This window comes from Scleropages formosus, chromosome 1 (genome assembly GCF_900964775.1).
Source record: "Scleropages formosus chromosome 1, fSclFor1.1, whole genome shotgun sequence".
NCBI lineage: Eukaryota > Metazoa > Chordata > Actinopteri > Osteoglossiformes > Osteoglossidae > Scleropages > Scleropages formosus.
The window spans coordinates 29,915,947-29,988,035 of NC_041806.1; the positions used below are offsets into that span (position 1 = coordinate 29,915,947).

At 42.5% G+C, this 72,089-nt stretch overlaps 1 protein-coding gene across 1 annotated transcript; it reads right to left on the reverse strand.

Annotated features, from left to right (window-relative positions):
* Positions 1-30,368: 30,368 nt before the first annotated feature.
* On the reverse strand, positions 30,369-52,297 carry kcnk10a (potassium channel, subfamily K, member 10a). The gene is made up of 7 exons (XM_018735144.2): positions 51,553-52,297; positions 47,248-47,648; positions 37,918-38,035; positions 34,873-35,033; positions 33,269-33,461; positions 32,451-32,593; positions 30,369-32,076 (listed from the first exon to the last, which is right to left on the reverse strand). Exons 1-7 carry the CDS (start codon positions 51,605-51,607, stop codon positions 31,444-31,446), a joined length of 1,704 nt encoding a protein of 567 aa, XP_018590660.1. The 5' UTR covers positions 51,608-52,297; the 3' UTR covers positions 30,369-31,443.
* Positions 52,298-72,089: the final 19,792 nt, after the last annotated feature.

The window sequence follows — 72,089 nt, forward strand, 5'->3', positions numbered from 1 at the left end:
TAGCTGAAAGGATTTAGAGGGAAACTACGAGAGATCCAACATTGTCCCAAGTGTACACAGCTACTCTCGACGGAGGTTGCCTCATGTCGGGTTTAAGGGTCATTATACCGCCGAAGTTGTGTGCTCGAGTCTTGGACGGGCTTCATGCTGGTCACCTACTAGTGGTGAAGATAAAATCACTCGCTAGAAGTTTTGTGTGGTGGCCAGGAATCATTCAGCAGATCGAGCAGCTCACCATGCATTTCCCAGGATGCCAGCAGGGTCAAAATATGCCAAAACCTGTACCGTTGCTCCCTTGGGAATAGTATGCTGTGCCGTAGCAAAGGATTCATTTTGACTTTGCAGGACCTTTCATGGGCATTACATTTCTGGTGGTTGTTGATGCATGTTCAAAGTGGCCAGAAGCATTTAGCATGTCTTCCACAACTGCTGCCCAAACTATAACAGTGCTGAGAGAACTTTTTGTGAGGACTGGTGTCCCAGAACACCTGGTGAGTCACAATGGGCCCCAGTTTGTATCTGAGGAGTTCCAGATCTTCCTAAAGAACAACGGGATCAGGCATGTGACCTCTGCTCCATACCATCCCACTACAAATGGATTAGTGGAGAGATTTGTACAAAGTTTGAAGAATGCACTGCGTGCCATGATGGGTGACAAGATCACATTAACCCATAAGTTGCATAGATTTTTGTTTGCGTATCGTAACACAACAAATGCTACCAGGAATTGAACGCTAGCTATGTTGTTCTTTGAGAGACCTTTACGTTCAAGGCTAGATCTGTTGCGACCGAATTTGAAGAAGGTTGTGTAGGACAACCAGTTGAGACAATCTCAAGGAGACGGACCAGTAGGAGAATTGGAAATTAGTGAGAGTGTGCTTACTAGGGACTACCGTGGGGATCACAAGTGGATGCCTGTGTAGTGGGTTCAAAATTGAATAGAAAAAATGGAAGAGATGGCACCCGAAAACAATTTTTTTCTTTTGGGTTGCGCTCAGTTGTTGCAGAACAGTTTGTAATTGACCAGTGTGTGAATGCTGTTCAATAAGATAGCCTGTAGGGGGCGCTGGCAGTGATAAGGAACCTCTGGTTCTGGCAGAAGGGTCAAAGTTAAAAAAATAAAAGTCACCGCCAGAACCGGTTACATGCTAACTCGCGCCTGGTCTCCTTATCACTTTTCAGTTCACTCCCACTCAGGCACCCTTGTCTGAGAGCCGGGTAACACCTGCAAAGGTAAAAGAAAGAACAGGACCACTTTCTTAGTAATCAGAAGAGATTGGACCAGACACCACCTGGAGGTGGCATATTGAACAGTTGCGAAAAACAAATATTCCTTTGGAAAGTGTTCCAAGAAATGTGACGTTCATGTCTACTGTTGCCCCTTCCGATGGCAGTGACACAACTACACCAGAAGATGTGCCACAGGAAGTGCCACAAACATCTATCCCAACTTGTGAGGAGAAATGTTATCCTACTTGTACACGGTAACCCTCACACCGTCTTAGACTGTAGGGTTTGGAACACAACCAAGGCGAAGGCGTCATGCAAAGGGACATTGCAGTTATGTCTTGTTATGGGTTGTTTGTTGGTAACAGGTGTAATTTTCTGTGACAGTGGTATTGGTTGGCTTAGATTTCTTTCTCTAAAGGGGCGGGGTTGTTGTGTATTGAGTGTTGTATAAACTCAGGGATAAGTGTTAATAGGCTACTCTTAATAGTAACGTGGGTTAGAGTTTGGTTGGCCAGGTGATACGTACAGAAAATGAACGAGAGCTGCTGCTTGCATGTGGTTCAGTAAAAGATAGAAAGAGAAAACATAATCCATCGTGTCTTATCTGTATTCATGTTCAAGTGTAATAAATACACCCACAAAACATGACAAATATCATACGTTTTAAGGAGTTTTGATAGGAAGAGGAGGCAAAAATTTTTCTGTTGATGTAGGAGACTGAAACAGCAGCTATTAAGGCTAGGGGTGTACTCCAGAGCAGACAATTGTAATTCTGACATTTGTGTTGAATAAATGTTTGAAAAGAATAATTTCCTTTAGTATTTTTTCAATTAGATCATCTTCCTCTGTCAGTATCGTTGAAATGAAGAGTCAATATCCGTAGATGCAAATATGTTGCAAAACAAACCTTTTCATTGGGTGTTCTTACTATTTCACAGCTCCGTAGTTCAAAGGTCTTTCTGCAAGGTCCCACAGCAGTCATTCCCAGATTTTATGAATAAAAGCAATCTCTTCATGCCAAACTGCTATTCCACTATAGCTATAAACAGAGAACCTTTACTGCCTGAGGTAGCTGTTTCTTGCTTTTAGCTGAGATGTGGACATTGAATAATTCAAGGATTTAAAGAGAAGCAAAGATAATTTTCATGGACACAAAAGAGTAGATCTGAACAGCAAAAAAAAGTAAATAAAACTGTCTGTGGGCTAGCTATTAATGGCGAGTTAATACAACTGGAATGAGGCTGAATGTTCTATACACAGTTAAAATGTACACAAGCACTAAACAGCATTTTATATGGGTATAACATGGTGAACAAGGTGGGTCTGTTACATCCACCATACTCTGATGTGGGTGTACCTTAAGTTATGCCCACCATGCATTACCAGAAAACTGCCTTTCTGCATCACTGAGCTACCCAACACGCTCACATCAGCTCTTAAAACCTTATTACATGGAAATCTGAAAGCCTCCCCCAGATAAGCATGACATGTCAGGAGGAATACAAGGGCATCGTGTTGATTTCATTCCTGTTCACAATCTGCACACACATCCGTCAAGCTCTCTTTACATCATATTCTCATAACTTGTAAACATTTCAGTTTGTGATAATATCAGTCACAGTATGTTCAGCTTAAAAGTATACACTGATTTGAGAAAAAAGAGATAAATTTGAGGGGGTTTACTCCTCATTTCAGTGCATTGGTTCAAAAAGACACAAAACAATCAACATCAACATATCTAAAACTCAACCTGAAGAGTATAGTTAATAGATTATAGAACTGGCAATGGGTTGGAACATGTTTAATGAGAGCAGAGTAGTTAGTTGCACAAGTGTAATGTTGGTATCTTGGTTAAACATTGGAAAATTTAATATGTGCTCACCAAAGAATCTGATTATTTTAGCAGGTGATTATTACAGCTGAGTATTATATTATAGTTATTAGAGCATATTATCCCAACCGGTACTGAATCTTCTAAAAACAGAATAAAGTACGATTAGGACAAACTCTCAGTTGACTGTATGTATTTATTATTAATGAAATTAAAGATGTAGGTAAACCTCAGCATTTTGGTGAGGAAGGCCTATGGCCAAAACACCTTCACTTTTAATATACAAACTATACTTTTGTCATTTTTTTTATCTTGGTTAGACCATCTCTGTGCACCGAAATGACCCTGTGCCAAATTTGGTCTGCAATATCATGGTTTGAATGGTTCAAAAGTTTATTGTTAATTTTTTAATTTCACTGTTTTAGGGTAGTGCTTCAGTCCTTTTTGCAGTTTTCCAGTTGTTCCAGCCTTCCACCATGTAAAAATGATAATCAGGAACTTTTTTTACTTTTGTGTAATGCTGAATTTTTTTACACATTTGTCACTTTGCCTTTGAGTGGTCTTGCATGCATGGCTGTAACTTAAGTGGTTATTAAGTTGTCGTCTTCTGTTAAATTGTGTGCTCCTTCCTGGTAAACCGATGGGCTAATATCCATTTCTCCACAGTCTGTGATGCAAGTTGGAACCAACACCACAAGTTTGCTCACTGTTTATAAGAGTCTGCTTTCGCCACTGTCCAACCCCCATCACTTAACCCCCGCTGTCCTGTCATGAAAAATTCTATTTGAAGTGGATAAGTGGGCTGCGTCATAAAAGCTGGTGATGTGCATGTGTGGGTGATATCAACAGTGAGGTTAATGAGGATCCAAGAGTTACATCACAAAGTGATTGATTTGGGTGTGTGGGTTCTTACATCCAGACTACAGTAGAAATATGTGTTCAGAATTGTGTGCCCTGTCTCATAGCCGGTGCTTCTGGGATAATCTCTGGACAGCCACAACCCTTAACTGGACAAACAGTCAATATTAAAGAGCCTTTGGGGAAAAACATTCCTGGATGAACCTCAAATAAACTGATTACACAAGATTCAGTTTTTCAACACCTCTCTTGGGTTGTATAAACATGAGAGTCAAGAGGGACACGCTAACGTCAGACATTCCTGTTTATATCTTTCTGACTTTTTCCATAAATGTCAAGATGTTTCTGTTATTTGAAAGTGGAAAAACACAAAGGAGTGCCAAGCCAGGGACCAAGTCCAGTAGAGTATCCAACTCTCTTGAGATCCAGGACTGAAATGAACTTCTCAAATAAGGCCCTAGACAGTAACTCCGACCCAGAGTCTCCAAATTGTCAAGTGACACCACCCCCACCAGGACATGGGAAAATCCCCCAATGGCTCCAATCTTCAGGAATGTGGACCCCTAAAATGCTTGTGTTGCATTTTTCTGTTTCCTTAACACTTCAACTGTCGATGTGACATGGAACAATACTATTCTTTTGTCTCTGAGATCTTTGCAGAGTTTCATAGATTTGACGTTGTTCCCTTTTTTCATCATCTGACAATAAGCTTGATGAAAGTTCACAAATATTACTGTTCATACACTGTCGTTTACTTTTCAGACAAAGCATCAGCATCTTTGAATCCATTTTATAGAGTGCTGAACCTTGAATGGACCCTTGAACTGAGTGAAACTTTACTTTAAAGCTTATTAAACCGGTGAATATGGTGTTTGGACTGACAAATATTATTTTCAAGTTATGTAAAATATACTAAAACAGACTGTCATCCCATCCAGGAGGTACCAGGGGAGTACATCCATCAGCCTTGCACCCAATGATTCCAGGATAGGCTCCGTTTCACTGTGACGCTGCTTAGGACAAGCGGTTACTGAATTAGGATTTACCAAAACAGAATTTTTATTAATTAATACCCATTAATATCTGCAGTACTCTGCAAAAGCATAATTTAACATTATACTCAGTTTTCCCCCAGTACATACCAGGGTTGCAAAAGTAAACAAACTGACAAAAACATCTGTTTGGGGTCATGAAATTTTAGTTTAAATATTTTTAAAAAGACAGTTCATGACATGGTTTACTATCAACTGCCCTCTAGAATTTAATAATACCTTTTTTCAATATCTTACCTCCTGCAATCATCAAAGGCCCCACAAATTCACAGACTTGATCCCCACATCTGGAAGTTCTGGTTAGCTAACACCTCACTATGTATTTGGAGACAATTTAATAATGTGCCACAAGAAATCAGTCCTAAAACATGACATGAAATGATCGATTCATTCGTCCGTCTGTCCGTCTGTCAATCCATTTTCAATAACTGCTTCTTGTTCTGAGAAGGGTCAAGGTGAGCTGGAGCCTATTGACATGAATATTCTCTTTCTTCTTTTTCTATCTATCTATCTATCTATCTAGAAATAATGGTTTTTTGTTAGTAATGAGATCACATTTACGGTTAAAGATGTTTTTACATAAGTGCCAAAATGCAGAATTAGGTACTGTATATTAACTTGGAAAGACTTTGTGAAAACGTTCTATTTATTTCAAATGGACAACAGCAAAGGTCCATTTTTGGCTCTGTGAATGATGATGGGGCCAAGGTCCATCCAAACATATATTTCATTGTGGAGGCACATAGTGAGCCAGGTGTTCTGCTCAGTGCTGTGCTCTTTTCACATCAATAACTCCCAGAGCTGGCACACAGGAGAAATGATCTTTCACACAGAGTTCATGCTTTCTTCACGTATCCACAGTGACGTACATTGTCACGTCATATGTGATGAACTTTTACCAGACTTTTACTGTAGAGGGAGAACCCATGGTAGTCACACAGCATACCAGGACTAACTGCTCTCTTCTATTTACTGTATGCCTTTTTGAAGTTAGAAAAAACATAATACAGCAGGAAAAAGATTTGAATCATCATTCCAGACACAAAGAATTGACTTCTGTGTGACAGAAAAAAGAAGAAATTCTTAAAAATATAAACTCTCTGTGGAATCAGTTCTTCTAATTAAAAATCAGTTCCTCTGGTTTTCGTCCCTTTGCGTTGTTTCCCGACCACGTCCACGGGCCTTCGTTTCAATGTCGACCGCCAATCGACCGACTCTTCGCTTCGTCTCCTGACCTCGCCCATTGATCCCCACTCTGACCCTGACTGCCGATCAACCGACCATTCGCCTGTCCCCGACACCGGGAACTTGCCTGATCCCTTGAATCCAAATGAACAACTCCGCTCTTGGGTCTTGGCTTCCCGGTTCTCCCGGCCGCCCATGACATAAATGTTCTGTGTTCAAAAATGTTTATGACAGATATGAAATAATCAGATGTATTACAAGCAAATCACAAACTGATACTCTTAAAACTGAACCCTATACCTGTTTAAAATGAAGAATCTCGTACCTTATTACTTAGTCAACGATGCCTGTAATGCAACCTCTGTTTTCCTGTTTTTACGTTTAACAAGTATTTCTGCTATCACCGCATTTAAAAGGTGAAATAGGCAAAAGCGTTAAGCAATGATGATAAAAAATACATATCAAGGAGGGGATAGAAAATACATCTGCTGCAAATACAGAGTTGCCAAACCCAAACGAAATACGAAACACTTTGTGAGATTGTATTGAAATTTATGAACGCAGGCACAAGGAATATCCTCATGACTGGATGCTATGTGATTCAAGTATTTATCGTATTCCATGGGCCTTATTAGGTTTCATTACCTACTATATTGTAGACGAGGAAATTTGGTATTAAATAAATGTACACTTTGGAACATGGAAAAAATTATTCACTCTCCCACAAACAAGCAGAACCTCATGCACTAGGACAACTGCACATGTCACTTGGGACATTATCTCCATCCTGCACTGTGTGGAGGGGTTCCAGTTATTTACACTGACATTTCAGCGGTGCCGTCACCAAAAAAAGGAGGGAATAGCTGCTTTGAGCTGCAGATCGGTACAATGTTTGAGTAACCACCGCCTGTTGGGTACGTTTAACATCAGAGTATTAAATTACCTCCACCTCATTGCAGTGGCTTCTAATATTACTCAGCTTTGCAGCAGTGAAGTACAGAAAGATACCATCAAGGGTCCCATTAGCTTCTAGGAGGCCTGACAGAAAGGGGTTACTGCCACCTAGTGGTCATAGTGAGTTCTAGCACAGCATCCTGGCACAAAAACATCACTACATATAAGCACGAGGAATCCGAGAAATGCATTCCTTTTAATTTTTTTTTTTTTTTAACTTTAGCTATTTTAATTTTCAAAGTTATGCCTATTATTATGCCACCAGTGCCTGAAAACTTGGATGTTCTTGAGATTGCACCGGAGGCATGTTTTCGCAGAGGTTGCTGTTTCCTAGGTAACAGGTATCTATACAGCTGCCCGTTCAAGTATCCATCACAGACAGAGGTTGGTGTCCTTGTGTAACCTATTGATCTGGCAAATTGAAAAGTCTTTGTTATCTCAGGTTAAAATCATGATTTTCTGATAGGAGTGTTGAATTATTATTTAAAATATTTTGGCTGATAGTTTGATGTATTATTGACCAGGTTTTTGCACCAACTTTTTAAGCTTCTGTCAAGTATTCTTAGAGGTTGTAATAGGCTTGTGTTCGAAAATAGTCTGTTAATATGTGATGCAAAATAAAAACATGTGCACATCCCAAAAAAGATCTTATCTGCAATATTTATGCATTCCAAACGCACGCAAAGAAAACATACCGTAGGCTCCTCATAACAAAGCTATTGTTGTAAATTATTGAGAATTTATAATTAAACAATCTGTTGTCTTATGCAGCGTGGATGAAACTTGGTCCTCATATCACAACATCCCAAACGACAAAAAAAAAGAAAAAGCTACATGAATTTGTGAAAATACATAGCCATTCTTATACAACGGGTTTATTATTCAGTACAATGATATTTTTTACTGTTACGTGGTCATTCTATTTCCATGGACCACCTTCATTTTTTTTAAATAATCAAACACCATGAAACAATTTAATGAAACCATCATAACTCAACAGTGGAAGAGAAAAGCTTACCTGAACTCATCAAGAAACAATTGATAAGTTATGCCCATGCAGACATCTGCGCAATGTACTTATCGCCACTGAGACTCCTGGAAGAGCCAAGAGGCCGAACAAAGAATCACATACAGTTATGGGTCAATGGAGCAGACAGTCGCAAGAAGGCTGAAGAAAATTAATGAAATTCATGAATTTATCTTAGAGTCAGGGTTAGGGTTATCTGAAGTAGTCGCATGTATTGATCAGATTTTTTTCTACAAGAAATAATTCAGCCCCCTCACAATGGGATATTTCAGGGAAGAAATTAACCATGTCATGTGAGGAATGTACGTTACACCTTCACATAATGTTTTATTTTTTAAATTCCACTGGATTTTATAAAATAAAGTAATAATTTTGAAAGTATTGAGAAATGATTTTGAAGTGTGACTTGAATACCACTCAAATCATGTTTTAATGTTTTTGTATCTGGAGTGAAAGTTTACAGAAAGTAGTTGCATCTTGGGGAACCGCAGTTTCTACTGCCACCTAGTGGTCACGGTGGGACAGCGCATTCATCTTCAAACACATTTCTGTGATACTTTTCTCTGAAGTGTCTTACAAAGACAGGGGGGCGTGGTGGCGCAGTGGGTTGGACCAGGTCCTGTTCTCCGGTGGGTCTGGGGCTCAAATCCTGCTTGGGGTGCCTTGCGACGGACTGGTGTCCCGTCCTGGGTGTGTCCCCTCCCCTGCCAGCCTTACTCCCTGTGTTGCCGGGTAGGTTCCGGTTCCCTGGGACCCCGTATGGGACAAGTGGTTCAGAAAGTGTGTGTGTGTGTGTGTCTTACACACTTTCTGAAGTGTGTGTGTGTGTGTGTGTGTGTGTGTGTGTGTGTGTGTGTGTGTCTTACAATGGTCAACTGCTTAGAGTTATTTACCAATGGGGACAGCTAGAAACCTTCACTGGAGCATCTTAGGGTAAGTATCTTGCTCAAGAGTACTAAACCTGGAGTTTAAACCTACCATCTTCAGGGCCAAAGGCAACAGCACTAACAATTACACCATCATCACATATCAAAACACTTTTTACGGAAAAAAGAGACCATTGCAGAAGCTTTGAGTGCCAGACTATATTCTGAACCAAGATGCCACACACACTAGAAGCAGTACAATGATTTTCTGTTGTGTTTTCATAACATGTTCATTACATTTTCTACATAATTATGAGTTACAAATCATTCCATCTGAAATTGAAGAGTACTATATGTGGACAGGGAGGTGTGGTGGCGCAGTGGGTTGGACCATGGTCCTGCCTTCTGCTGGGTCTGGGGTTTGAGTCCCGCTTGGGGTGCCTTGCGATGGACTGGTGTCCTGTCCTGGGTGTGTCCCTTACGCCCTGTGTTACCGGGTAGGCTCTGGTTCCCCGTGACCCTGTATGGGACAAGCGGTTCTGAAAATGTGTGTGTGTGTGTGTGTGTGTGTGTGTGTGTGTGTGTGTGTGTGTGTATGTTTGGACATCACTGACTTTGTTTGTGGGGGTAAAGTGCTGTGGTGGGTTCAGCTGGTGTCCACTGTGTGCTAGGTCTGGGGTTTGAGCCCTGCTTGGGGTGCCCTGTGATGGACTGGTGTCCCATCCTTGGTATGTCCCCTGTGTTGCTGTGTAGGCTCTGGCTTACTGTGACCCTGCTCTGAACTGATGATGAAGAAGAAGAAGAATGAATTTTGCTCACACTTTTCTCCAGAACATCCTACAGTATTGAGTTCCCCAAAGTGATTTGCTTGTTTTCCTCGAGTAGCTGTTGGAGGTGGCATTCGAACCAGGGTCAATTCAGGTGGACTGGAGACTCTAAATGCATGAGAATGGATGAATGATTTTGTGTGCATGTGCGTATGACTCTCTGTCACACTGAACAATAATTGTTGTGCATTTAGTTCCACAGGACTATTAATGCCACTGTCAATAATTAATATCAAAACTTTTGAGTAGTATGCAAACAATATTAGATTGTTTCCAGACTAGTGAAGGCATGCGGTTCTTCCGTTGTCCGTAAAATGATAATTACAACTACATCCAACGCCTACAACCGCTTGTCCGGAGCAGTGTCACAGCAAGCCGGAGTCTACACAGCAACACAAGGCCAAAGGAAGAGAGGACACCAGTCCATTACAAGGCACTTCAAGCAGGGCTCAAACCCCAGACCCACCACACAGCAGTCACCAGCTGAACCTGCCACACCACCACACCCCATTACAACTATATGATATTCATATAGGTGAAAATCACACACACACATTGTCAGAAACCGCTTGTCCCAAGCAGGCTCACAGCGAGCCACAGCCCAACCCGGCAACACAGGGCGGACGGCTGGAGGGGACACACCCTGGGTGGGACGCCAGTCTGTCACAGGGCATCCCAAGCAGGACTCGAATCCCACACCCTCTAGAGAGCAAGACCCAGCCAAGCCTGCTGCACCCCCATGTAAAAATAATTTCCTTCTTATATATTCTATATTCTGGTTTAATTACAGATGGACAAAAATGTATTTTTGGTGTTGAACTGTACCCCTTTGCTTACTTACTTTTCCTGAGATTGTGTCTGTGTAAGGGAAGCCTTGAGTACAAGCGGCATGGTGTAATAATTAATCATCTATACCACTGCTTCCAAACCTTTGTTGCTCCCACAGGTTCCCCAGTGTCCTCAAGAATATCTGAGCACCCCTAACACAGGCACTGGTATTTACCCTCTTGTATTTTTGCTCCAGTCCTAATAGATGTGCTTCTTTCCAGATTTATACTCTCAAACAAAAATGTATTTGTTATTAAACTGCCTGTTTTTTTCCCCAACTCTATTTTCCAATTACATTTATATTTATTCATTTAGCAGACATTTTTCTCCAAAGCTACTTCCAGTGGATATTATGTAGTGTTACCAGCCCACACACCTTATTCACCAAGATGACTTACACTGCTAGATACACTACTTACAATGGGTCACTCATTCATACATTAGCGAAACACACTCTCTCTGTGTTACTCACACACTATGGGGGAACCTGAACAGCATGTCTTTGGACTGTGGGAGGAAACCAGAGCACACGGAGTAAACCCACGCCGACAGAGGGAGAACATGCAAACTCCACACACACTCAGTGGGGATCAAACCCACATTCTCTCACACCACCCAGGCACTGTGAGACAGCAACGCTACTTGCTGTGCCCCCATGCCACCACAAGTAACAGGCCTTTCATAAACATCATCTATGTTTATTCAATAGAAGTTATTTTTACTAGTGTTTGAGTGTCTTCATCATAACAGCTGATAGTGCTGTGATTATAGCTGCTGCATTTGCTCTCTTAGCTGAGGGTTCAAGTCCTACTTCTAGCTGTAGTACCCTTGAGCAAGGTACTTACCCTAAAATGCTCCACTGAAATAGCTGTATGGATAGGTAAATAATTGTATGCTACTTTGGAGAAAAGTGCCAGACAAATGTATGTCCTAATACAGAAATGTGGCATTATTAATTCCAGTAACACATCAGCACAGCATTAATGTAGTGACAATAAATTATATTATAATAAAAGTCCTTTATCTCAAAAAAAAAACATAATTTCAGCACCTATAAAAGGAATTTTAAGCTCTTTAAATCCATGAAAGGTACCTGATAGCAGATGAGAAATACAAAATGAGATTAGTATAGGGATGTATAGATGTACGTAAAAGGCAGCTCATGTGCAAACTTTGTATGTAACGTCCATGTGTGGAGCTGGTAGTCGGAGTCCTTCGTTGTCGTGGCACTTCCTGCTGGGGTTGGTTGATGCCACTTTACTGCACTTTACCCCTCAAGAACCAAAAATCATGTGCTTGGGCCCAAAGGCAGCGGCTCTGACTGCTTTTCTGCCAGCTGCCTACCGACACACCCTCCCATTTTTTTGGGCTGTGGACTTTCTCACTCAGGAGATTTCAATTCTCTGTGTGCAACTGTATTTCTACTGCAGCCGTATTTCTATTGGAAGTGTCGGACTCCAGGGCACGAGAGCAATTTTCCATCCCTGAATCAGCCACGAGTCCAAAGCATCCGTGCTCACATGTTACATGAGTGTCCCATGTCAGCTCCTGCAATTCCTTCTTCCCTATTCTGGAACCATTCCATGAGAGGAAGGCTGTTGCTGAGCAACCATCAAAAAGTGTATGTATGTGGGAGGGTCCTTTCTGGGTATTGTCTGCTGTGTCGTCACCCCAACCCCGTTTTTGGTTTTTGTGACTCGATAAGGCTGAGTGACTCTTCCTGCCTCGCAACTTGCTCCCCCAGTCCCACCAGAGGTCAGTCGGAGAAGAGCTGCAGACCAGAGACGTGACAGAGATGCGCAGCCCTGGGCAAAGGGGTGGAGCTCAGCAGATGCATGAGGAGGAACAAGGTGTCTTCATAAAAGCACTAATACCATACTGGTACATTCAGACCTGGAACATCATGCGTTCATACTAGCCTGGAATGCTAAGTGAAATGATTCAGTTTTATCACTTGAGTGGTTTAACAGACACTCTTATCTGAAAGCTCTGATATGACTAAGCTTTACATTTCATCAAGTTACAATTTTTTTTTTTTTTTGCATTTATTTAGCTGATGCTTTTCTCCATAGCAGCATAGAAAGTCAAGGGATTTGCAATGATTTATTCAACTGTAGAGGGGGTGTGGTGGCGCAGTGGGTTGGACCGCAGTCCTGCTCTCCAGTGGGTCTGGGGTTCGAGTCCTGCTTGGGGTGCTCTGCGACGGACTGGTGTCCCATCCTGGGTGTGTCCCCTCCCCCTCCGGCCTTACGCCCTGTGTTGCCGGGTTGGCTCCGGTTCCCCGCGACCCCGTATGGGACAAGCGGTTCTGAAAATGCGTGTGTATGTGTACTCAACTGTACAGCAGAAGCCACTTTGGGATAGGTACCTTTCACAAGGGTGGGAGATGGGATTCAAACCTGGGCTCTTCTCATGTGAGGCCAAGGCTGTACACAACACAACCTGCTGTCTGTTTTTGAATATATTCAGATGGAAGCCTTGTCTGAAAGCACAAAACAAAGGTTTGCTACAGAAAACTCTTGGCCACAGATCCAAGCCCTTAATCGTTGCCGTGTTTATCCGCTTAAGAAGCAATATGAGTAATGTGAGACATGAGTAGGAGATATATTAGTTTGGATTGTTGATGAGTGCTTAGTCTTTAGAACATTAAGGAAGTGAAGGGAACGTGTAGCAGTCCTGCAGCACTGAGAGCCGGAGGAGTGACATGGCACTAAAGCACCGAGGTGTGAAACAGCGGCGCAATAAGGATCGTGACAGTCAGCAGGAGGAAAGACTGGAATGCTGAGGAGAGCTTCGGAGGGGGAAAAAAATGACTGCAGAGAACCGGTGCAATTTCACTGGGAAGAAAGTCACTCGTGTGTGAACCTTGCAGTGGCTCCCATCATTTCTGTGAAACATTTCTGTATTTTCTGAAATCTAGTAGAAGTGAAATAGCGCAAGGTACCCCTACCTAAACAGCCACTGTACTTAAAGATAAACAAATTCATACATGATGAGCAAGAATAGTGTAATGACAGTACACGACAAAAACAGTAAATGGTTCTAATGTCTTTTGTTCCAGGGGACTTCTGTAATTGTTTTTTGTAGTTTTTGCAATTTTGTAGTTGTTCTCAGACACATGAAACGATTCTCTGAATAAGATGAGCACCAAAGCAAAATGATCAATATGTATTTTGTAAACACATGTAGTCCAAAACATACAAAACAAGCAATGTGTTGTACCAATAATTTAGCTGAGTCTTTTTCATGGTATTTTAGCGCACTATGTACTCCCTCTATGAGAGAGAGGGACAGAAATTGATTTCAAGCTTCACACTGGTGCACATACAAAATTTAATTATGATGCAGCAATTATGCTACGAAAATTATACTGCTGTGCAAATGAACAAATATGAACATCAGTAATATCCATCCCTCCATTCATTTTTATTAACTCATTGTCCTGATCAGGGTCGTGGTGGACAGGAGCCTATACCAGAATCACTGGGAATAAGGCTGAGGGGCTGGAACACTGGACAGGACATCAGTCTATCAGAGGGTAGCCACACACACACACACACACACACACACACACACGTGCGCACGCACATACACTTACACAGTAAGGGTTATTTTAGCGTCACCAGTTCAGATAAGCTGCATCTCTTTGGACTATGGGAGGAAACACAGAGAGAGCACACAAGTGCCACACAGACTGAGTTGGATTCAAACGATGTGAAGTAGCAGTGCTACCTGCTGCACCACCATGCCACCTAACATCACCAATAGCCACCTTAATTTGTTGTTTTATTACAGTCCAGAAGCTTACTTGATCAACTGGTCCATGATTTCTTTTCAGTTACATTTGAGTATTGTAATGCTCTGTTATCGGGCTGTCCTTACTGGACTGTATTCAGGTTACAGTTAATATTGAACACTGCTGCAAGAAATGTTACAAGAGCAAGGAAGTATGACCATATAACACCAATACTTCAATTGCTGCACTGGATTCCATTGACATTTAGAGTTGATTATAAAACTTGCTTTTGACCTATAAGGCAATCAATGGCATTGCTCCAGTTTACCATAGTGAGATTAGTGATTCTTATGTTTCACAATGTTGTCTTCAAGTAAGAAAGCCTGTTCAAACTGTTCACCTCATACAGGGTACCAGAGCCTAACCCAGCACACAGGGCATAAGGCTGGAGGGGACACACCCAGGACAGGGCACCAGTCCATCGCAAGGCACCCCAAGCAGGACTCAAACCCCAGACCCACCAAGGAGCAGAACCCAGACCAACTCGCCACGCCACTGCGCCACCAGGCCACTGCCCCCCCCCCAAGTAAGAAAGTACCTGTGATCAAAAAGATGTGACATGCCTTTAGCTATAGAGTGCCTAAACTTTGGAAAAGTCTACCAGTTATTGTCCTGTCTCTCTCAGCCTTTAAATGCAGGCTTAAAGCTTCTATCTTCACACTGGCATATCTGTTAGTATATGCCAATAGCCAATCTTTTATAGAATAGAAATCAATTGAATCATTTATGCTGGAATACATACACACACAGTGGCAAAAGCTGCTTGTCCCAAGTCGGGGTTGCAGCAAACCAGAGCCTAACCCGGCAACACAGGGCGCAAAGCTGGAGGAGGAGGGGACATACCCAGGAAGGGATGCCAGTCCGTCGCAAGGCAACCCAAGTGGGACTCAAACCCCGGACCCAGCCAAACCCACTGTGCCACCGTGCTCCCCGATGCATATTCAGACAACCCTAATGATGAATTTTAATTGAATAAGTGGTGTGAAATTATGGCAACATGATTGTGCAGTGGATAGACCTGTTACCTCATAGTCCCTGAGCTGATACAACTTCATCTGTGTGGAGTTTGCATGTTCATGGGTTTCCTTTGAGTGCTCTGGTTTCCCTCCATAGTCCAAAGACATGCAGTTTACTGATTTCAGGTTATCTGGTGACTCTAAACAAGTGGGTGAGTTTCTAACATCACTGGAAAAGAGACATTTTTTGAAAGCAGGACACATTATCTAGTAGGTGAACATACAGTCCTGAAAATGTGAGGCACAGTATTTTTTTAATACATTAATGGTTTAGTTTGTTTCTCAGTTTGTTTTAATATGGCTGTGTCTTTTTCTTATGCATCTGCAATTATATTACAAAACTTCTACGAAGGTGCAGGTACATTCTTACTTATTTAATGAGTTTTCAGTTCAGCGTGAAACAATAAATAGGATTCCTGTTTTTTTTTCTTCTTCAAAACTGTGGGCTTGTCTTCAAGGTGCAGAAGTGGATTTCTACACATTTAATGATTTTTTTCCAGTGTTAGGTAAGGGCATTAAGTACAGCTTGCTGAACCCAGGCGTTGTTACCTTCACTGAAACCCTTGAAATAAGGTAAACAAGGACATTGTATGTTTACACTCATAAATTTCCAAAGAATCGCTGCCTTTAAACAAAGGCCGACATATGAAATGACTATGGGTAAAGGGCTTTCGTTGCATTGCAAGCAAGGCATTTCTCTGAGCCTCAAATCGAACTCAAAACAGAAGCAAAGGAAAAATGTTCTCAATGGGTACAAACATGCACAAAATTAATTCAAAAGACTAACGCTAATGAAGTTATCATGGAAAAGGTCTGGCATGCTTTATTGCTGCTTTTCTAACAATTATCAAAAGTCTGTATGGCTTCTTGACTCAATTACTCTGTCTTCTTGTCCTATAGTGAAAACTATTTATAGCTCAGTCTTCATCTCCTATCCACCATCTAGGTTTACACTGCATGTTTGAGAAAAATCGCTAATGTGCACCTTGTCAGGTAAAATGTGCTTGAAGCAGCCCTCCACTGCTACCCTGTGACCCTGCCATATTGCTGCCACCCTGGTAGTCCAAGGTTTGTTTAACAACGTGCATTAAAGGGTCTCGGTTGAAACAGGGAGGCAATTTCCATTTTGAAAAGGTCACCTTGGTGATAGAGCTGCTGTAAAGGGCTGATGCCTGCTTGTTTGCGTGGATTACACCAAGCCAGCTGTGTCAGTGCTTCTAGATCCTTCCAATGTACACGTTTCTCCTGGTCAGCACAAGCTGTTTCTACTCCAGTGCACTTTTCTCCTTTTGATAATTGCTGGTTTTGGCTCTCGAAGAATCTGAGTACCCTTTTCCTCCCTGCTTTCAGTAGTTAGATATATAGCTTCCATGTTGATATTTAATAAATAGCAGTCGTTGGCAAGGTTACTAAAGAAGGGTTTGGGAGGACAAACACATTGAATACCAACGAGCAATTGGTTCATAAGTCAGCAATTTCCCCATAACCCCAGAAGATGGCTGCCCAATGAATTTGTGAAGACAGTAAAGCATCATGGGATAGCTACAGCTCCCCACCACCACTGCAGCATATTTATAACACTCATATTGCTTTTTCAAGACCCATCAGCTATTGGCTAAGAAGATAACTGTTCCTCCTTGGTCTCTCATAAATTCATCAAATTTATTTTGGTCTTTTGTGGACTAATGTGTTCACGGGTAGCTTTGTGCTTCATTAGTTGTTATAGAACTGAATTCTGGATATGAAACCTGGAATTGGTGAAGTCAGTAGTGTTCCACTTCCTCTTCATACTTCAAACATTTTGTCATCTATCCTTAGGGACATCTTACTTTGAAACACCTCACCCGTGTGGCTTGAAACAAGTTTAAATGCACGTTGCTTGTTGCTTCTTATTCTGCCACTGAAAGATTCTTTAGCTGAGACTTTGCAGATTGATGCAACATGATACATTAGATCTTTTTTTCACAGGGAATACCTGCTGTTCCATTCTTTTCTATTCCCTTTTATTGGGAAAAGAGTCACTCAAAGCTCTAATGACTGATGAGGGCACATAAATCGAACCCATGGATAAAAGCAGAGCTCTGGTTGTTTGATCCAAATCGACTTATGTAAATGAGACGCAAAGACATCTGAGTGATGGTCAGTTCAGTCCCTTTACATATTGACCCCACAGTCAAGTTTGGTGAGAAAACTGGAGAGACCTCAGATAAGCTTTGGGGAATGTGTCACTGCATGAGAAGAGTGCTCTATAAAAATTTATTGAATTGAATTTAACTGAATATGGCAGTAATGATGGAAACACATTTTTGATTTGGATTTTACCTGTACACCTTGCTTCATACTTATTTCATTTTCATAGTTCATAAAATCCTGCTATAAATACATATGACATTTTTTATATGATGTAGCTCAGGTGCAGACCTGAATCTTTTATGTACTTCTAAGAATCCCAACAATACAGTGCACATCATTGGATGCAGCATCTCTGTCTTGGATGATCCTGTCGAAAATGAAAGTGCTTCCATTAGCAGTAAATTTTTAAAGAGAGTGATAGAAACACTTCAATACACTTTTGCAGACTCCGAAAACCATCTTCGAAGTTCAGATAAACAATGACCAGTTTCAGCATGGAGGTTACACTGAGGACATTTTAGATAGATGTCTGCCCAGAGCTTACAATGCCAAACGAAGCAAATTATTAGAGCTTGTCTGACTTCATCTACATCACCGCCCAGGTCTAAATCAATCAAACATGTTTTTAACCAAGAGTGACACATTCTTTGCAGTGAGTGGATTATCCAAGATTACTTCAATACAGTGCTGTCTCTACACACAAAATGACAGCCAGTTTATTTCAGATACATATTTTTAAGAGTCTGACTTCCTTTGTTTCATATCCCTGTGGAAAATTTACCTTTACATTCACATTTTTATTAATTTAAAACTGTGTTTGCTGCAATATCTTGACTACAGAAGACACTTATAAATATCTGGATTGCAGTCAGGTACTCAAATTTAAGGAAAGCATTATTGTGCAACGTATCTGCTTCTGTGGCCTTATGTGGGTAAAATAAAACGCCCATATTGGAATGCAAATAGTCTATATCAGGAATAAAGATATTCAATAGGTCAATATCTAATTTCACCCAAACATAACCTGAGGCAACTTCCTTTTGGCCGATGGTCTTGAAATTGTGAAGATGAGCAGGGAAGTGGTCAAAAGAGATAAATCAGTTTCAAGAACATATGTGCTGTAAATGTAGTTTCCTGTGCAGGAATTAGTGAGGACTTGTTCTTATTGGGTCTTTGTTTATTTTGTCATTGTTTTATTACACTTTGCTCAGACATTTATTGCTCCGTTGAGTGCATTGAACCTACAAAGGGCCATTTTTAAACTACTTACTCCTGTTTTTCCAACGCTTCAGTTATTCATAAGGTCACAATTTGAATAATATCACAAGGCATTCATGTAAGTATACAGCTACTTACATGAACCGGAAAAATGTTTCTTATACTAAGACACACACACACTGCCTGAACCACTTGTCCCATATGGGGTCACGGGGAGCCGGAGCCTAACTCGGCAACACAGGGCATAAGGCTGGAGGGGGAAGAGACAAACCCAGGACGGGACACCAGTCCGTCACAAGGCACCCCAAGCAGGACTTGAACCCCGGACCCACCAGAGAGCAGAACCCAGTCCAACCCACTGCACCACCACACCCCTATAAAATACATTTTAGTTACTTGTAAACATTTTAGATTTTTCTTCTAAGTAAAAATGTACATTGAAGATGCTGTAGATACATTATTGTAGCCCTTTGAACTGAACAGAATCAACACAGCATCTTGCTCTGTCCTGGACAGCATGTTGTACAGAATATAAAACTACATTGTTACCTTTATCTGATGCTTTCCTGCAAAGCAAATTATGCTACAACTGTTTACCCATTTATACAGCTGTGTAATTTAGGGTACTTTGCACAGCAGGACTCTAGCCAGAGGTAGGGATCAAACCTGCAACCTTTAGCACTAAAGGGAGCAGTACTAACCACTACACTACCACCTATTCTCCTGAAGACAGTTCAGCTTACTGCTTATTTGGATAAGCATTTCAACTTAGAAAATTTAAAACCTTGTTTAAATACAGTGATGAGGACAAACTGGACATGGGTTCAAGGTGGAGATGAACCTAAATTAGGCATGGGCTCAAGAAGAGGATGAGCCCAAACTGGGCATCAAACTGAAAGGCTCCCAAAACTGAGGCCACCTAAAAACTAGCAAGGGAGAAACTCTCACACACACTTTCTGAACCGCTCCTCCCATACGGGGTCGCGGGGAACCAGAGCCTACCCGACAACACAGGGCATAAGGCCAGAGGGGGAGGGGGGACACACCCAGGACGGGATGCCAGTTCGTCACAAGGCACCCCCAGCAGAGCTCGAACCACAGACCCACCGGAGAGCAGAGGGAGAAACTCCACCATGTGAATGTCACCCACTGTGCACAAGCTGTTCCCTCTCAGCTGGAACTCAGGAGGTAAGAGCAGCAGGGCTGATCAACTGACAGGCTCATCTTCCAGAAGGCATGACAGTCAGCCCTGAGATGCCTGGTTAACTGGAGATATCACTTGGGACCACAAGCAGAAACAACATATACTGCAGTACATACCCAGTGAAGTGTTAACTACATAACTGTCAGCCCTTGAAAGTTTTTCTCTGGTTGTCATGTGGTTTCTAATAATGCCTGTGCTTATAATTAAGGGAAATGGTTTGCAGGTCAACAAGGAGCAAAAAAAGAACACATTGAAGCAAATAGAATGAGCAGTCAAGGAGCAGTGGGAGGTCCGCAGGGAAATGGGGCAGTCAGATGGTACCTGGAATGGAAGAAAGATGCACACCCAGGTGCAAGAAGACAACTAATATTGACTGTATGGAAAGACATTGATGAAGTGTTTGCACAAAGGGAGGTACCCCCCTCCCCCTTCACAACCAGGCCACTCATGTACTCTTGTGTGATATGATTGGGCACTAAGGTTTGTACTTTCATCATAGTTCCATCGGCAATAATGCTGGCCTCTGGAATCCATCGAAAATTGAAGCAGGAGTAGCAACCTCTTGGCGCTGGCAGACAACTGTACCAGGAGAAGCATAGAGGAGCAGACTGTCTCACAACCACTGGTGAGCTTCTAGAGTGCCATCATACTGGCATTTTATTGGTCAGCAAGAGGAGAACTGATCAACTCGGGTTATTTGTTCTTTTCCACCCCAAGGGAACTACTGAATGTAGACCTGTAAGAGGGTTGCCCAGCTCTGCAAATGCTATCGAGCAGCCTCATGCACAGCCCTCCTGCATCACGCAAGAGTTTTGTTGAAGTCTATACTTGCAGCGTTCACAGATTGATTTGGTTTTATTGTTTTTTTTTTAAGGGGGTGAATCAGGGTGTGCAAAGCTGTTTGGCTATCGAGCTGTTCCCACTCAATGTTAATGAGAACGACAGTGATCCTCTGGCCCATTTCTTTTCTTGAATTTTGCTCCTTTTTGTTTATGTTTTTATTGTGTATTTTAGTTTTCTTCCATTTAACATTCCCTTTACTTGTTCTTAGTTATAGAGTATTAATTTTAGAGTATTTGTATTATTAAAGTTTTGTTCTTTTAATGGTATCCGTCATAGAGAACAGAGGACAGGGAGGAGGCTGGACCCAAGTGCAGGATCGTTTATTCAGTATTAAGGGATCAGACTTGTTCTTGCGGTCGGGGACAGGCAAATGGTCGGTCGATCGGCAAGATGAACAGAAGCAAGGAGCTGAAGTCCTGGTCGGGGGACAAGGCGAACGGTCGTTTACCAAAGGGACGTGGAACAGGACCCAAGATACATAAGGCAAGATAAGTCTGAGAGGTCGGTTGTCACAAGAGAGATTCTACAACTGGGAAGTGGTTAAGTGGTGATTTTTATATCCAGGTGCTTTAACTGAAGCCAGGTTTTGCTGGATGAGGTGTGGGCATGGTCGTGACAGTATCCTGTCTTTTCAGTGTTAGTCTGAAGGACTCAAACCTGTACCCCTTTGGGTATCTGCTCCTCTACCTCCTTTTTACATGACAGGTACACAAAGACCAGTTGAACAGAAGTCAAGATCTGTTGCAGTGTAGCATATGCAAAAGGGAGTTGACAATATTGAGAAAAAAGACCAGATTGTAACGGATTCTGATAAATTTAACAGTGTTAAAATCATACAAAATGTCTTGCTCAAATGTTGTTTCTGATGGACACAGTAATAAAGTCATTGTAATAATAACAGCATTTAGATATTGCATTATCAAATCTATATTGCAAGTGTTCTCATACAATTAAACTGACATACTTTGACACATTTGAAGCTCAAGAAGCAGCACAGTGATATAAATAAAAGCTATTAGCACTGAAGAGGAGGAGGATGATGTTCTGTCATTTCTCATACAAATACACTCAGCCACAGCCCTATTGGCTGAAATCGACATGGTGAGATTCTCTCAGATGTCGGTTTCCACGGCAACCACTTTGTGCTGCATCATGCATTGTATGTTTTGTATACCAAGTGTTCCAAGGTTGCTCTTTCCAGCCTGCTGTATGGCTATCTCCTTCAGCGCACACACACACACACACACACACACACACACACACACACACACACACACACACACACACACCGTGGACAAATGTATGTCGCCTTGGAGAAAAGTGTCTGCTAAATGAATAAATGTAAATGTAATTCCACCCTGCCAGGTGTTGCATGATAGTGCTGCGGATAAATCTGGTTCTTCTCAGCTCCTGAGCTACACGTTTGGATGTTGATCTGAATCCAGAACAGGGTGTGTGGTGTGTGTGTATTTTCTCCATTGTACAGGCTGGTTATAGCTTGGACCAGCTCTGCTCACTCACTAACACACACAAACAAATAGATACCTCAGACAGGATTTTCCTAAACTTGGAAGAAGTGTTTGGCCTCGTTCCTCATCTTGGACAGTGCTAATTTATACAGCATACTACAACGTCCAGATGGCTGTCACAGTTTAGTGCCAAATGCCATGTGGAGTACAATTCAACAGAAAGCAATGGTATATAGATGGACCTCATGTTTGGCTCTTACTGGCTGCCTGGGGATGTAAATGAATTTGAAAAAATCCTCTGGGCCGCAAAGTCACACCTGACTCATGACACAGCCAGTCAAAAATCCATCAAAATAACAGCAGAAGGAGGCAGAGGTCATTCTATGATGGTTCCTTTGACTAATCTTCCCACCTTAGGCAGGATATTTAAATAATTGAACACGACCTTTTGTGGCAAGAAAACATTAATGTTTATCTAAAGCTTTACACTTGATCATGATTTTTGACTTTAGAGAACATTAGGCCAAGGCTGTTATAAACAAGTGGTGAAGTATTATGTATTCTGGTCAGAGAAATGTGGGTACTGTGATGTTCTGTGTTAATGCGTGAGTCTATGATAAGGTTTTTCCCCATATTTTTCAGTTTTTGCCCTTGATGTGTAATATGTTGTAGTGTTTGATGGATAGGATATGTTGTAGAGTTTGATGGATTTATGCACCTTCTTGAATGATGAACCTCGGTGCAGCAAGTGGTACTAAACAAACTAGGTTTACTTGAGTCACATGTCTGCAGCTATGTCTCTTTCTCTTGATGTAATGCATAAATTGTACTTTTTCTGAGATGTACGTCGGTTTGTACAAAACTGTCTATTAAATGGATAAATGTAAATGTAATGTAAATGATAGCACTGCTGTGATGCTGAACAAACTGTCTCTTCAACTAAAACCCACTTTTCCACAACAAAATACAGTCTGCAATCAAAAACACACAGACTCTTCGCTACCTTCTCATCCCTACTCTCTCCTCTGCCACCCCCTCCTCCTTCTTCTCTCACTGCTGATGACTTTGCTTTGTTTTTCACAGACAAAGTCAATGCAATCGCGTTCAAGTTCTCGGCATTAACCTGCCACGATAACGCTGAACCTCCCTGCAAAGTCGTACTCTCCAAATTCAAGCACCTGTCAGAAACGGAATTTTCCGAAAACCTGCTGTCACACAGAGCCACCACCTGCTCACTCGATGCAATCCCATCGACACTCCTACAGACCATCTCCCCACAACTCTCCACTTTCATCTCCATGATCATCAACCCCTCGCTCTCCTCTGGCTGCTTCCCATCTGACTACAAAGATTGCCCTTATTTCACTTCTGGTGAAGAAACCCTCTCTGGACCCTAACTCAGTCTGAAACTACAGGCTGGTCTCCCTCCTCCCTTTTCTGTCAGAAATTCTGGAACGGGCAACCTGTGATCAACTAGCTGTATTCTTCACCCAGAACCATCTCCTCGATGGATATCAGTCTGGATTTAGAGTTGGTCGCTCCACCAAGACAGATCTCATGACAGCTACAGCGGCCTCCCTTCGTCCTCATCCTCCTCGACCTCTCTGCTGCATTTGACGCTGTCAACCACTGGATTCTTCTCTCCTCTCTTAGTCAGCTCGGCATCAAAGAAACAGCACTAAGATGGATTGAGTCCTACCTATCAAACGGATCCTACCAAGTGGTCTGGCGGGGCTCCAGTTTATCTCCTCAGCCTCTCTCAACTGGTTGTCCTGTAGGGCTCAGGACTGGCCCCTCTACTTTTCTCAATCTACACCTCTTCCCTCGGCCCTGCCATCGCCTCCCACGGATTCACCTACTACTGCTACGCCGATGATACCCAGTTCTTTCTCTCATTTCTACCTGGAGCATCAGACATTTCCTTGTGCATTGCTGACTGCTTATTGGACATCTCTGCCTGGATGTCTGATCATCACTTACAACTTAACCTCTCCAAAACAGAAATCCTTCACCTCCCAGCTGGCCCGTTTTCCTGTCCTGAACCCTATAAAAAACTGAAAACTCACTGATTTTGCCTGCCTCTTTAGCTAAGAGTCTAGGAGTGATGATTGACTCAAGTCTATCTTTCTCTCAGCACATTAAAACCACAACTCGGACCTGCAGATACACCCTGCATAACATATGCAGGATCCGCCTGTAACTTACAACAGACTTCGCACAACTACTTGTCCAGGCCATGGTTATATCCTGCCTGGACTACTGCAACTTTCTCCTGTCTGGCCTTCAAGCTACTGCCATCAAACCTCTAAAGCTGATACAGAACACTGTTGCATGAATTGTGCTTTTCCTGCAAAAGTGTTACCAACTACCTCCTCTTCTCGTCTCTGTGCATTGATTTCCTGTAGCTGCCCAGATGTACAGTGGTTCATATAGTGGAAAATAACAAACTAACTGTACTTTAGAATCATGTGCCAGCATCTAAGTCTCTCTTTCTGCTAATGTAATACATACATTGTGTTTTCTTTGAGATGTATGTTGCATTGGAGAAAAGTGTCTGGTAAATAAATAAAAAAAAAAAAAAATAAATAAATGTTAATGTAAATGTAGGTCCGTGTCACCATCGGAGGTGACAGTACACAAGGCATTTTATTTGCCAGTCGAAACAAAAGTTTTGATCAATTTTTCACACCGCACAAATGGCAGTTGCAAGTATTATATTCTGTAATAAATTTAGAAGGCTGATGAGTTACTAATGGCTTTGACAAGAAATGAATTAATTAGCAAGTGCTTTCTTCGCACAATCACACATCAGCCGAGCCTCAGGAAAGAAACTACTGTCATGTTGATTATGGTTAATTGGTTATGGTCAGTGAGAGTTGAGAGTCTACACTCATGTTCAGGCACTTTGAAGTGCAGGACTGGAAGGTTTGCAGTTATAAAAAAGAGAGTAAAGGCCATCAGTACGGTCCTAAGCTCATGCATGTAAGCAGTTTGAATCAGCTGCGTGGACAGGGATTTCTTAGCGAAAACTATGGTAAATTCCATTGAAAAACACTGAATTGCCCAGAGGGATGAATATATGTAGAATACATGATATATACCTCTACCACTATCATGAGGATGCAGTGCCACTCTGGGTAAAGCTGGTGCCTGCTGAGCTGCATGGTGGGTGTGTGGTTTGCATGTTTCGCCATTTGTTTGCACCCCCTAGATGTGCATAAAAGATGGTACTGCCAAAGTACTCTAGTTTCACCCTTGCTTCGGACACCACACAAGTAGTCACTATGAGTCAGACTGAAATTAATTTTACCTCCATCCATTCACTGATTACACAGTATGTCAATCTCTCCTAATTTCCAATAGAGGTGAAGGAAGCAAAAATAGTGACTCATGTAATTGTACAAATGTCTAAAATCAATTTGATCCATGATTTTACCTAGAAGAATTCAGTAGAATTGAGATAAAATTGTGAACCCTTCAGAATTATTCAGATTTATGCATTAACAGTTTCACCTGGCCATCTGTAAAAACTACCTGAGCAAACTGCACATTGCCAAAGCTACCAGTCCTGATGGAATCAATCATAACATTTATTCATTTAGCTGATGCTTGTCTCCAAAGCAACTTACAGTGTTAATGCATTTTTTTTTACCTATTCATACATCTGGATATTATTATTATTTTTTTTTTTACTGAAGCACTTTTTTAGGTAAGTACCATGCTCAGCAATACTACAGTTGCAACCTGTAAGGGAATCAAACCTACAAACTTTGAGTTCAAAGGTCCCAGCTCTAAGAACTACAGCAGAAGCTGTCCCAATATGTTCAAGCTGTGCGCTAACCAACCCTATATCATCACACACCTTTTCAACCTATGGCTGGGCCTAAAGAGTGTGACTGCTTTTGAAAGACATCCTGCTTAGTCTTGGTTCCAAAGACAAAGAGAGCCCATGACCAAAATGACTTTCAAATTGCATATTGTGAAGATCCTTGAGAATTTTCTGCTCAGTCACATCAAATGTTTTTGTGTGAGAACATTTGGACATCTTAAAGTTTGCTTATCAGACCCATATTGGTATGATTTGTGCAATCATCTCCATGTTCTACAGGGCTTACTCCCACCCGGAGAAAGTCAGCAACCTTCCTGTCTTTTGATATATTTAGTGCCTTTGGTGCCTTACAGCTTTTCCAGTTGAGGAATAAGCTCATCAAAATGATTGTGGATGCACTTATGGTGTCTTGGATTCTAGACCATTTAACAGACAGACCACAGTGTCAGGATTGAAGACTATGTCTCTTATTCCTATCCTATCCTATCCTATCCTATCCCATCCCATCCTATCCTATCCTATCCTATCCTATTCTGTCCTATCCTATCCTATTCTGTCCTGTGATAGTGATTCTATGAGATCTGATCATCTAAGTCATAATTATAAATAGTGTTATTTAACAGAAAACACACAATATTTCCATAAATTTATTGAACAATTGGTTTATCAAGGTCATTGATGGAGAAAAGTACATGAACCCTTATACTATATTTACAAGTAGTATCTGGTGTAACCTCCTTTATTGGCTATAACCACTATGAAAGGCAATCTGTAGCAGCAGTTTCGGCTCATTCCTCTGTACATAACATAGGCCATATCACACAACAGAATTCTCTTGTGAAGAACAGGAAATCAGAATTGCATGTTTTTTTATACACTAGGGCAGATCAAATCCACACCTGAAGTGATTGGAACTCTTCACTCAGGCTGATACACACACACACTGTCTGAACTGCTTGTCCCAGATGGGGTCGTGGGGAACCGGAGCCTACCCGGCAACACAGGGCGTAAGGCCAGAGGGGGAGGGAACACACCCAGGACGGGACACCAGTCCATCGCAAGGCACCCCAAGCGGGACTTGAACCCCAGACCCACTGGAGAGCAGGACCTGGTCCAACCCACTGCGCCCAGGCTGATGTACCTGACTCCAATTAGCCTCCTTTCAAGGGTAAATGACTCCAATTACTCTCCATCCTACACATTTTCATACTTTTTCCATCAATGACCTAGAATGTTTACACCATTTGTTCAATAAAGATATGGAAATGTAAAATCTGTGTGCTATTTGTTAAATAAGACAGTCTTCATTTACTATTATGATTTTGATGAATGTCAGATCACATTTTCAGAGTCATTCCTGGAGAAATGCAGATAATTCCAAAGGTTCACAAACTTTTTCCTCACAGTAGCTATTTCACTACTACTCAGTCTGCCAGTAAATACTCGCTTGCAAATATGTATTAGCCAGTACAAGAGTAAAGGTTTATTTTGTCTGTAATGCCTGTCAAAAAAGAACTAAAGATCCAGAAAAGTAGGAATCCCTCTTGAGATATTTAGTATTAACATTTAAGTTATTTTAACAAAGTGATACAATCAGTGCAATGTTAAAAAATACATAAATAATCTACTGTTAACTTTCTCTGATATTTTTCAGGCACTCCTCTCCATACCAGATAAATCCATTCCAAATTCATTTGCTTTAACTATTCCATGAGTAAATGTGGAATGACAGGAAATGCTGTTGATGACACTGATGGCAAAGTCCTGGGAAAGCGGCCACTGTTTATGAAGTGATGCTGAAGGTGGCATCCTTACCACAGAGCGTGCTATTAAAGGGCAGCAAACACACACACACACACAGACTTTCACCACTGTAAAATCAATACAACTGTAACAGTAGAGGGATTAAAAAGGCATAATTCAGCCCACATAAACCTCTCTCTCCTGATACTAACAATTTGAATAAGGTCAAACAATTGAATGGAGATAACAAGAGGGAAAGCCAAACCACATACACAGTCGCATTTATTCCAGTTAAGTGACAAATAGAATTGTGTGTTTTGTGATGTTGAGAAGAGCTAGCTGCTGCTAATGTAAGGCTATACAAGTTTAAATTGAGGTTACTTGCTGGAATGGATGTAAAAAAAAAAACTTTTCCAAAGCTACCACATACACTAAGAGATTAATACCTGGTTGATTAAAATGTATACACTTCATACACTGGTATAAAATAGAAATTTCAGATTTTGTGTATGATGTGGGTGTATGTAATACAATTGACAATGACAATATTTAAATCAATGGTGATATTTATTTCGAAAAGGCACTCACTACAGTAAATGTAATGGTCGCACAAGTAATATTGTGTACGAAGTTTGACTGAGCGGGCAGGCTCACAATGGAAGTTTTTTAACATGGCAGTTAAAAAACATTCAGGAAAAGCATTATCTTTTTAAGCATGTTGGGGTACAATCAATACCATTACCATGATAATATATTTGCACAATTGCATGCTTTTATATTCCACGTTTTTGTATTATTTTTGCAGTTTTTGCTTCAATTCTTCAAAGTTATTTTTTATTATTATCATTGTTTCCAGGAAAAAAAAAAAAAAAAAACATTTATCAAGAATTGATTGCTGCATTCACACTTGGCGATTGCTGCACCAGGCGACATCAAGAGAGAGCAAAGATGTGGTTGACACCCATGGCAAGCTAGGGGGCTAACTGGAAAACAGAGAAGTATTCCCATTTAAGGATGGACATCCAACTGAATCCTTTCATGGAGAAAGTGGCAAATGCCAGGACAAGAGTTGAAGATATCTCCGTCTGCACAGAAACTGAGAATCAGTTTTTTTCTGACAGTCTATAACTATGTAGTGGGTTCTGGAACTAAGTCAAAATTGTGAGCAAGGACTTCTCTAGAACAGCGCACAGCTTCGAACAGCAGGATCGGAAACATTTGGCTCATGACCACAACTCGCTTTCTCCTTTGCAGTCCATGTGTGCTTAGGTGGGGGGATGATTAAAAATCACCAAGACCTCCTAATGATTCCTCAAAAAACAGGATTGCACACAAATGTTCAGCACATGAACAATGGCAATAGGTAACACTGAAGTAGCTTTGTCCAAAAGCCATTTGCTGGCTCTAAAAAGTTTAAACGTGAACGTCGCGGAACAGTGGTTACCTTTCTACTGGTTTCCTTCCTTTTGCCCAAAACAGGGGAAGGGAGAGAGTCTTTTCTTGTCACAAGACCGGAGTTACTGAAGCTATTTAAAAGGCTGCTAAGGTGTCTGTGCTGAGCTAAAACAATGCACCATGTAAATTTCATTTCGGCTGCACTGCGGTCTAGCTTCTTCAATCTGGCATCGTGGACTTCATTATATTGTAAAGGTGTTTTTTGTTTTCTTTGTAACATAGAAATGTTGCCTTACTGTTACACTAATTTATTGTTTACCTCACCACACAGACTAGGTAACAAGACAACAGGTTTCTTATACCTGAACACTTAACCTGGTGTTTCACTCTGCAGCTGTTTTCTTTTTAGCCAACGTTTTATGATTTACCTTTCCTAACTATTGGAAGACCATTGCTTTTTTTATACAAAGCCATCCAATGATTGAGAAATGTGTCATATTTTGGATTGATTTCATATATTCCCTGACAGAAAAAAAGCTAACTTTTTCAAAATATGGTGGTTGAACAATCTCAGATATTGAAAAAATTCCTTTACCTCAGGGAATACAGGCAAACTACATTTCAAATTTAATTCAATACTTTTTATGTATAAATGTGTACCATTTAAATGTTTTTGTAACAAAGCTCATTCTATACTGACTACATTAATGCTGCAATTTCATTCAGAAAAAAATAACATTTCATGACTTTTTTTTAACATACCTATCCCTGGGGAATCTTGTAATAATGTGCTAGGAGTAGTGTTGGCAGGGTCATGGAATCTCAGTCTACATTATTTTGTTTCTTGTGTTTTTTTTGGTAAAAAAATTATCGGGAAAACTTTGGCTTTTACTTATTAGAAAAAACTAAACAAAAGAAAAAACCTTTTTGTATATTAACTGTTTTGCAAGGCATCGGTTCAGTAGAACATAACTTAGGGCTCACAGAGCTAAGACAAAACTGGACAGTTGAGTAAAAATAAAAATGTACTTTCAACTCATGGGTTTAAAGGGTTACATGTGGCATCCATCTTCACAGAACAAGTGGCATTTTGTGATTGCAATATGCACAGCTGGTTTAAAAGAGACACTGAAGTGCTCAAATATGAAAACACATAACTACGCCACCACACACACACACACACACACACACACACACACACACACACACACAGATAAACGCGTGCGTGTTCCAGGTAATGCACCAATCACCATCTCTAAAACCCAGGAAAAAGGCTCGTAATGAAGCAAGAGAAAGCCTAATTGCCCACACTTTGGCCAACGGTCCATGCTCTATTCCGTTTAGAATGCTGGAACCCTGATGAAGCTGAACTGAGACTCATCCCCTCTTGACAGTGTGAATGCAGCGCACATTGAACAATTATATTTCAACAACAACAGTAGGACAACAAGCCCTGAGATATCATCTTTGTGATCATGAACTCGAAGCTTTTGAATACACTGTACTCCATAGGACAACATATTTGCTCCAAGACCATGCAGAAACAAAGGATTGTTGTTTTTAAGTTCAAGTTCAGGGTGCTTAAGCATGTTAATCACGGGATAGATCTACGAAGATACTGAATGACAAGAAGTCTTTTGGTTCCGTATTTGCATCCCTTTGTCATGAAAATCGCCTGTTTGCTTTATTCCGCAGCTTTGTTCTCTGTTCCACCCGTTACTCTACAGGACACAATATCAGGATCGATACTGACTCAGTGGAGATTTTGATTATAAAACACGAGTGTAGGTCACAGGCCCATAGGTAACGTCAAACTGATTTGCTACAGCACGTTACTGTTGTGGTACATTTAGCATTCCACTAATTCTTCCTTGCAATCATTTGCTAAAATAAAAACACTGTAGTTTTGATAGTTCTCAAGTACTTCTTTTGTAAGACATTGTGTTGACGTTGTAGCTTCTCACACAGCTAATTCAGATTTCTTTTTTTGGCAAATAAAACCACCATTAGGGCACAGTGAACAGTTAGTAGCATACGGGAGAAGGTGGCCAGTTCCACATCTCTCTATATGAAACGGAACAATTTAAGGCACATGATAAGGTCATTTCAAATATCTTTCATCTAGTCACCGGCCTCCTTTTAAGGGCTTGTCTGTGTCTGCATTTCTTTGTCTTCAAGTTTTCCTTCATCCCCCTTGTCTTTGGTCAGAGTTGGTGGGAACCCATTCTGGAGCTTGGAGCTCTCTGCATACTGGGGCAAATTTGTTAAACTGGTGTTGAACTCCTTCTCGCTAGCCTCCTCCTCTTCCTTCTTCTCCTCACCTGCTAGGGGAGTGCAGCCAAAGGCGTCAAACATTTTGCGAATGTCCTCAGGGATGTTCTTCTTCAGATCTTTGTTTTTGTTGCGCTTGGCTAGCTTGGTAACGGACCCCAGGCGGTTGAAGATGTTGTCCTCGGAGGCAGCCTGCTCACCCTTCTCGAAATGCTCAGCTCGCATGCGCAGGTTGTTCAGCTTCGAGTCAATGCTCTCCTGAGAGGTGGCCTTGAAGCGGTCGGCATCCAGGCTGTTGAAGGCTGCCCGCTTTTCTGGCGAGAGCACATCCAACGACTGGGCCCGTTGGTCCAGGCCCAGCTGGCGGCGCTCCATACTTCGGATGGTGGCTGCCCGCTGCAGCTTGTCGTGCACCTCCACACTCAGCCGCCTCCGAGTCTCGCGGAACTCAGCACGCACATTGGCCTTCCACTCTGCCGCATGGGCCTTGATCTCTCCAACCTGGCCATCGTGAAAGGGGGAGGGACATATGACACCCTTTCATCACACTAGCTTAGCAGCACGTTTCAATGCAGCGCAATTCACCAAATGCTGCACCATCCACACCTCACGCAGCCTGTAACTGAATTACCCGGATTAGTGGAAAAGATCCGGTGCATATGCTACAGGTTCGCTGGAAACAAAAGGCTCATTTTACATCTCTTTTCTGGCATTTGAAAATATTGCTCTAATTCTATTACCCGTGTTGTCTAAACGTAAAGGACTACTGCCACTAAATTAGCTTCTATGTGTTACAGTGTGCACACCACTCCTGCATTATTGTGTCTTATGTTTGTAAGTTTGTGTACATTCACTATAAATGAAAAGCACAGTACCTCCTCCTTTGTCTTCTTGGATAGCACTCTCAGCCAGTCACCAATCATGCTCAGGACTGCAGCAAAATAAGCCAGGCCCACAAGGATCCAAAACCAGACCAGGGGCTTATACCACTTCTTGTATTCAATTTTCCGATCTCCACCTGGTGATAGTGCATAAATGCAGTCATTACCGAATAAGGGTAAAGGAGGATACATTGTTAAAGGTGCTGCATTTTCCTTCACATACCCCTACATTATGTTTTATAGACCTGACCTCCAACTTCTCTACAAGGCATAATTCCATCAGACTAAATCCAAGAAACACAAATGGAAAAACAATCAATAAACTTCATTTACAGTCCGAAACATGAAACCCAAAGTGAAGGAATTCATTCTACAAATACAATAAACAACTAATTTAATTTCACATTAGTATCACTCGTCCTCTGCACATATAACACTCATTGTAGTCTTTTCTACATACAACAGAACTCTGTCATTTGAGCCTAAACTTTCCTCTATGAAGCAGAAACTGTATAAATTAGTCCGGTATAGACCCCAACAACAGGAATTTACTCCATGCACATATGAGAGGCTTGAAATTAAAATTGACAACAAATGTCACTGAGTTGTTTTAAAGCTACTCAATTTGGAACATCCCATGTGCCAATAGGTTTGATTAGGACCTGACGATGAGTCTATTTGACAAATTGAAATTAATTTGAATTTAACTGATATTAAATGAATCTGTCAGCCTTAAGTCGGATGTATTTCTGGATTTTAATAAGGAAAAGCACATTACAGGCAAATACAAGAAATATGCATCAGTACCCGACCTGCCACGTAGTCGCCAATGCCAACGGTTGTCAGGGTGATAACCACAAAGTATATTGCATCCAGTGCTGTCCAGCCTTCAATGTGTTTAAAGATGATGGCAGGGATTGTGACAAAAACGATGCACCCAGCAAGAATGAAGAGGATGGTGGAGATGACCCTAATCTTGGTTTGGCTGATCTGCTTGTGTTTGCGCTGAAACACCAAAAAACAAAAAGAACAGGGAGATGCTGGATTATAAACACAGTGCTATGTGAAATATGGTGGGACACCATATTGCCCACAAGCTCCTGAGATAAAGGACGTCAGACGATGATGCCGCAGTGTCTCTTACCTAAGCACCGAGGCAGGGTGACAGCTGTTGTGTTCACCTATGAAGACCATGACTTTACTACGTGAGTTTCGTGCACACAGCCACATTTTTCTGTCCTTTGCATCTTTCAGAAACCTCATCTGTGTTCTTGCAGATTTTGTATTTTATTGGTTTCCCCCTTTTATTCAAATTTATAAAAAGCACAGGGTGACAACAATATAGAGGTGGAGACGGAAGACCAAGGAATTGTTTTCCCTTTCTTTAAAAATGTTTCTCAAACAAATTCCATAATCAGCACTTATCCAAATATCAAGCTACTTGTCCATTTATAAAATTCACCTGTTGATCAATATACTAGAAATAATTAACTGATAAATTTGCCCAAGGTCACTTAAAATATTAAGTTTGTGTAGATACTGAGCTACTTACAATCATTTACACAGCTGAAAATTTCTAACAGGAGCAATTTAGGGTTTTTGCCTAGCTCAAGCGCACTACAGCAGAAACTGGGATTCAGACCCATGTAGACTATGAAGCAATGTCTGTTACAAGTGCCCTACCTTCTGCTGCCTTATAATAGTAATAATAATGATAATTATTTTGTGGAAGTTTTGGTGAGGCAGCTTCAGCCCTTACATCTTGCCTTCTGCAGCCTCCTAAGCACTGCAAGGAAGCTAGATGGCACTGGGGCATTCAGACAGCCCTCTTCTGCTTTCCCCTGCTATTCAGAATACTGAGTCAGGGATACAATTACCATCTCAATAGCCATTTATACCCTGGGGACAAAAACTATTCAACAAAGACCACATCAAGCATCATTTATGACTTTATTTTCAATAACAATCACACTTGAACCAATATCATAAATACGGTATTATTCTATCCGATTTGTGTTATTTAGGAATGCCCTGCATTTGCCTCTACAATAGTATTCTGTCCCACATAAGTTTAAATGACTTGTCACAGCTTTACATCAAAGCTACTGACATGCTTGTTGCATGACACACAATTGTCTCACATTAATCCATTTAAATTGAACCTTATTAACTTTTCTGCCATATCTATAAAGCTGCAAGCGAGCTCCAGGTACAGTTCCATGTAGAACAAAAAATACTTTAAATTTTATGATGTTTTAATTCCAGCAACCCATTAATGACATTAAAGGAATATACGCAAAGACAAAATCCTTGTGATAAGAATTTAAATTATATCTGGCACATAAAAGAATTTGCATCATATTGCACAATGGGATAAAGCCCACAAACATTGTGGCTTGAAGTGGTCCTTACTCACCCGGAACATCTTCTCTACCTTCGCAATGCTCTTCACAAATATAGTCCCGAGCTGATCGCCAACACCAGCCAAGAGGAACCCAAACAGAGGAATCCCAAATATGGCATAGAGGATACAGAAAATCTTTCCTCCTTCTGTGCTGGGGGCAATGTTTCCATACCCTTTTAAGAAAAAGACAGAAACAATATCAGGGCAGCTGGTAGTGTATTAGTTAGAGCTGCTTCCGTTGAACCGAAGATTGCTGGTTTGAATCTCACTTCCGGCTGTAGTACCTTTGAGCAAGGTACTTACTTTAATATTGCTCCAGTAAAAATTACCCAACTGTACAGATGGGTAAATAATTGTAGGAATCTTGACATTGTTAAAAAAAAAATGTCAGCTAAATGAAAAAAAATGTAATGTCAGTGTAATTGAGCCTAAAGAAACATTTCATCATGTAAGATTCTGTGATAAATGATGCCAGTAACCGAAACTATGCATTAGTTTATTGTTAGCCTTAGTTTGCGTGGCAGGAACAGTACGGGAGAAGTGAATTAGTCTGGTACAGACACTCCTGAACAGGTTAAGATCATATGTTTTGATATAACACCTTCATAAAAACGGCAACCTTATACACTGCAAACTGTCAGTACATTCTCTATGGATTTACTTTTCATTATTTCTCATAAAACTCCTGTGCTGTGCAGCTTTGTTTACATCAACCATGTCTTAAATATTTATGTTGCACAAAAACTGAGACTGCCTTAATTAATTCAAAATGAATTTTTCCTGTAATAGTTTGGTTTCAGTTTTTCACTTGATTCCACCATTTGCCAGTATTTCCAATTTTGAAATCCTGACAGAAAATTAATGTATTATTACTGGTAGTATTCAAAAAGAAGATATTACATTTGGGGATTTTGTGACTGTGGTTGAAGTAGGAGGTTCCCTCGAAGAGTTGTCTTGCTACATACAGTCAGGTGAAAAAGAAAGTACACCCTTTTAAATTCTTTGGTTTTATATGTAAAAGGAAATCATCTGATCCTTACCAGATTCTATAATTCGGTAAATGTTACCTCAAGTGACAATAAAACACATGACAGATTCCATTAAGTAATTATTTACTTAAGGAAAAAGAAGCTATGTGTGATAAACTAAGTACACCCCATGTTTCAGGAGGTTGTAGGATCACCTTTAGCAGCAATAACATGAATCAATCATTTTCTGATGGGTTTATCATCCTCACATCAGTCTGAAGAAATTTCGGCTCACTCTACTTTATAACATTGCTTCATTGGTTGATGTTTGAGGGCAATAATATATTCACAGCTCTCTTAAGGTCTCATGACAACATCTCAGTGGGGTTGAGGTCTGGACTTCCATTTGATTCTTCTCTTTTTCAGCTGTAGATTTGCTGGAGAGTCTGGGATCATAGTTCTGTAGTATGATCTAATGTCAGCAAAGTTTTAGCTGTCAGACACATGACCTCACATTTGACTTTGGAATACCTTGGTATAAACAGGAGTTTATGGTCAACTCGATGACTCAGAGGTGTCCAGGTCTTGAGGTTGCAAAACAAGCGCAAATGATCACCCCTCCACCCCGTGTTTGACAGGTGGTATGAGGTGTTTGTGGTGATATGCTGTGCTTGGTAATTTCCAACCATGGTGTTGTGCATAATAGCCAAAGATCTCCACTTTGGTCTTGTCTGTACAAAGGACATTGCTCCAGAAATCTTGTGCTTTGTTCATATGCAGCTTTGCAAACCTAAGCCATGCTGTCTTGTTTTTTCTGGAAAGAAGGGGCTTTCTCTTGGGTACTCTTCTCTCAGTCTTTTGTTGATTGTAATATCATGAATTTGTAACATTTAAAATGTTAACCGAGGCCTGTAGATCTCTACATGTAGCTATTGGGTTCTTTGAGATTTCTCTGAGCATTATGTGGTCCCACCTTGCGCTGAATTTGCTGGGGTTCCCACTTCTGAAAAGATTGGCAACTGTCTTGAATGTTCTTTACTTGTAAATAATCCTCCTCACTGTAGAATGATGGATTTCAGATTGCTTGGAAATGGCCTTATTACCCTTCCCAGAAGGGTAATACAAGTATTTCTCTGAGTTCATTGTTGATGTCTTTTCTTCCTGGCATGGTGTTACCACACACCTGAATGCTCCAGACTGCCCGGCTGCCACAGATTTTGTTTTTAAAAAAAGTATAGAGGTGGACATACTTTCTAGTGATTAACTATTCAAGGGCATTTGATTAGCAGCAGATTCTTAATTCCTACAGAAGAAGTAAGGGTTTATTTAACTTTTCCCACATAGTTTCTACATTCTGGCTTATTCTTTGTTGAATAAATATTGACATAGTGGAATCTCTCAGGTGTTGTCTGTTATAAGGCTACAACTGTATAATTATATAAGTTGGTGAGGACCAGGTGAATGCCATTTATGCAGCTTGTAGTGTAATGGTTGGCTGCCTTTGGATGCAAAAGTTGTGGGTTTCATTCCCACCTCCAGTACAGTACCCTTGACCAAGGTACTTACAATACAGTCGCTCCAGCAAAATTACTTAACTGTATAAAAACGTAAATAATTATAAGTACTTTACCACTTTAAGTTTCTGGACAGAAAAATGCTAACTAGATGAATAAATGTAAATGTTATGCCCTGATATGTACACCTACTGAATTGAAATAGGGTGCACTTTCTTTTTCACATGAATGTATGTTCAGCTTCGTTCGGCTGTGGATATACAACAATCCTACACCCAGTGATGAAATCAAAAATCACAACACCATAGCTTATTAATCATATTTAGTAGAGGACAGTCACAGTAAAACTAGAGGGGACAGCGAAAACCTCTAAGGGAAGCTTTGGGGCTATAGACAATTTTTGTGACTGCCATTTGGACTGAAATTTAGCACATAAAGATTAGGTGTAACTATTATGATGATGGTCTGTGTGATTTTCATCTGGATGAAAACTTAGCTCATTAAGATTATCTGTCATGACAACTACTTGATGCTGTAACTGACATCTGAACTGAAACCTAGTGCATAAGGGTTACCGATTGTGGTGATCACTGTTCCTGCAAAAAAGAAGGCGCTCCCAAGGTCCCAATGACTGGAGTTGTAGGATGTGTCTCCAATGGGGCTCACACCTGCATTGACCGCATCTATGGAGTGCTTGAACAGAAAAAGAAATTTCAATAAAGTTTAGTGACTTATCAAAACATATCCAAGGCCAGGATCAACCCCAGAATGCTAAAATTGTGAAAACAGGGTGTCAGGCCGGACCAAACATTACCATACAACACTCTTTGGTATACAAATTGACACAAGAAGGGAAGAAATCAAAAATCCCTCTTAGCCAATGCATCTATGATCCTTAATAGTCAACAGTGTGCTGTGATTCAGCACAAGGGCAATTCCAGCTGCAAGATAAAACCTTGTTGTGTAACATATGGCAGCATCCTCTGTGATGACTCAGACTCTCTCTGGGTGAATCATTATTACGGAGTCACCAGGAGGCTGCCAAAGGAGAAGGCAGAGAGCCTGACTTTTAGCCAAGGCCCTGTTGCCAGAGACTAGCTCCTTTCATTTCCCAGCAGGACTTCCCGGGAGCAGATGGAGGTTGCATGTGGAGAGCAGTGAACGATGCTGCCAGACACTAGCCCCTGGATCAGGTGCGTGTCAGCAGGGATGGTGCTTATGGGCCAGGGCAGAGTAACCTCTGATCAACTGGAGGTCGGATAGTTGAGCATCAACTTCACTAACATGGACTCTGAAGATTTCTTTAAACTGCTCAGTTTGAGTGGTAATAGAATTATTATTATAGATTTTACAAAATGAGTTTGAACAATAGGATGTATGCATTTCACCAGCATTTCAAAAAAAAAAAAAAAGATTTTACCAATTCACACTATTTTCAACAGTTTTATCTTAGATTTTCAGTTCACCAAGAAAGACACTTCACATGACCCTCTTCATCAATTTGTTACACTCTCAAGATAAATCCTTCTGCTTTTTCAAGCGAAACAGACGCTTCCATGTACAGTCTGATGGACTGAAAACTAGACCATGATGGCTTCTGTTCCACTAAGCTGCTGGGACATACAATATTTGGTTTCCTAAAAAAAAAAAAAAAAAAAATCTAAGCTTTTTTGAAGCATAAGATTTTTGGTAGAGCACAACATGTTGCTTGGGGGCAAATGAAAGAGGATAAAAAATGTATTGGCAATGTGTTTAAAAGGGTAAGTGATTTAAAGAGCACTTCAACTATGACTCACAAGGCTTTCTGCCCACCATATCACTTATAAAAATTGATGCATTGCTATTCATGAAACACATCTCCTCTTCCTCCCTGTGTTTTTATTATGTTTAGGGAACACTTCATGTAATTTGAATGACTTCCAGTATTGGCCACTGTAACAAGCCTGTAGTTCCATCAGACTGGATGTGACAGGGACTTGAGGTAAAGTGGAGATGCAGACACATTTATTGGTCACTTTGCTGCTATAGAAGATGAGGCTTCCAAAGTATAGACAATAGCACATGAGCGCATGGGTCACAGTTTGGGAAGCAACGTGGTAACACTTGGAGAAAATACTGGAACTCTAGTCTGAGTCACAGGTTCTAGATGTGAGTCTTGGTCAATCAGACGTACTGGGGAGAAAGTTCGAATAAAAAGATCAGCCATGAAGCCATCAAGTGCAGGTGTGCTTTGGGTACCTAACCCTCCCATTGTGCCGCCATGGCCACACTTATACTATCTTCCAAAGCAGACATATCAAGATGAAATGATGAAATGTCAAAAATGACAAGAAATATAAAATGGATACTGAAAGAGATCAAAAAATGACCCCAAGGCAGACTATTTTTAGACTATTTTTGACATGTCATGTGATAGGTAGTCTGTCTAGACATTTTTTAGCTTGTAGTCATCTGACAGTGTGATGTATCACACTCTCCTCTGCATAGATCATTCTGGAGCTAAAGAGTTGTGAATTTCAAGGCAGGAAGTCCTTCAGAGTGCTACTCTCATTGCCATGCAGGCTGTATTTCTTAGCTAAAATCCAAGGAGAAATGCCTGGCTGGGTGCCATCTAGAGATTACAGACCTCAGGGGAGACTTCCATTTCATTTCTCCTTTTTCTAACCTGTAGCGAGCCTGGCAAAGTTTTGAAAAAGTCTCTTAAAGGTCAATCTTTAGAGTATTTCCTTGGCCAGCCTGCTACAGACAAAACATTTACGGACAAAATGACCCATGTTTTTGAGTTCAAAATATATCAGAAAGGTTCTTCACTGTATCTTCTTGACCAGCCACAAAACATTACAAACTGTGGTGAATCAATTTACAGTATCACTCATCCAAGTGTTAAATTTTGTGCTATAGTCCTATTACTGCAGGGAAAGGGGGTGGTATATTCCTCCATCAATGATAATGGTTTACAGAATCTACATTTCCGGGCCACAAAATTCTGTACAGTATCATTCATGTACCCAGTTTTATACTGGCATACATGCATACATGTCCTGGTTATAATAACAATGTGCTGCTGATAAGGTGCTACATAGGAATATACTCAAAGAAAGCTATGGTCATTTCATTTTGATTCAGATGGTTTGTTGTTACTGTCATCAGTGACCAGTACTGTCAAGCATTAAAATGGGTGATGAACAAATGGTTTACAATATGATTCATCCATCCATCGTCAATAATTGCTGGTCCCGAGTGGGAGCCTTCCCGACAACATTGGGCACAAGGCTGGAGGGGTGGGGGTTACACCTTCAATGGAATGCCAGTCCATCGCAAGGTACCAAGCAGGACTCAAACCCCAGACCCATCAAACAGCGAGGCACTGGACAAACCTGCTGTGCTACAATGCCCAATATGAGTCAATCCCATTCATTTTCATGGAGCGTTCTTCTCACACACTGACACAGAGCACTGAACAAAGGATCAGAGGCATAATATAAATAATTAATTGGCTAAACATTAAATTAATAAATACATAATTAGTTGTAAAGCTGTAAATAAGTCAACTGACCACAGAGGAAATAAACAAAAAAACCTCTTAAGTGAAATTTAAGGGAGAAAAACACCTCTGGGGGTCCAAGTGCCAGAGGCTGATCACCCCTCTTGGGCATTTTATATTAAAAAAAAAAAAAGACTTTTACGTGAATGTACAGCTATTTATACCATCATCGGTAAATGCTATCTCTATTATCATTGGCAGAACTAAAAGAAACAGGGTACATAACATTCACTGTGTTCTTACTTTCCTCTCATAAGAACTTCTACTGGTGTCACTGTGAATACCAAAGGTGAGTCTGCAGAATTGACCGCAATGACCAGACTGTTGCTAGATACTGGCTAATGAGGATGCATACCGAGGTGGGATCATAGTGGGCTATGGGTCACACTTCTCTCTGTCACCTTCAACTCCCCGCACGTGCACTCTGCTGTTTGCGGCTCACGCCCCGCTGGTTGATGCACACTGTCCTTCACTTGCCCAACTTCAGCCTCACCTATGGTGCCGCCTACGCCTGATGCGTTGCCATATGTTGGACATCTTTCTGAGTCACTGGGGCTGGCCACCCCCCTGCATGAACACAGATGGGTTTGAGGTAGAAGTGACCTAGCACTACTTTCGACATTTACCCAAAAAGACTGGAAAACTTTCTTTGGATTTCCTTTCATTTGAAGCAGCAGAAAATGGATTAAAATGGTGTATGTTTTAAACAATGCACCAGTAAATATTTGAACTGTAGACCCTACAACCTGATTAACATTTGGGTATACTTCTGAAAAATTCAAGGTTCATTTACACACACAAGAATGGCATGCTATAGGTCGATGGCATTCGACTAGACTTTCAGTATAGCAACAGTTGGACTCCACCACATCTCACTGCAATCTCAGCGTAGGCAGACTGCCCACCCCAGGGCTCTAAGAAATGGTTGCAACTTCCATTACCACACCCTGTCAGTACAGGGGCAGTTTCAATAGCTGCAATAAATGACTGATTTCCCAAGGGAATCCATTTTTTATTGCATTCAAAAGCAAATTATGAGAATTGATTTCTACAATTTACAGTGAGCTGTGCTAATTTTCATAGAAGGTGCTGTTGCCATGACAGTCCTAGAAGCGTCTGTCAAAAAAGTTCATAACGGCTGAGCTGATTGCCTATAAAAGGACAAACATACCTTAATCTATGTTATTTATATCTGAATTAATAATTGTGCTTTGCAGAACATTCTAAAATTTGTTTTGACAAATTTCATTACATTTGTGAATATCATGAGAATAAGTGATGTGGTGAAGCAGCAGCTATCACAGACACACCCACAGTCCTAAACCGCTTTTCCCAAGTGGGGTCGCAGCAAACCGGAGCCTAACCTGGCAACACAGGGCGTAAGGCTGGAGGGGAGGGGACACCACTGTGTCGCAAAGCACCCCAAGCAGGACTTGGACCCCAGCCCCACTTGAGAGCAGTCCCCGGCCAAACTCACTGCACCAGCACACCCCCCAGCAACTATATCAAGGTTATGCTTATAAAGTTTAGATAAATCAAGATACAGATCTCTTTCATGTCAACTTGTTACATCACTGTATCTCTTGTATTATAGATCTTTATGTAGTTATAGAGTTGTGAGAAAAAGTTTGTGAACCGCTGTAATTATCTGGTTTTCTATTGGCTCTTAAGCTGTAGTCTGAACATCGAAGTCATAATAATACAGAAGGTATAATTAAACAAGCAGCACACACATTTTACACTCTCAAATGTTAATAAAACAAGTGGCTTCAACAATCAGGATCACTGGTAAAAAAAAAAAAAACTATATGAACCCCTTTGCACATTAATTAGTAAAACCATTACTAACAACAGCATGGGGGGTGTGGTGGTGCAGTAGACTTGTCTGGGTCCTGCTTTCTGGTGGGTCTGGGGTTCAAGTCCTGCTTGGGGTGCCTTGTGACAGACTGGTGTCCTGTCCTGGGTGTGTCCCCTCCCCTCCAGCTTTACGCCCTGTGTTGCTGGGTTAGGCTCGTGATCCCGCTTGGGGCAAGTGTGTGAGTATGATTATTAACAATAGTCCCGGTTTCTGCTACTGATTTGCTCCTGTGTTTTGGATCATTATCATGCTGTATGACAACTTCTGTTGAGATTTGCATCACAGACAGACACTTAAAATATTCTGCTGTGAAATTTCCTGACACATCTAAGAATTCATTGGTCCCTCAGTCACTGCAAGCCTTGAAGAACCTGAGGCAGCAAAAGAGCCCCACAGCATTGTACTCCCTCCACCATGTTGCACAGCTGGGATGAAGTTTTGTTCAGTATTTTTCTTATAGTAGGCTTATGAACACATATATTATCCAGTGCCTGTAGATACTTGGCTGTTAACAACTGCTTTCTTTGTCTCTTGTTGGAGGATTTTACTGGGTGCCTTTACATTGACTAGAAAGAGTAGCAAAGGTGCTGAGTTTCTTCTATTTGTAAACTCTCTTGGAGAACGTGGATTGATGGAGGTCCAAATCTTTAGAAATCCTTTTGTAACCCTTTGCAGTCTCATGAGCTTCAACTCTTTTTCTGATTTCCTCTGAAATCTCTTATGATCGGTCCATATTGCACAACAGAATTCTGTGGTGAAGAACAGGTAACCAAAACTGACTGTTTTTTATCCTTGAGATTCACACACTTTTTCCATCAATGACCTTGACTGTTTATACCGTTTGTTGAATAAAGACATGGAAATGTAAAATAGGTGTTCCATTTGTTAAGTAAGACTTAGACGGAGATCAGGTCACATTTTCAGAGCCATTAATGCAGAAAATCAGACAATTCCAAAGGGTTCACTAACTTTTTTCTGTAACTGTACATCAGTTGGTTTCACTACTATACAGTCTGTTACCATCAGGGTGGTACTGTTGTCCTCATCTCCCCTGCAATACTGGGTGTTGTATCAAAGTAATTATCTCCTCTAATGCTGCTGGAACAGCAGATGTACATCACTAAATTTAGTATGAGACATGCTACTGCAATACAAAGCCCATTTTCTCCCTGAAATGCAGTTTTCCTCACTTTCTGTACAGCTTCGGCACACTGTAATTATGTGTCTATTAGAAATATCACTCTTCAATTTCTGAGTCTACTTTCAGCAGTATTTTACTGTATCATATTTTATGATACAGTTCAGAAGAATTGCACATAATTGCTGAAAAGACTAGGCAAACAGAGAATAACGATTATTTTACGCCATAACTCATTTTGTCTCATATGTTCCAAATTAAAAAATACAATGCTGCTGTAAAATTGTACGTATTGTATCCCATTTGAGTTTTATAAAATATTTGCATATTTTTCATAAAAAATTTCAGTCTGAGGTGTCTACTGAAAGGTGTTGCCATTTCTTGTAACATTAGCCATGTTTAAATCTTTTGTTGTACTGCGGTATTTTCCACATTCGTTAAATTAATTTGAAAAGACAGTTCAAGTTTAATGACAGCATCTGTTCCATTACTTCAGAGGCAAGAACATTTCATCCTCGCTTGGTGAGACGTATGTTTTAATAGACTCAGTGGTAAGCATGTCTCAGGTGGGCAGCGCATTGTGTGGCCCTTTTACTGTTGTCAGCTGTCTCTTTTAGTTTTACAACATTTTGGTCCAGTTTGCTTGCATTGTGTAGGTGATTCCTTTCTGACCATGTTCCACGGCACCAGGGGTCGATAGCTGGCAGATTCTAAATCCTGGCTGTTGCTCTTTATGTTCACCTGTAAAACCTCAGAGAAAGCAGAAAGACAGTCCACGCTGGCAGAGGATATATAAAACAGATTTAATGAGCTTCTCCACAAAGTACACTGGGCTCAACTACAGCTCTTTGATTAGCTGTTCTTAGCGTAAAAGGCTGTGCTCCTCTGGATTTACTTTAGCTTATTTGTCTTGTTCTGTGCGCAAGTATCCCCCGCTTTTTGAAAGTTCGCTTTACGCCTCTTCACTTTTACGAAAGACCTACGTTAGTACCTGTTTTCACTAACAAAAAGAATTCGGAAGAGGATTTTCGCTTTCACAAAAAAAGGCAAATAGCGAAAATAGTGTTCAGTGTTTGTTTTGCAGCGACACATTATAGAGGCAGCGTGCACAACGAGCAGTAAGAGTGACACCGCCAAACTCCTTCCCCGAGAACTACACCCAGCATCTCAGCATCATGCTGCCACAGCTTTGAACTGTGTCTGTGAGCATCTGTGTTTTATCCCGATTTATTTCATGCATCCGTTAGCAAGATGTGTGCTAAAGTATCAGAAAAGCCTAAGAGCCTATCATTCCTGCTTTTACTACATATTAGTGCTATTTTAGGTTTTATATGTTATTTCGTATGATTTGGTAGGTTATTTTTTGGGTCTGGGAATGCTGAAAAATTTTTACCATATAAATTAATGGTAATTGTTTCTTCGCTTTATGCCATTTTGGCTTACGAAAGGTTTCATAGGAACACTTTACTTTTGGAAAGGGAGGGAAACCTGTATTTATTTTTCTATTGTACTTCTGAGAGCAATTTTGGATGGCACGGTAACACAGCGAGTAGTGCTGATGTCTCATAGCACCTGGCAACTTTGATCCTTGCTCAGTCTGTGTGAAGTTTGCATGTTCTCCCTGTGTCTGTGTGGGTTTTCTCCCACAGTCCAAAGACATGTTGGTCAGGTTCCCCCATAGTGTGTGAGTGACAGAGAGAGTGTGTTCCACTGATGTCTGGATGAGTGACCCTTTGTAAAGTAGTGTATCCGACAGCGTAACTCACCTTGGTGAATAAGGTGTGTGGGCTGATAACACTACATAGTATACATTGGAAGTTGCTTTGGAGAAAAGCGTCTGCTAACTACACACACACACATACATTTTCAGAACCGCTTGCCCCGTACGGGGTCACGGGGAACCGGAGCCTATCCGGCAACACAGGGCGTAAGGCCGGAGGGGGAAGGGGACACACCCAGGATGGGACGCCAGTCCCTCACAAGGCACCCCAAGCAGGACTCGAACCCCAGACCCACCGGAGAGCAGGACTGCGGTCCAACCCACTGCGCCACCGCACCCCCCCGTCTGCTAACTAAATAAATGTAAATGTAATTCTTTCAGAGGGGGCGTGGTGGCGCAGCGGGTTGGACAACAGTCCTGCTCTCTGGTGGGTCTGGGGTTCGAGTCCCGCTTGGGGTGCCTTGCGACGGACTGGCGTCCCGTCCTGGGTGTGTCCCCCTTCGGCCTTACGCCCTGTGTTACCGGGTAGGCTCCGGTTCCCCGTGACCCTGTATGGGACAAGCGGTTCTGAAAATGTGTGTGTGTGTGTGTGTGTGTGTGTGTGTGTGTGTGTGTGTGTGTGTGTGTGTGTGTGTAATTCTTTCACTGAAATAGCCTAAAAACAAGCAGTAGACACCTGATCTAAGTAAAACCTGAGTGAGCCAAAGTATGTCAAGTCAAAGCAGGTAGGAAAGTTACAGAAAGTGAGGGTAAGATGGTGCTCAGTAGCTCAACTGTATCAAACACTAGTTGTGTACAATTGCCAAGCCTTCACATATGACCAGAGCATAGCAAATGTGTGAACTAAGGAAAAGCACTTAAGAATACCTCAGTCTTACAGTTTATAGGAAAAATGATGTGCAGCCACTGTCTGTGAGTTTTCACCACCTCCCAGCAACCTACTGATCAGATAATCTACTCTTATCATCTGTACTGAAATCAGACTTTAAGTAATCAAAGTCAACCAAATATTGGGATACAACAAAAGCCTCCAAGATACAACAAAAATCACTTCAGCTTCCGTAGGACCAGGATAAATGTTGCCGCTACATAATGGTGTTTTATTTGTTACGTCCTACAGATGAGCTTCTGGAAAAGACTCTGCCTATTGACTCTGAACTTTGGCACAGCTGGCCCCTTCACCAGCTTATTTTAGCATCACTGCTTTGTTCGGCGGGGGAAATCAATACACCAGCTTAATTATTCACAGTGTGTTGACTTGACTTGCTTGGGCTGGCCCTGAAGTACTTTTTCTTAATGTAAGTGTAAGAGGCCATCTGTTCCCTGCTGGGGCCGTACTGCTGTACCCCTCTAAAGCACTCCTTATCACACCAGCGTCCCCATAGGGCTCGGTTTCATAACATGTCTGCAGCTCACATCCCCATCAGCAAAACAAGTGTCATTACAAGTCTGCGCTACAACACTGATGCTGGAATTTTGCTCTGACCACTGCATTCATTTTTGATTTGCATTTCAAAAAATGGTTCTACTCAATAGCCTGCTCATTATGCTTGACTTCACTTTCCAGGATGACTCTCATTGTGTGTGTATTTTTATTATCTAAGATGTTGCTCGGGCAACCGCTCATTTGCCATCATTGACATACCTTGATGAGTGCCTCCAGCTCATCTCTCGTCACACAGGGGTGTTTCTGCAAGAACACAGCCTTCTCCTGTGTGATGGTGTCCTTTTGGTTGCTCTCGAAGGGTTGCTCTAGGGCCCGGAACACAAGGCCACCCACCACAAGGTAGGCTACCACCACAACGAAGATAGCTAGCACCGTCTTCCATTTCATGACAGTGTGGATTGTTGACGCACCATTATCCATGCTGGCCACCATGGCTGCCCCCCGTGAGCACACTGACAGCCTAGGCAGGGGGCAGTGACCGTTGGGCTTGATCTCGCAGCCCATTGGGTTCTGCATGGTGGCCACGCTGGCCTGGACCAGGCTGGATTGCAGCATCCCTGGCTGAATCTTCTTCGGTGTCATGTTGGTTTGAACTGGAACTGGGTAGAGCAAGAGAAGGACATTTAATATTTTCAAACTCATTCAGCAGTAACAAAGTCGGTAGCAAGCCAGTGAGTCTGCAGTCTACAAAGGTGTGAACCATATGAGAACCACAAAATATTTTCTTTCTAACAGTCATGTTTTGGTGCAGCAGTGAAAATCTTAAGAAAATGCATAATGGACCGGTTTTTAATAAATTGCAATATTGACAAGTGTTCTAGTTTTTAATCTACAGCTCTATAACACCAGCACCCTAATTGGCTGTATACTAGCACAGAGAAAGCTGGAAGGCTCTCGCCAGTGAGCGATAGGTCAAGGCTATTTGCACCCTCAGATACTTTAATACTTTTTAAACAAATCACTGCATGCTTTGCCCTGTGTTTATTTTTAGAGAAAATGCAAGACCAAGGTGGGATAATAATTAGGGGACCTCCTGCAGAAGAGGGCTGTAAGAGCTATAATGAGCAATCTGCAAAGGGCCCACAGGGGAGCGATGTGGTGCAGGGGGCGGAGCCAATCGATTTGCTCTGAGAATATCGGTGCATTTGTTGCCCTTATCCTTATGAACATGTTCTCAGTCTCCCTCACACAAACATGCTTAGGATGAATAAGAAATCTTCAAAGTTTGCAGTGCTGCCTCTAAGACTCTGGCATCTCTCTGGCTTTGTCCAATATGATGTAGGTGAAAACTGCAGGGTCTTTGAGTGTCCACTGAAATATTATGAATCTGCATCATCTAATGTATCACTGGCTTATATAAATACATTATGAAAATGTGAAGTGATGTACTTCAGAGGCAAACCATTCAAGTCTTATTACATTATGAGCAGAACACTACTCATTGTATTCAGTTCCTTTTTAACCTTTCAACAGCGAATACATTGTTCTGGCAAAAATTCCAGAAAAACCAGATTCATTAAAAGTAACACAATTTAAATATGTTACACATTTAACTAGGAAAAATGTTTAGCCAAAAAGACATCACTTGCAAATTCCTCCTGAGTTTAAGTGATAATACAGGGATGCTTTACAGCAATCAGCTTTCCTCGGTCTGCAGGCACACTGGACAGTAGGAAATATATTTAGCAAAAAAGCAACAGTAAAGAAATATGCTCCAGCTAAGAATGGTGTCTTAAACTAAGTAGAACAGGTATAAAAATACCACTGCATAATTAACTCAAATGCAAACAAAAACAAAACAATGTGACATAAAAAGAATGTTCTTTTGCTAAACAAAATGTCATATGAAATAACCAGGGAAAACGTGTGACTACATATATTGGCACATAATCTGTCATTTCATAAAAATTCTCCATATGTACACAAGTCATCTGAAATATCTCCCCATATAATTTTCATAGTTCTGGTTAATAGAATAGATGAGAAATTGTAAGATTATGAAAACACTAAAACTTAATAGCTTCATAAATTATAACTATTGAAAAATGAAGAATTTTGTGGTAAATGCATCTTGATTAAGAAGTCAAGAACAACATAATATAAATTTCACATCTACAGTACTAATCACCACAGTGGTCACTAAGCGGTCTGGGAAACTTAGAACTCTAAGCAAAAAACCTTAACAGTGGCTTCTTTCCCTTTACCAGCTCATTAAAGTTACTTGTGATAAACAAATAAAAATATAGGTATGCAGTTATCATAACAGTAGACCATTCTACCTAGCTGCAACATCTGCACTGTGCAAACATCCTATTTGTAATAACAGACATTAACACTCCATTCTTAATGCTGCATCCAGCAGTTTAGATACAGGTGTATATATCAAACCTGGGGAGAGACCTTCAATATTTTGGCATCAAGACCTTAAAAAAATTCAACTGATCGGCTCTACAATAGTCAGGCTATCTTTGTCTCAACCAGTCCCTCAGTATCATACAATTTACATCTTACCTTTAGCTTGATGCTTTCATTTAGGAGATTTTTTATTGAGTGTTTAGTTCAAATTAGATCCAGTAATATACATGTATCTTCATCACTCTTAGCTTTTCAAAGCACAGCCATACATTACAGTCTCTACAGAGACAGAGATCACAGTTGCCCTATTATTGTCATTGCAAAAAATAGAAAAAAGTTTCCATAATGGAGAAAAGTGCAGAGATGAAATGCAGCTTAGAGCAGGAGTCTTAAATTCATTGCACCAAGGACACTGCGTCTCCAGCCACGGTGGATAGGTGATTGTAATGCTGCGATCCCCATCTCATTCGCCATGCTCCTGCATGTAAGAGGATGATCAATAGCATCCATTCCACGGGGAGGCTGAGACTGCCGCTAGACCATGCTGCCATTCACAGGACATCTGCACAAGCGAAATGTGCCCTCTGTTTAACCTGAGCAGTGGCACAAAACCAAGCCACAAGTGTGTTCTCTTCTTATTTATTAAGTCCCTGATTTGCGTATGTGGCATCCAGAAAGCAAAACACTCCTTAAATCCTTATTCCATTATTCACTGGAAGAGATTTTTGTTGTCACGTTGACAGCTAAACACCAGTCTTCCCCAGATTTAAAAAGCTTTTTTTTTTTTCAAGAAGCATCATAACTCTACAGGAGTTCACTGCCTGAAAAGATGAGATCACCACCTATGGTCAAGAGATCAGTATTTATACTTTGCCTCAATTACTACTATACAGAGGGAATGATGTGTAAACCAGTTTGCTTTGAGGTCATACATTTCCTGGTACGAAAGAAATTATGCCGTATTTTCATATGCTAATCAGATCTGAAGAATCATCTCTTTTTTCTCACTTCAATTTATGAAATGTAAGAAAAAAACATTTTATCAGGCATCTAACCAATCGGAAGCATGGGGTGCAACCAATCAGTTTTGCACAAGCAATCAATGCAGCGAAACAACTGCAATCATTTGTTGCTCGCGCACTTGTAAGGTCGCTCGAAGCGACACAAACGCCCGTGGATCGCCTCGCTCTACCCGAGGTGCGGAGCGGCCACGTGACGGCGCGTGCGGACGCGCTCAAGGAGGTGCGCTTCCATGCGGCGCAGCCAGGATCCACCCTGCGCTCGGGCTGCGACCCGATGAAGTAACGTCACCCCACACACAATTGGTAATGAATTACTCTCACCGCTGCAGCTCGAAGAGAAAATGCATGTTTCAAATCTAAAAACGGTCATTTTAATACAGCAAAAGGAAACACGACCACGTGCATCCACATGTAAACAGAGTAAAGCGAAATATGCGGCAACTAGGTAGGTGCACTAAGGAAATCTCGAGATACGTACACTGTTCTCTCAATAGTATAGTATTGTGCGTATGCATTAGTTACAGTACAGGCATGGCAACAAATGGGTGGAATATTGTATTCCTTTATTTGACGCCCATTGTCTCCGTGGACACAAAGGAGCACCTCGAACCAATGGAAGGGGAGGAGGGGGAGCGCGCGCGCGCTTAAGTCGTGCCTGGAGGGAGACGATGAGAATGTAAATGAAGGGGGTAGCGCGCGCGCAGCCTCGTCGCGTCGCGCGGAGAAAGGGAGCCTCCGCGAAGCTCTGTCCTTCGCAGGGACACGGCTGTGTCCAAAATGCCGTGGTCCGAGGAAGGACCTTCTGCTCAGGGAAAGGCAGCGGCTCCCCAGCATCATCGCAGCAAGCAGACAATAAACAACACGTCAGTTCGTCCTGTTTCAGGCAGCACGCGCCCCACTGTGCGTGTGCGCTCGAGCACCGGCGGCTTTTAATTACGGCCAAGCTGCGCGTAACCGCCTGCTTTTGCGCAAGGCTTCGGACCGTTTCGCTCGCATAAACTTGTTGGTGGCCCAAGTTTAAACACAAAACACTGCAGGAGCGGGGCGGCCACAGAATGCACTGCACAGCCACAGCACAGTGACACAGTGTGATCTCCGAATAAACTTATTAAAAAGCCGCACAAACCTGGCGGAGGGTTCAAGTTCCCAGGTTTCCTTGGGGTCTCCGTTGGAAATTTCATCTCGACGGCTCGATTTGAAACGAAGAAGAGAATTGTGCGCCCGCTGAATCGGCGTGTGTCCGCTGCTGCGTCAAGCGACGTCCTCCTCGGAGCTCCTTTGTGTCGAGCGGCTGCGGGGCTGCAGGGGCTGCAGGGGCTGCCAGGAGCCCGACGACGTGTGCTCTGCGGCTCTGCGCGTGGAGTGCGGCGCGTGCCCGGCCGCCCGGATGCCCACGAGCCTCGGGAACAGCGCTGCCCAACCCGCGCGCGTCTGCTCACTGCAGCCTCTTCCCCTGCTGTAACTTACAAACAAAGGAATATTCCGGCGCATCCCATGCAGAGCTCCCCCCAGGCAAGGATGGGACGCGTGAGCCCCGCGCCAACGTGTCGTTCGCCGCAGTAGAGCGCTGAGGATCGTTACACAACCGAGGTGCTTGTCACTGTACACCTCGCAGCTCGTCGTCCTCGTCGCAAGGACCTCCAGCAGCAGCCGCCTATTGTTAGAAGGCACCGACAGTCATCCGCGTCGCACCTCGATGCGATGGCTTCCAGCGCCAACATTTATTTACCTCCAAGGTGAAATCAAGCCAGAGCTCGCTGTTAGGCGGGGTGGCTGAACCCACGAGCCACTGGCCCCTTCCACTTGGTAAAGGCAGCGCACGAGACAAAAGTGATCCATCACACCACACCTACCGCTGCGCACACCATTACATCATCTCACAGGCTGCTCAGTTATACCATGGTACAATATATGGCACATATACCAATACCTATTGACGTGTAATAACAATAGTAATAACAGTAATAATTTACAGAATGATTTCTATAATTTCTTCTGTAAATTTGCCTTTCTGTTGGTGTAATGCACTTTTTGTATTGTTCTCAGAGATGTGCGCTTGTGTGGAGATACTAGGCGTCTGCTGAATGAATACTTACAAATGTATCGTGTATAATTATGTATTAGGCATGACTTGTTATTATACTTCCTCACACATATATTGCTGTAAAAACACACATACCTATATTATATATACAGACAGGCAGTGAGTCGTACGTGGTGGAGGTGAGGAGATGATTGGGATGGGACCACATGATGCTCTTAGCGCAGTAAAAAGTCTGTGATCTCCCGTTCCGCAAGGACTCCGCGCTGGAGCTGCATCTCAAGTGTGGCCGTAAACGCCGATCATTTAAAACTGGGAAACAATTACGTGTCCGCTCGGTGACTGGAATAGCAATATTGCTTTCAATATTCGTTTTATATTTCACGCGCTTTCTAGGAACACTGCGGTCCGCTTCTGCTGTTCTCTCCTCCTTTCCGCGGTGCTGCTCACAGAAAGTGGCCGCACTTCGCACACTTGTAATGCGCGCTCTTGTGTTTTTCTATCTTTTCACATCCATTCCTCCAGCCCTTTCATTTGTATATTTAGATTGTGTTTTTTTTTTTTTAAACAAATGCGCTTGAATGTAAGTCTTTACAGTCAGTACTCTTCTGTACTGCGAAGCCTTGTAAACCAAAAAATATTCTCACATATTCTAAAATGCATAACATAGTGAACAATGCGTTATATGAATGGTGTCAGTAATGGAATATGTGTATACATTTTTCACCACTGCATTCTTTTATTGACACAACATCCATCCATCCGTCCAATTTCAATAACAATCTCAATAACATCCAATTCTTTTGTTCTGAGCAGGATCGCAGTGATCTGGAGCCTATCCCAGGAGCACTGGCCACAAGGCAGGGGCGGGGGGTTGCACCCTGGACAGGATGCTTACGACATGTAAATCATTTTTGCATCCATACTGGCGACTCTCATTTGCCCGTAGTGCCAGTATAGTATGTGAGGTAATGAGTACTGCATGTTTCTGATTGTCTTGTGATGGACTTGTGTGCCACCCAGAGTGTCCTCTGTCTTAGCGCCTGTGCTTCTGCTGCACTAGGCAAGTGGTTGTTTATAGTGGAAAGATGGAAGAAAGGATATAGCCACTGAAATGTTGTTGTATGTTGCTGATGTTATGCCATGGAAATTTTTAATGAATTCTCTTTATTGCCAGAAGAAAATACAAGCTTAAAAACCAACCTTAAGATGTATTGGAAACCCATATACTGTATTCCAAAATATCTGTATATATTTAAGTATAACACTATAAACAAAATCCCCCAAAACTGCTACAACTTCTAATCAGTCTTATTTCAAAATAGAACAACAAAATAACATTTGTTTTAATAGGTGTGCATTTGTATGGATATTTAATCATTGAATATATAAAGCCTCACAACGGTGCTGGGCTGTGTATATATACCCGGAAGGAAACAGATGAAAGTAGTAAGAAACTGGTCTGCTTTATATAGTACAATCAGATAATCTATAGCAAATAACTTGTCCGCAGTGTGATTTTGCTTTTGTGTAATGTATTCTTATCGACCCTTTCTGGATCATGGCCTTGTCGTGGCAGAAAGGCTTGCATGATCTAGAGATCTTCAGAGCTATATTGTTGGGAGCAGCGTGCTCCTGGTACGGTCTCCCATGGCGACCAGGTCTGGAGTGAAGATCCAGACTAACACGATCCAAAAATCCCCATGAAAAAAGTAAGCAAGACAACGTTTACCCTGCCTGGAATAGGGTCACTGGTACCTACCCCTGGAGCCAGGTCTGGGGGTAGTGTTCCTAGGCACGCGCCTGGTGGCCGGGCAGCCCACGCAGCCTGGCCAACCACAGCTCAAAAAGGCGAAATGGGGGGGCCATATGGGCCCACCACCTGCAAGGTGCAACATGGGGTGGTGCAATGCCTTTCAGGCAGCAGGAGGGGGCAGGGTGGTGCTTGGCATCATAGTCCCTTGCAGCAGAAACTGGCTCTTAGCATGTGGAATATAACCTCCCTGGGGAGGGAGCCGGAACTGGTACAGGAGGTTCAGAGATGCCAACTAGATATAGTTGGTCTGACCGCCACTCACAGTGTTGGCTCTGGAACGAATCTCCTTGACAGGGAGTGGTCTCTCTCCTGCTCAAGAGTTGCACAGGTGAGAGGCGCTGGGTGGGTGTGGGGATACTCGCAAGCCCCCAGCTTGCTGCCATACAGTTGGAGTTTGTCCCGGTGGACGAGAGGGTCGCCTGAGTGTGACTTAAGGTCGCAGAGAGGAAAACTTTAACTGTTGTGTGTGCTTATGCACCAAACATCAGTTCAGAGTATTTGACCTTCTTGGAGAGAGTGGGTGAGGTTTTGGACAGGGCCCCACCTACAGACTCCGTAGTCCTGCTGGAGTACTTCAATGCTCACGTTGGGAATGACTGGGAAATCTGGAGTGGGGTGACTGGGAAGAGCGGCTTGTCCGATCTAAACCAGAATGGTGAAATGTTATTGGACTTCTGTGCTAGCCATGGTTTGTCCATAACAAACACCATGTTTGAACACAAGGATGCTCATAAGTGTACTTGGTACCAGAGCTCCTTGGGCCAAAGGTCAATGATTGACTTTGTTGTCATTTCATCTGACTTGAGGCCTCATTTTCTGGACATGAGGTGGTAAGCTGTCAACGATCTGGTGGTGTGCTGGATCACATGGCAGTGAAAACTTATGGACAGACCCGGTAAACCCAAGCGCATAGTGAGGGTGTGCTGGGAATGACTGTCAGAGGACCCTGTCCAGAATGATTTTAACTCCCACCTGTGAGAGAACTTCTCCCATGTCCTGGAGGAGGTAGGGGACATGGAGTCTGAAAAGACCCTGTTCAAAACAGCAGCCAAGCGCAGCTGTGACTTAAAGCTTATTGGGGCCATTCACTGCGACAACCCAAGAACCCGCCGGTGGACACCGGTGGTGAGGGATGCCATCAAACTGAAGAAGGAGGCCTTTAGGGCCTAGTTGGCTCTGGGTACTCCTAACTCAGTGGATAGGTACCAGCAGGCAAAAAAGGCGGCTACGGTTGCAGAAGCAAAATCCAGTGTGACGTCTTCCACCTCGGCAACAAAGAACAGCTGCGGGTGATCAGTCTCCAGGCGCATAAAAGGACAGCCCGGAGCTCAGGAAGTTGTGAACCACGTTCAGCCTTACTGCTCACCAACGCTCCTCGCATTGCCTTACTTACCTTTCCTGAACTCCCTGTCCTAGCTCCCATTCCTTGACCCTCCTCCTCCTGACTCTCCTTGTCTTCTGCATTTCCTTCGACCCATTGCCTGGTCTTTAACTCACGATTTTCGGATTCTCCTCGTAACAACGTCCACTCCTCGGTGACCCTTGCTAGTTTCCTGACCACGACTTTCGAATCATTTCATCACCTTGTGTGCCTCTGCGCTGCACTTGGGTCTGATGACCCAATTTCTGGACCGAAACATGACATCCAGAGCATGGGAGGAGTTTGGAGAGGCTATGGAAAATGAGTTTTGGTCATCCTCAAAGAGGTTTTGGAGAACCATCCCGCGGCTCAGGAAAGGTTGGAAGAGCTTCACTCAAGCTGTGCTCAGCAAAGGTGGAGAAACTTTGACCTCAAATGAGGACATTGACAAGGAGGTGTAAGGAGCACTCTGAGAAACTCCTAAACCCAAGAGATATGTCTCCCTTACAGGAGTCAGGGCCGGAGGCTTCCGGGGTATCAGAGTCCATTTCCCTGGTGGAAGTCACTGAGGTGGTTAGAAAGCTCCACTGGGGGTGGATGAGATTCGCCCAGAACTGCTTAAAGCCCTGATGTTGTGGGGCTGTTGTGGCTAACACCCCTCTGCAATGTTACATGGACCTCAGGGACAGTGCCTTTGGATTGGCAAACTGGGGTGGTGCTCCCAATCTTTAAGAAAGGGGATCAAAGAGTGTGTGCCAACTATCAGGGTATCACACTTCTCAGTCTCCCTGGGAAAGTCTATGCCAAGGTGCTGGAAAGGAGGCTCCTGCCGATAGTTGAACCTCAGATTTAAGAGGAACAATGCAGATTCCGTCCTGGCCATGGAACAGTGGACCAGCTTTTTACCCTCTCACAGATAATTGAGGGGGCATAGGAGTTCGCTAATCCAGTCTCCATGTGTTTTGTGGACTTGAAAAAGGCCTACCATCACGGTCCCTGAGAAATTCTGTAGGAGTCACTTCGGGAGTATAGGGTGCCCGGGCCACTACTGCAGGCCGTTCGGTCTCTGTACACACGGAGCAAGAGCTGTGTCAGCATTAAGTCAAGCCCGTTCAATGTGGGTGTTGGACTACAGCAAGGTTGTGCCTTGTCCCCACTCCTGTTTGTAGTTTTCATGAACAGGATATCAAGGTGCAGACGAGGTCAGGAGGGCATTCTATGTGGGGGCCGGAAGTATCTCTGCTTTTTGCAGATGATGTTGTCCTTTTGGCACCGTCACATGGATGCCTCCAGCATACACTGGAATGGTTTGCAGCCGAGTGTGGAGCTGTTGGTATGAGGATCAGCACTTCCAAGTCTGAGTCCATGGTTCTCTCATGGAAAAGGATGGCATGCCACCTTCAGGGAAGGAGAGAAAAATTGCCCCAGGTGGAGAAGTTTAATTATCTTGGGGTCTTATTCATGAGTGAGGGGAGAAGGGAGCGTGAGACTGAGTGCAGACTGGGAGCAGCGGCAGCAGTAATGTGGTCACTGTACCAGACCGTAGTGGTGAATGGGGAGCTGAGCCATAAGGCAAAGCTCTCTATTTACTGGTCGATCTACATCCTTACCCTCACTTATGGTCATGAACTCTGGGTAATGACCAAAAGAATAAGATCACAGGTACAAACGGTTGAAATTAGTTTTATCCAAAGAGTAGTGGGCCTCACTCTCTGTGACAGGGTGAAGAGTTTGGCCATCCAGGAGGAACTCAGAATAGAGCCGCTACTCCTCTACACTGAGAGGAGCGAGTTGAGGTGGTTCAGGCATCTGATAAGGATGTCCTCTGGGCACCTGTCTTTGGAGGTATATCAGGCATGGCCAACTGGGACGAGACTCTGAGGTCAGCCTGAGACCATCCGGAGAGATTATATCTCCCAGTTGGACTGGGAGCAGCTTGGGATCCCCCAGGTTGAACTGAAGGAAGTTGCGAGGGCCAGGGACGTCTGGGCTTCTCTGCTCTCCCTATTGCCACCATGACCCTAGATGGACAAGCGGGCAAGGAAACGGATGGATGGACATTCTTATCGAATTCTATATAGAATCAGTTCATTATTGCATTTTAAATCATTATTGTGTTTTTTGTGACAATCTTTTGTTTACTATCCGTGCCCAGTAACAATTAACCTTTCGCTTTGAACAGGCCCAGCGCTGAGCACCCTGTCCACTGGTTTCATTTAATAAAGACAGAGAAAATAAGATCACAACACAGATTTTTACCCATTACCACATGCACCCCCATTTCACTGTATCTAATATTAACTGATCTGATATTTAATATTTTATAGAATATCACTCTGCAATGGACTAGCATCTCACTGAGTATGTACCCCCCTCAGCCTTGCTCCCAACACTTACATTTATTCATTCAGTTGACGCTTTTCTTCAAAGTATTATTTACCTATTCATACAGCTACAAAATTTTCCAAAAACAACTGAGGGTAAGTACATAGCTTAACAGAACTGTAACTGGGAACTGAACCTACAATCTTCAGTTCCAAAGACAACTGTATCAACCACTACACTGTCAATTTGCTTCCAGGATAGGCTCTGGATGAGCATGTGTCTGGTCAGGACAAGTGGTTATTGAAATTGGATTGGGTGGATAAGATTCTATAGAATATTCCACAATCAAGATAAAATCCTAAAATTTATTGATGGCGTTTGTTCTGTATGTCAAAGAAGAACTTACCACATGCTTAACCAAATGTCTCGCTTTAAAATTCGAGACTCCATTTTTTTATTAAATAGATTGTTATAAAACTAAAAAAGAAAAAAAATTAAAATTGTATTAAATAGACTGCGGAGGGCGTGGTGATGCAGCAGGTTTGGCCAGGTCCTGCTCTCCGGTGGGTCAGGGGTTTGTGTCCCGCTTGGGGTGCCTTGTGACAGACTCGCATCCTGTCCTGGGTGTGTCCCCTCCCCCCTTTAGCCTTGTGCCCTGTGTTGCTGGGTTAGGCTCTGGCTTGCGCCGACCCTGCTTGAGACAAGTGGTTTCAGCAAGTGTGTGTAAATTGATTGCTATCAGAAGAAATTTAACTGAATTGTTGATAGTTAGGGAGGGGGTGCGGTGGCGCAGTGGGTTGGACCGGGTCCTGCTCTTCAGTGGGTCTGGGATTTGAGTCCCGCTTGGGGTGCCTTGCGACGGACTGGCGTCCTGTCCTGGGTGTGTCCTCTCCCCCTCCGGCCTTACTCCCTGTGTTGCCGGGTAGGCTCCGGTTCCCCGCGACCCTGTATGGGATGAGCGGTTCAGAAAGTGTGTGTGTGTGTGTGTGTGTGTGTGTGTGTGTGTTGATGATTAATTAAAATTATCATGTTGATTAAGAAATAATAAAATAGGAAGCTTTTATGCATACACATGACAGTCAGGAAAATTAATCTGTTTGAGTCAAATGACAAGAAGTACTCCAGAAAACCCTTGGGAGAAGCACCACATAAAGTCCAACTCTAACTTCTCTACTTTTTTTAAAAAGTGACATCGTATGTGGATGTTACCTAGTAATAATACAACAAATATTAATGAAAAATGCATTCATATAGATAACAATACACACACACTTTCTGAACCGCTTGTCCCATACGGGGTCGTGGGGAACCGGAGCCTACCCGGCAACACAGGGCATGGGGCCGGAGGGGGAGGGGACACACCCAGGACAGGACGTCAGTCCGTCACAAGGCACCCCAAGCGGGACTCGAACCCCAGACCCACTGTGCCACCGCACCCCCCTTTAGATAACAATACATGATTTGAAAATGTTTTTTATTACTTAAACTTTTTTTTTTGTTTGATAAGGACAGAAATGTACAGGTGACTTACAATGAGTTACCTATTTATACAACAGAGTACTTAAACTGGGTAAGTACCAGGGTAAGTACCATCATCAAGGCTTCCACAGCAGGGGAAAAAATTAAATGAAGAAAGTTAGTTTAGAAGCAGTGGGCACTGAAGTGGTTTGGAGTGATACCTGGCAGTCTGAGAGTTTCAAATTCAAATCTCACCCCCGCTGTAGTGACGTCAAACAAAGTATTTACTGTATGAGTTTATCCTGTAAGAACACAGAGCTGTATAAATAGGTCAATAATTCTGTGCTGCCTTGGATGAAAGCATCAGCTAAATATGGTATAATTGTAAAGCTGGTCTCATGTCATTCTGTCTCTTCCCTTCAGTATAGTAATGCTATATTTTAAAATAGTTCACTTTATGAACCACATTCACACAGTGCTCTATGTCTTTCTTAAATTCTTCACCACATCTGGGTGTTCCAGGGTCAAGCGGCTGCATAAACAAAGCTGGGAAAAAAAAATACAAATTGAAGCTTTGAGTTGGTTGGAGGCTTGTTTCCTGTGCAAAAAGCACAACCAGAGTGTTTCTTTCTTAATGTGCTCCCACTGGGGATTCTTCCATAAATGCACTTTGTGAGGGTACAGAGCTCATACTGCAATTTAGTGATCTCATAGTTGGCATTATAAACAATTAGATACTGTGCAGTGTTCTAGCAATAGCTCACTGCCTCAGCACTTTTATTTATAGTGCTTTCACAGAGAGATTTTTCCTTTTATTCTTTTTAATGTAAATATATTTTGTATCAAAGTGTTTTCGAGAAAAAATAATACTGTTCCATTTTCTATATAATACTATTATCTTGAAGAGCTCAAATTATCCTCTTCGGAAGTGGGCTGAATATACACACACACACACTGTCTGAAACCACTTGCCCCATGGGGGTTCGCAATAAACTGGAGCCTAACCCGGCAATACAGGGTGTAAGGCCGGGGGGGGAGGGGACACACCCAGGACGGGATACAAGGCCCTTCCAAAGCACCCCAAAAAGGACTCGAACCCCAGACCCCCCGGAGAGCAAGACCCAGTCAAACCCACTGCGCCACCACACCCCACAGACTGACTATAATCTATCCATATTTATTGTGTTCTATAATTGTGAATATAGGAAACTTTAAAGACTTTTGTTTCGCTTTCATTTCAAAATGATGAAACTGTGTAGTGTCTCTACTGCAATGGACTGGCATGCTGTTAAGGGTGTATCTCCTAGCCAAGTGCCCAGTGATTCCAGGATATGCTCTAGACCACCGTAGCCCTGACAAGGACAACTGGATAACAAGAGTGTGAGTGTAGTGTCCCAAAAACAACGAATCAGCAGAGGTTGGTAGAGTACTTAAACATAGTACTCAAGTGAAAGTATACACATACATACACACACAGCAGCTGCTTGTCCTAAGCAGGGGCCCGGCAAGCCGGAGCCTAACCCGACAACACAGGATGCAAGGCTGGGGGGGGGAACACACCCAGGACAGGACCCCAGCCTGTCACAAGACACCCCAAGCAGGACTCGAACCCCAGACCCACCGGAAAGCAGAACTGGACCAAACCCACTGCACCACCACGCCCCCCCAAGTGAAAGTACCGTTACATTAAAAAAAATACTCAAGTAAAAGTTGGTGGCACAGTGATTAGTGTGGCAGCTTCCCAGTGCTTGGACTCTTTGGGTGTAGGTTTGAATCTAGATCATTTTGTATGTAGTGTGCATATTTTCCCTGTGTGCGCGTGGGTTTCCTCTGGGTGGCACGGTTTCACAGTGAGTAACGCTGTTGTCTCACAATGCCTGGGCGGTGCAAAAGGATGTGGGTTCAGTCTTGGTGCGTGGGTTTGCTTTCAAATGAATTGGTAGCTCTGAATTGCTCATAGTGGGTGAGAGAGAGAGGGAGAATGTTTCACTGGTGTGTGTTGAGTGACTCATTGTATGTAGTGTGTCTACCATTGTAAACCACCATAGGTGAAAAGGTGTTGGTTGTTACAACATACCTTTCACTGGAAAATGCACTGGAGAAAAAAAGTGACTGCTAAATGAATAAATGTCATTGTTCTGGTTTCCTCCCACAGTCCAAAGACATGAGTTTCAGGTTTATTGGTAACTCTGACTTGCCTGTAATGCACCCTTACTAGCCTAGAGCCCAGTGATTGTGGGATAGGACAACTTAGCTACTGAAGTGACATTCCACTGCTAATGTTGACTTTGACAGTCCATTTAGGAGTAACACAGAACATGTTTCTTGATAATGAACAGTTTTTCAGAGTGGGTGTGGAGTTCATGCAGACCGAGATTTATATTTACTGACAGACAACAACACATGTGTCAAGTGTAGATGGATGTGTAGTCAATATAACTCTTAGAATACTCTGACTTGTACATTATATACTATCTAGCTTTACTATAAAGTCATGAAGCTGGGTTCAGACAATTGTAGTGGTTCAGTGGGTAGTGCTGCTGACTCACAGTGCCTGGGTGGTACAGGAGAATATGGGTTTGATTTCCACTCAGTCTGGATGGAGTTTGCATGATCTCCCTGTATCTGTTTTCACTGGGTGCTCTGGTTCCCTCCCACAGTCCAAACTCATACACTTCAGCTGAACTGGTAACTCTACATTACTTGTAGTGTGTGAATAGGGGTGTGTGTGTGTGTGTGTGTGTGTGTGTGTGTGGCTAGTGTCGTCACTACTGTTCTGTCCAGGGTGTACCCCCTCTGCCTTGTGCCTAGTGATTCCAGGATAGGCTCCAGATCACTGTAATGTTGCTTTTGACAAGCAGTTATAAATTAGTTCTCAAACTTTTGTATTAACGTTACCATAGATAGCGTTTGTCATAACACTACCATGGGTGCAGCATTTTTAGTACATGGAAATAAAAAATTGATTTCTCCACAACTCTTCTGTTAACTCACAAGCCAAGGGTACGTAGACTAATAACTCTTACATATTTGGCAATGAAATGTATTTTGATGTGTTCTACACCTGAAGGTCCCTCTGTAAACACAAGTATGACTGAAGTGTTTAAATTTGTCCCGCTTGAAAAATTGACATTTCATTTGCATGACAGCTAATGAATACTGGAATATCTGGAAGTCCTTCTGGAAGTTATTACAAAGTACTGCATGCTCATCCATACATCCAGTTTCAATAAGCACTTGCCCTGGGCCAGAGAGAACTGCAGCCTATCCCGGAAGCATAGGGGAGTTTCAAGTATCATCTTGCCAGTCAGTGGTGTTTAAAACAAAGATATTCCTACTGCCAAGTTTTAGAGTAGTAGCTAATTGATACAGTATACTGCTTATGAGCTCAATATCCATCCATCCCATTGCAACAAGCACTTGTCCTGAGCAGGGTTGCAGTGATCCGGAGCTTATCCTTGAAGCACTGGGCACAAGGCTGAGAGGGGGTACATTTTGGACAGGACACCAGTCCATTGGCAGGGTAGCCACACACAGAGTCACTCACCCATTCACACACTGTGAGTAATTTAGTATCACCAGTCCACCTGAAATGCATGTCTTTGGACAGAAACCCACGCAGAGAACGTATAAACAAAGACTGAGTGGGGATCAAACACACATCCTCATGTACTACCCAGGAACTGTGAGACAGCAGCTCTATTTGCTTTGCCACCATGCCACGTATTACATAATCAAACCTGTTGAAAATATTTGCAATTTCTTTGTGTACTGTCTCTACCTGTATGCTGCTGTAACCCTATGTAGATAGACTCTTATACACTTTAATTGTAACAACACACACACACACACACACACACATTGTCTGAACCGCTTGTCCCATACGGGGTCACGGGGAACCGGAGCCTACCCAGCAACACGGCGTAAGGCCGGAGGGGGAGGGGACACACCCAGGACGGGACGCCAGTCCATCACAAGGCACCCCAAGTGGGACTCAAACCCCGGACTCACTGGAGAGCAGGACCCGGTTCAACCCACTGCGCCACCGCGCCACCGCGCCCCCCTGTAACAATACACACACACACACACACATTTTCAGAACCGCTTGTCCCAGATGGGGTCACGGGGAACCGGAGCCTACCCGGTAACACAGGGCGTAAGGCCGGAGGGGGAGGGGGATACACCCAGGACGGGACGCCAGTCCGTCGCAAGGCACCCCAAGTGGGACTCAAACCCCGGACTCACTGGAGAGCAGGACCCGGTTCAACCCACTGCGCCACCGCGCCACCGCGCCCCCCTGTAACAATACAGAAAAAGCATATTCTTTATGTATTAAACTTATTAAAACTCATATTTTTCCCGGGTTTACTTTGTATGGGAATGAGTCGGGCTGTCAATTAAGGCAGGATGAACCTAGCTCTGCTTCTTAAAGGCCGACACCAACGTTGACTGGTCTGACTTTTAATCAACTTGGTGAATGAAATCAACAAATGAAGTCAGCTGACAGTGAAGACTGGGTGTGGAGTTCATGCATAGTGAGATTTGCATTCACTGAATAGTCTACCTTAAATTTGACTGACAGCTCAGAACAGCTAAAGAACTCCAGACTCAGTCCAGAATTTTAGGCCAGTCTCCCTTCTCCCTTCTCTGTCAAAAACTCTGGAACGGGAAACCTGTGATGAGCTGTCTGCATTCCTCACCCAGAATGATCTCCTTGGCAGACATCACTCTGGATCTGAAGTCAGACATTTCACTGAAACTGCCCTCCTTGCAGTGTCAGATGCTTTCCAGTCAGCTAGAATGGCCTCCCTCTCCTCAGTCCTCATTCTCCTTGACCTGTCTGCAGCATTTTACACTGTCAACTCCTGTATTCTACACTCCTGACTTGGACAGTCTAGTATCAAAGGAAAAACATCGAAACCGTTTGAGTTCTACTTATCAAGTTGATCCTTCCTCCATATGGTCTGGCGGGTGGCTCCTGTTCATCCCCTCAGCCTCTCTCACTGGCATCCCACAGGGCATGAGACTGAGCCCCCCTACTCTTCTCAATCTACATATCTTCCCTTGGCCCTGTCATCACCTCTCATGGATTCAACTACCACTCCTACACCAATGATACCCAGCTCTTCCTCTCATTTCCACCTGGAGCAACAGACATTTTCTCTTGTATCACTGCCTGCCTATCAGACATCTCTGCCTGGATGTCTGATCACCACCTACATCTCAACCTCTCCAAAACAGAGATCCTTCACCTCCCAGTTGGTCCAACCTCCTGTTGAGAACTCTCTATCAAACTGGACAACTCACTCATTTCACTAACTTCATCAACTAAGAGCCTGGGAGTAGCAATTGACTAGAACTCTGTCTTTCCGTCAAGCCACCTCGAACCTACAAACCCCCTGTCCTGCAGATTCATCCTCCATACGATCCTCACAACAAACTCTAAGCAATTCCTGGTAGAGACCATGATGATATCCAGGCTGAACTACTGCATCTCTTTCCTCTCTGGTCTTCCAGCCTCAGCCATCAGATCTCTGTAGTTGATACAGAACACTGCAGCATGAGTTGTGTTTGACCTGCTGAAGAGTTCCCATGTATCCCCGCTTCTCACCTCTCTCCATTGGCTTCCTAAAACCGAATGCTTCAAATTCAAGACTCTGGTTATGACCTACAAAACCATAAATGAAGATGCTCCCGAATGTCTACACGACCTGATCACTCGCTGCACCCCAAGCAGACTGCTACCCTTCTCCACCTCTGCCAACTTGGAGGTCCCATGCACAAGAGGTCCAAAGTGAAAAGGACAAAGGTTTTTGATTCTGGCTTCAGCTTGGTGGAATGACCTCCCCCTCAAACTCAGAATGGCTGAATCTCTCTCTACATTTAAAAAGGGTCTCAGAACTTACCTCTTTCAGACTCACTTCTCCCCTGATCCTGAAAATGGTTGATATACATGTATGTGTTTGTTATGCTTAATTTCAGTATGCTATGCTTAAAGTCAATAACAATTTGTTTAAATACGGAAAACCTATATGCAGCTACTCATGTTATGTATACGGATTTGGATTTGATGGATTGAACCTTGGGCTGTCTATGGTGATGATTATTATGATCTATAGAGTAGATTATGAGTTATTCCTTTTGCATTTTATATACATTTTTTATCCAGAAAGTAACAAAGTAAAGTTTTCTGATGAGTAAATTTTAAATTAGAACTAGCTTGTTTTACAGTTTACTGGGATTATCTATTGATTTCTCTATAGGACAGTCTAGATCTCACTACAGTCCTTATCACACAGTATTGACCATTAAGATGTCAGAGACTACAGAAATGTACAACCTGACAATTAGGAAAACAATCCTTGGGATTTTCATGAATTATATATGCTAGGGTCATTCAATTAACTGTTAACATGATCTTTCGCAGACTAAAAACTGAAATTCACTTGAGAAATGCAGCAGTTTTGAGAATGGTGATAACTGGGAGCTATGTGCCCTGAATTGCTTGTTAGAATACACACACACACATTTTCGGAACCGCTTGTCCCATACGGGGTCGCGGGGAACCGGAGCCTACCCGGCAACACAGGGCGTAAGGCTGGAGGGGGAGGGGACACACCCAGGACGGGACGCCAGTCCATCTCAAGGCACCCCAAGTGGGACTCGAACCCCAGACCCACCGGAGAGCAGGACTGCAGCCCAACCCACTGCGCCACCGCACCCCCCAGCGCTTGTTAGAATACTCTACAGTATAAATGGAGACACAATCCTATTTTTCAGCTTTGCTCAACTAAAAAAGTTCAAACAAAAGAAGGAAAAAGTCAGATTTTATCTGCAATATGTGTTTCATTTTTTTCATAGATATGGGTGGCACATTGGCACAGCAATTAGCACTGTTGTCTTCGATCCCCACTCGATCTGTATGGAGTTTGGATGTTCACCCCATGTTTGTCTGGGTTTCCTCTGAGTACTCCCGTTTCCTCTTACAGCCCAAAGATACAGTATATGTTTCAAGTGAACTGGTGATTCTATTACCCTTAGTGTGTTACACTGGTGGGGGGGTGCGGTGGCGCAGTGGGTTGGACCGGGTCCTGCTCTCTGGTGGGTCTGGGGCTCGAGTCCTGCTTGGGGTGCCTTGCGATGGACTGGCGTCCTGTCCTGGGTGTGTCCCCTCCCCCTCTGACCTTACTCCCTGAGTTTCCAGGTTAGGCTCCGGTTCCCTGCGACCCCATATGGGATGAGCAGTTCAGAAAGTGTGTGTGTGTGTGTGTGTGTGTGTGTGTGTGTGTGTGTGTGTGTGTGTGTGTGTGTGTGTGTGTTAAACTGGTAGCTCTGGTGTATTCGTTAGTAATTGACTACAGGTACTGTATTAATGTAAAAGTACCTGATACAATAAGGCTATTGAGTGCAAATACTAGTTACAATATAAATAGGGAGTGTGGAAAATTTCATTTGAAATGATATATTTAACTGTCCACCCTATGAAAGATGTTTAGAACCCACTCAACTTTCTGAATAATATTCAAATGATCCTAGTTATAACAAACCTTTGAATTAAAAAAAGTTGAAAACTGGTGCAGTGAAACATACCCCATATACTTTACAGCCAGCACTGCTCATACAGAGTGTTGCTCGACAGTATATGAACCCTAATGGGATGGTCATAATTCCTGTATAGAAATAAACTTATGAAGTCTAAATCTTAAATCTTACGATAAACCAATAAAATGAGTAAATGATTACAATTTACACACCTGATTCTACTTACCTACTTGGTTTAACTAATGCAACTTGGGGTTCACTTATTTGTGTGCCTGTACTGCTTATGTGTTTCTACTACACACACACGAGTTCCTCTAAAGCAACATATGGACTTGGTCATTACACACTTATTGTGTCAGATGAGAAAGACTGATTCTCATTAAATGACCGTTTTCTGGTAAAACTTATGGACACAAGGGGTTCACATAGTTTTAAGCAGCACTCTAGGTGCTTCTTAGGAATCTTACAAACTTCCAAAATGTAAAGCCAGTCACACACTTCTAGAGGAAGGTTTTTTTTTGCTGCATGTTGTAGAGCAATGACTCTGATGCCTAGTGACTATAAAAGCAAAAACACGGAAAAAAAGCTTAACAGATGAAATCAGGGGAAGGGATTCTCTTGTCTGAAAAGTACAGGAGGCAGCGTGAAGGAAAAATGCACATGCAAGCAGAGAGTCAAAACTCTGATGAGACAGCGTATAACACACTGAGAGTGAAGAAGTGAATTTCAGCATCTGAGTGTAAGAACTGGATTATGTAAATTGGAGCAGTGGGCGTGAAAAGTGGGCTGGAGAGTGGGTGGCAGGGGTGCGGCAGCGCTCTTCGATTTGTTCAGGTGTGTTTTGCCAACCCGGGCTATCTGATGGGGGGCAGAGCTGTGAATGGGAGATGCTCTCCGGTGCATCCTGATGTTGCGCTCTTTCAGTTCTGTCCAGCGAGCTCTGGGCGAGACACTCCGGCAAGCAGCTGAGATCCATGTGCTCCAGCTCTGCGCACATGATTCATCCCCTTCTATTTCTGTTTCGTACTTGCTTTCTGATTCCTGACCTCTCTGCTGTTTCATTTTTGATGGGAAGCTTTTTGTATTAAATGAACACTGTATACTATGTATGGATGGTAACATTTGTATTTTGCCATATATCTGTGCTTCCCATATTCTGTGTGCTTACAACAACTCATGCACTTGTACCTACTTTTCACTCCATGTCCAATTAAACTCTAGTGCTTCTCCAGCAATGATTCTGGTTTAGCAAAGAATTCTAGAAATTTGAGTCACATGGTACTGGACACCTGCACTATCCTCCTAGTAATTGTTGAAACAAAGCCACTCTTGGTTCAGACTGCAAATCTTCCAGTTTACACCTTTTAGACGGACGGTGCCTTAGGAAATGATGCGAGGGCATAGATTCTTTGCTCAGTTGGGGAAAAAAAATATGAATCTAGAGGAAAAATATCTAGGATGGCTTTCTTCGGGCCATAAAAACTAAAAAGTTAACAAAAAGTGAACGCCGGTTAGGAAAAACGTGCCGAACTGAGTTTTGTAATGACATGCGATCTGTCTCCTCAGGGTTTAGGTTTTTGCACATGTATCCCACTATGATTGAGTTCAGGACTTTGTGCAGGGCAAAAACAGCAGATGACGTCTTTTGAATGTAAAACTTCTGTGTGGTCGTTCCGCTGATTTGCTTTATTGTATACAGTTTGAGGGGGGCGCGGTGGCACCGTGGGTTGGACCGGGTCCTGCTCTCCAGTGGGTCTGGGGTTTGAGTCCCGCTTGGGGTGCCTTGCGGCGGACTGACGTCCCGTCCTGGGTGTGACCCCTCCCCCTCTGGCCTTACGCCCTCTGTTACCGGGTAGGCTCCGCTTCCCTGCAACCCTTTATGGGACAAGCGGTTCAGAAACTCTGTGTGTGTGTGTGTGTGTGTGTGTGTGTGTGTGTGTATACAGTTTGACTGGAGGAAGGGCGATTCATGATGTCGTTATGACATTACAACATTATGATCGTTCTTACGGAGAAATCCAATCTGCTGCCAACATATTTACCACATTTTTAAACTAATCATAGCAAGCTCATGATACTCTCAAGTCTGATGGAAGGGGACAAGACATCTAGCCTCACAGCCTCAGTTGAATCATCCATGACCCATAAAAACATTCATCTCATTGCTGTGATGTGTTTTTTTGTTATTCTCCCATCTTTTTTAACCAAAGAACTTTACAAGGCTCTTAATATCTTAAGATATTAAGTATTAAAATAAAGCAGATTTTTTTTCTGGTTGCTGCTCGGCTCTACCACCTTTCCCAACAGAGAGTTGCATGTTGTTATACACTGATCAGCTACAATATTAAAACCACCTCCCTAATATTGTGTAGATCCCCCTCATGCCGCCAAAACAGCTTAGACCCATTGAAATATGGACTCCACAAGACCTCCGAAGGTGTCCTGTGGTATCTGGCACCAAGACGTTAGCAGCAGATCCTTTAAGTCCTATAAGTTGCCAGGTGGGGCCTCCATGGATCGGACTTGTTTTTCCAGCACATCCCACAGATGCTCAATCGGATTGAGATCTGGGGGATTTGGAAGCCAAGTCAACACCTGGCTATCACCATGACTATCAGTCATGTTCCTCAAACCATTCCTGAACAATTTCTGCAGTGTGGTAGGGCACATTAATCTGTTGAAAGATGCCACTGCCATCAGGGAATACCATTGCCATGAAGGGGTGTACGTGGTCTGCAACAATCTTTAGGTAGGTAGTACATGTCAAAGTATTATCCACATAAATACCAGGATCCAAGGTTTCCCAACAGAACATTAGCCAGAGCATCACACTGCCTCCGCCAGCTTGTCTTCTTCCCATAGTACATCCTGCTGGCATCTCTTCCCCAGGTAAATGATGCACATGCACCCAGCCATCTACATGATTTTAAAAAAAATGTGATTCATCAGAGCAGGTCATTGCTTCATGGTCCAGTTCTGGTGCTCACCTGCCATTGTAGGCACTTTTGGCGGTGGACAGGGGTCAGCATGGGCACTCTGACCAGTCTGTGGCTACGCAGCAAGCTGCAATGCACTGTGTGTCCTGACACCTTTCTATCATAGCCGGCATTAAGGTTTTCAGCAATTTGTGCTACAGTCTTCTGTGAGATCAAACCATACAGGCTAGCCTTCACTCACCACACACATCAATGAGCCTTGGGCATCTATCACCCTGTTGCCAGTTCAACAGTTGTCCTTCCTTTGACCACTTTTGGCAGGTACTAGCCACTGCATACTGGGAACACCCGACAAGACCTGCTGCTTTGGAGATGCTCTAAACCAATCATCTAGCCATCACAATTTGCCCCTTGTCAAAGTCTCTCAGATCCTTACACCTGCCCATTTTTCCTGCTTCCAACATATCAGATTCAAGAACTGACCATTCACTTGCTGCCTAATATATCCTACCCCGTGACAGGTGCCACTGTAACGAGATAGTCAATGTTATTTTCTTCACCTCTCAGTGGTTTTAATGTTGTGGCTGATCAGTGTATGCATTAAATGGAACCAAAGAGAAAAAGGTACAAACCAAATCTCGGTGGACTGTGCGAGAAAGGGCTTGTCTTCCCATCACAGTACCTATCTGCATCAATTGATCTAACTAGGACATTTTTTCCGGTGTTATATTCTGTTGGGTATTTAAAGATGGCAGCTGCATGGTGAGGCCAGCTACTCACAGGTGTCAGTCTTCTTCACTTAGAGTCGCGATGAATAATCCAGCCCTGATCAGGGAGACTGCATGACTCATGGCTTTTCCCTCATTTCACAGAGCTACCGTAACTAGGATTCATCAAGGGGCAATAAATGAAATGGTGTCACGGGGGACCGTACACCAACAGGCAGTGAGCCTTCTTTTCATTGAACTGTAAAGGCCTCAGGCGTTGTCATCCCTTGCATCCGAGCTTCATCATCTTCCCATTTACCACAGTACACAGGACATAGAGAGTACTAATTTCCACACATCATCAGCAAGTATTCATTAGTTTCATAGCCAATTGTTCTTACTTATGGTATTAAACTCATTTATATAGCTGAGGATTTTACTGGAGGATGAAGGTTATTACAGCAGTAGAGAGACTCCCTCAGTCAGTTACCTGTTTGTCAGCACAAATCCCACAGTTATGGTCTGATTTCTGAGTAAAAGTAAAGACTTGTTTCCAGTTCTTCAATAATATGCTTTTTAGTTCATTATATGAGTATATAATTATCAGTGAGTACACACACACACACTTGGAATTACCTTGATTTCTCTACTGATTACTCGTAAAATGTGGTCTGATTTTCACATGACAGTAATAGACAAACTAAATTGCTTAAATTAGTAACACACAAACAATTTACTGCTTCTTGTCAATACTGATGACATCAAGTAAACGCTCATAGTCTGGCCTGGAAAAAAATACGTAAACCTCCACACTAATGACTTCTCCAGGAGCGGTGCCTGGTGAGATGAGACTAGAGGTGTGGGCTGTATTTCTATAAGATGTTGTGCTTTCTTCTTCCTTCTGTTCATGATTATTATTATTTTTATTATTATTATTATTATTATTACGCTTCTGTAGAGTAACCCTGGTATGTTAAGATGAAGGAAATAAAGTTTGAGGACGCATAACAAAATGTACAGGTTTCTGTTCCATGTAAATTTAAATATAATCTTAAGTTTCAGATATGAATTTGTAAAAGATCAGTGCTGCCATGACAACTGGCCTGGTGATTATCCTACTGGATCTACTAAACGTAAATGGGTTTTCTCTTGTTCTCATTACTGAAATTCATACTGAAATCACTGCCACTCAAGCGTTTTGTACTTTACTGATCTTTGCTGTTTGCTGATTAATCAACACTGATTTGATCTAGATGAGCTTGTGGAAAAAATGTACTCACAGTTTGCAGTTTGAGCAAAATGACCTGGTAGCAGGTTTTGAACCACAAATTCATGTCTGGGAGATATATGTGTAAAGAAGTTTAAATTGTCAGTTTGAATTTAAAAACTCATTGCTTCTTTCTCAAAGTAACGGATTCTCTGATGTGTCTGAAAATAAGTGTGTCAGTAGCCTGGGTCGGTCACTCATGTCCCATCCA

Excerpts from the sequence above, each read along its gene's own strand:
- kcnk10a (XM_018735144.2), bottom strand. The coding sequence starts at position 51,607 with ATGAAATTTCCAACGGAGACCCCAAGGAAACCTGGGAACTTGAACCCT. Across the intron at positions 33,462-34,872 it reads AGGTAGAGAAGATGTTCCGG|CGCAAACACAAGCAGATCAG; the intron begins GTGAGTAAGGAC and ends TTGGTGTTTCAG. Across the intron at positions 32,594-33,268 it reads CATTGGCGACTACGTGGCAG|GTGGAGATCGGAAAATTGAA; the intron begins GTCGGGTACTGA and ends CACTATCACCAG.